At 33.9% G+C, this 72,089-nt stretch overlaps 1 protein-coding gene across 1 annotated transcript; it reads left to right on the top strand.

The window, feature by feature from the left end:
* Positions 1-23,619: 23,619 nt before the first annotated feature.
* On the top strand, positions 23,620-53,246 carry LOC134722748 (neurotrypsin-like). Its single transcript, XM_063586372.1, has 7 exons — positions 23,620-23,738; positions 30,679-30,799; positions 31,577-31,749; positions 38,542-38,662; positions 49,750-49,937; positions 51,662-51,785; positions 53,126-53,246. Exons 2-7 carry the CDS (start codon positions 30,714-30,716, stop codon positions 53,244-53,246), a joined length of 813 nt encoding a protein of 270 aa, XP_063442442.1. The 5' UTR covers positions 23,620-23,738; positions 30,679-30,713.
* The last annotated feature ends 18,843 nt before the right edge of the window (positions 53,247-72,089 follow it).

Here is a 72,089-nt window from a genome sequence, read left to right as displayed (position 1 = left end):
TTGAAGTATATGGAGAATCGTCTGATTGCACTCATATCACATATTTTTATATCTATATTAAATATTTAGATATATTTGTATAATTTTAATTGTAAGATCGATTTTATGTATTGGAGTTTGAACTAGTACACATTTTGTAAAGGGGCCATCTGAAGTCCGCCGCCGGGCGAGGGATGTTCTCACTTTGTTAAAAACCCATTGGTGACCTTTGACTGCTTTTTGTTTTTTTTGTCATGTTACTGTCTCTTAAACACATTACACATTTCCATTCTCAATTTTTGATATAAAGAATGTCTTGATCAAATGAAAACTAAATATTTTAATTGCCGTGAAAATTAGAAAGAATATTTACTGTTCTAGTAGCACCATGTACTGCAAGTTGTGTTAGATTGATAATTCAAAATGGTTCAATCATTTTACCTTGGATTTCATTTGATGGACATGTTGATATGAATAGTCTGTTTAAGCATCTTAAAAATTACATGAAGGTTTACGCATATCAATAAACTGAACTCAGTGCGAAGAACCTTTAAAGTACACTTAGACAAAGAGCTCAATCTAGTGAAACACTTTTTTATGCTGGTCACTGTCTGTTATCAAACTGCACCGCAATCCTAAAAAAATATGCAAGTTAATTCTAATAGAATAAGAATCCAAAGGAAGTAAATAAACCGTTTACATATTAATGAAATAAATGTACAATATGTCTATGGGCCACAGATGCCCCTGCTTGTGAAAAGAAAACACAAGTAAACTACACATATAGAAACAGGATTCACGTAATTTTGACTGTTAAGTGACCATAAGCGTTGTGTATAAGTTTCAAAACATTTGATTGAGGCAAACTAAAGTTAAAGAACAGAAACAACAGATTAAGCATCTTTCCTATCTTTAGTCTACGTGTTGATATTTGTATCATTAGTACTAGTACCAACTTCTTATATCTAATAACTCTTGAACAGAAACACCACCAAATATCGAACTTGATAGAACTGTGTTATGGGGTAATAAGCATTACGTATAAGGTTTATAAAATTTGAATGAGTCAAACTAATTTAAAAGAACGAAAACGCAAATTCAGCATTTTCTATGTTTTTAAAGGAACATGATTACTCTTGAACGGTAAAAGTGACGCTACCAAATTTTAAATTCATGTTTTTGTATGTGAAAATAACCATTGTTCCAGGTTAGGGAGATCGTGAAGACCCCGCTAACATGTTCAACCCCGCCCTATTTAGTATGCATGTGCCTGTAGTAAGTCAGTGGCCTATACATTTGTCCATTTCTTTCCTCGTTTGAATTTCGTTTTATCGTGTTTTTTTTATGTTGTGATGTTATAATATTGTTTCATCCGGCTGCAAATGTTTGAACATGTCCTAAGTCAGGAATCTGATGTACAGTAGTTATCGTTTGTTTGTGTAATTTAAACGTTTTTCTCGTTTCTCGTTTTTTTATTTAGATTAGACCGTTGGTTTTCTCGATTGAATTGTTTTACACTAGTACCTTTTGTAGTTTTGGGGCCCTTTATAGCTTGTGGTTCGGTGAAAGCCAAGGCTCCGTATGAAGGCCGTACATTGACCTATAATGGTTTACTTTTATAAATTGTTATTTGGATAGAGATTTGTCTCATTGACACTCATACAACATCTTCTATACCTATTTGCTCATTGTTGAAGGCCGTATGGTGACATAAAGTTGTTAATTTCTGTGTTACCTGGTTTCTTGTGGAGAGTTATTCTTTGACGCTCATGCCACATGAGGTGGAGGGTGGGGATACTGCTAGCATGTTTAATCCGCCGCATTCTGTTTGTATGTACCTGTCCCAAATCAGGAGACTCTAATTCATGAATTGCGTTTGTTTATGTGTTACATATTTGTTTTTGTTCATTTTTTGTACATAATTTGTCCGTTTCTTTTCTCGGTGTTTTTTATAACTGACTATGCGGTACGGACTTTGCTAATTGTCGAAGGCCGTAGGGTGACTTATAGCTGTTAATTTCTGTGTCATTTAGTCTTTTGTGGAGTGTTCTTATTGGCACTCATGACACATCTTCTTTTTATTTTGTGTATAAGTTTTGTAGTATTTGGTTGAGGCAACTAAAGTTAAAACATTGGAACCCTTTTTTTTACGTTCGGGACGAACGGACTAGAGTAACTCCGCAGTTTATGCCCCTTTTCTATGATACCAACACAGAAGTTCTGACTAGTGTGCTGGTGCTACGCATTCCACCAGCACTGTCATTAACGCACAAACACACAATTTTATTATAAAAATATTCAATCTTCATTTTGATTTGATTCTTTTTGGCCTATAATGATTATATGCATGCCTTAATTTCACAAGTAGTATCAAATTTGACAAATTTATTGTACATATACATTTTTATTATATTTTATAACTTATTTTTCAATTAAACTTAAATTGATCATCACTCTTTTTATATGTCTTTTAAGATTCCGTTTTGAACAAAACGATTTGTTACATATATACTTCACACGTATTTCTATCAAATCTGACATTATTACAAAGCAGCTATTAAATAAAATGCAGTCGAACTTTAAATGTGCATTTAAATATATATGCAAGTCGTCAACTGGTGAAGTGGCTAGATGCATATATCGTTGGCCAATTGAACGACAGGTCTCCAAATTTTGTTGTTTTAAAACACCTAGAAATATTAACGGAAATAAATAAAACAGAACGACTTAATTAAATAAAATAATGTTCGATATAATGTACCATATCGATCCATTTTTAAAATCTAAGCGATGCTTTATTTTTATCTAGTTTCCTAATCATTAGAATGAGAAAATAAATACCTTACAGCTTCTTTTACCGTCGATCCTGAAATGTTTAATGTTATAAAACAATTTTAGCGTCTCTGACCTACTTTACCTTTTTATTCGGATACGTGTGGTTATCTTCTTCAAGTTCAACGGGAACATTAGAATAATCTAGAAAAGAACCCAGATGGAACCAGGAATTCGGGTTGCTACAACCAAACAACCCGGATGTTGAACCAGTTACCATGGTTTCGAACCAAAGAACCAAGGTTCAGAACCAAACAACCCAGATGGAACCAGGGTTTAACACCAGAGTGCCCGGATAGAACCTTATTGCATTCGGAATTCTCATGACTTTTTATACCTTCAACGTATTTTCCAAATCATTTATTTATTTAGTATATTTATATATAATATAATTTAAACAAAAATATTTTTATATTATTTTATTATATTTATTTTTATATTCTTTTATTTTATTTATTTATTTACTTATCCATCAAATTTTTATTCATTTATTTATTCAAATTTTTGCTCATATAAATTTTTATTAAATTTTTCTCTCTTTCATCATTCTAAATTATTTTAATTACCACATTGTAAAAAATAAATTATTTAATGCCCAAAAAAGGCGCAAGCCAGGGCCGACCGTACAAGGGCTGTATAGCCAGTTAAGGTCGTTAACAACTTCATTTTGTCGTGAGTGTAATATGTTACCGACCGTGGAAGGCCTGTATAGCCAGTCAAGGTCGATATAAACTTCTATATGGCATGTACACATAATATTAGGACTGTATATATACAGTCCTACCAAGGCAAGACTACAACCCCTAGGATATAAAAGAGAATCTTCGAATTTTCATCCGCAAAACAAAATAAAAATGTTAAAAAACACGAACCAATATTAAAACAAATTCAGTAAATGTGTTAAATAATGTTTTTACATCTCTTGATCATATACTAAGTAATATGTAGTAATTTGAGGATTACAATGACAAAGCTATGTAAAAAAGACGGATGTTCAACGTTACATTTATGAAAAACTATTAAAACTCTTATGTGTAGTGATCCTATTTCTTTTTCTCTTATCTTCTTGATTCTTAGCAGGAACAACGACATGTGTCGGTTCTTTGTGGCGTTGAAGCCGTTATTTACAAGATTTTGATCCGACTTTTAACAAATTTTTATCGGGAACCTAACAAGGACGGCAGTAAAAGTCGTGAATGTATGATCACAGCTTTACAGGATCTTGATCAGACTTTTGACAAATTTTAATCGGGAATGGTCCTGTCAAGGACGGAAGTAAAAATCGTGAATGTGTGACCCCAGCTTGATTTCCGTTAGCATCGGTTCACTGTCTGGTCACTACGGAAGCCGATATTTGCCTTTAAAAAAAAAAAATTATGTCGTAATAACGACATAGCATGTCGTAATTTCGACATAACATGTCGTTATTACGACATCGCTATGTCGTAATTTCGACATACCATGTCATTATAACAACAGCGCTATCTATACTATTAAACAAGAAGACCTCATTTTTGGTGTCGCTTCTCTTCCTTCCACAATAAATCAATCGTCATGCATCTGTGTCCTATAGGTAACATGTATAGTCGCATTTGTCATCCATTCTTATGATTATTCAGATTGAGTTATTTTGGGAGAAAAACGACAAAAAAGGAGTCCGGATATGATTCCGTCATCGGACTAACTTTTAGTCAGATATTAGATTTCCGGTTTGAAGATGCACAAATACAACCAATCGTATGATAGATAACTAAATATGAAAAATAAATAAACCAATCAGAGCGTTCTCCATAGCATGGGGCTTAAATCGCATGAATTATTTTTCGCGTTTATCTATATCTAAACTACGATTATGATTTTTTAATATATAGAGACTCTCTGTATTCTGTCTACTGTTTTCTTTAAAATGTTTACTATTTAAGGGGTCATACTAGTTATATAATATATATTAAAATAAGTAAAATATTTGACACAAGTACAACCAATCGTATGATGGATAAGGAGTCGTGAATGGTCCAGTTAAAGTCGTGTACAGTCGGATGGCGGTCGGGTAGAAGTCGTAAACAGGCCCGATCAAGAATTTGGTTGAGCTTGGTCGTGGAAATTTGGACATTCGGGATCATCGAGTTGATCTGATCGGCAGTGTGAACCCACCTTTAACATTCGGGAAAACTCAATAGATTTTGTATATTCGGATAACAATCGTGTCTTTGTCGTGACAGATTCTGATGTTTCGGATTAAAATCATGACTGTCACAATATTTTAAGTTTATTAGTATGATCTGGAGAAAATTATTATTGCTGATTTTTTGCCGATTGAATCCAGATTGCATCCATATCTTGCCGAACAGCAGATCTAGACTGTGAGAGTATTGCGTTCCGATAGTACCTGATCATCCATTGAATTGCGACAGTTTTCAAAGGAGTAGGTCCGGTAAGGGCCGAATTTGGCCTCAAATTTCAGGTTCATCTGACGAACGATTTTGAACACTTTTTAACCACTGAAGTGTCTATTTTATTTAAATCAATGAGTTTATGTGAAAGATTTTAACTAATTTAGTCATAACAACGCACCAATTCCAGCTGAAATATGAAAAATCTACCAAATATGCCGGAAAATGTAACTTTTCAGATGGTTTTTGTCTGAAATGAAAGTGGCTGCATCCGTGTTCATCCTCAACCTTTATATATGTTATGTATTATCGTAAAATGCAGCTTACATTTCAATATTAAGGATGGACACGAATGCGGCCTCTTTCGTTTTACACGAAAACCGTCTAGAATTTAACTAAAATGCTAGAATTGTGAAGTTTTCTGTAATTCAGCATGACTTAATGGTGCTAGTACCCGATATATGAGCAATGTATTGTCAAAAACAGCCCATATTTATGTAGCAGAAGCATTTTACTGTGCAATAAATAACTAAAAGTTTACATTTTAACAATTTTGTAAAACTGCTATATTTTGGGGCCAAAAATAGGTCTTACTGGACCTACTCCTTTGGGGTTCACACAGTGCTGATTATTGCTCCCGTTTGAGGTCAGAGAGCGCTAAGACACGAAAAGTGAAAAATCGCGTAACTATTCTCGATGATCTGGAATGTCCTGTTATTGTCTTCATGGACGCTGTAGTATACGTTCGTAACATATTCCTATATATCAGAGATGTCGGCCAAGCATCCCCGACAGTAAGGTGCTTCCCGTAACATTCGAGAAAAAACCTCATCGATTTTGTTTAGTCTGATTACAATCGTAATCGTGACAGATTCTGCTGTATCGGGTCTAAATCGTAACAATGTTCTGTGGTTTCTGGACGGTGTAGAAATGGCATGATCTTGAGAGATTTTTCATTCATTTTTTTCTGCCGATGAGTCCAGATTGCATCCCGAATGCGAACCGTCTATGGCGGAACCGTTCCGGAACAGTCCCGTTATTAATACGATATTCGCCAACAATAACCTCGTCTCAGTCCTGACAATTATAGATAAGACTGAGTCCAGACAATGGGGATGGTCCTGTCAAGGACGGCAGTAAAAATCGTGAATGTCTGACCCAAGCTCAACCGAAATCTTTCGTCAGCGTCGGTTTACTGTCTGGTCACTGTCAGATGTCAGTCGAGTCGCATCTGGCAGAATCGGGATTCTGTCGGATAGGTTCTGTCGTTTTTAACCATGGAAAAAGATGCAAATATGATTGAGAACGGAGTAATCGGGAAAAGTTCGAATGGAAACGGCTGCATTTGGAAGCTTCCTGAACAATTTATTTGATTGTTGTGATAAAATAAATGTGTGTACACAAATTTCAATAAAAGTTTGAATTTTCAGCCATGATTTACAAAATTTTGATCCGACTTTGAACATTTTTTTATCGGGAACCTAACAAGGACGGCAGTAAAAGTCCTGAATGTAAGATCCCAGTTTTACAGGATCTTGATCAGACTTTTGACAAATTTTAATCGGGAATGGTCCTGTCATGGACGGTAGTAAAATCGTGAATGTGTTACCCCAGCTCAACGGAAATCTTCTGTCAGCATCGGTTCACTGTCTGGTCACTACGGAAGCCGATATTTGCCTTTCAAAAAAATAAATTATGTCGTAATAACGACATAGCATGTCGTAATTTTGACATAATATGTCGTTATTACGACATCGCTATGTCGTAATTTCGACATACCATGTCATTATAACAACATCGCTATCTATACTATTAAGGTAGTTCAGGGGTATAGAAAAAAATGACAGAATTTTCTTATACTTTGTGAAATTTAACTTTGAAGTATTATAAATGAAAAAATGCAAAAAAATTTGGGGGTCACCGGCCATCTAAGAGATATTTTGACCTCTGAAAATGAGTGCAAATAGGTTATATGAAATGATAGGGAAAATGGACACAAATACACTTTGATTGAAATTTCAGAGCAAAATAAATGACAGAAGTGGCTAATTTTTTCATACTGTATAGCTTGATGTCTCTATTTTATAAAATTGAAATAAAATTTGGGGGTCACCGGCCATCCAAGAGATTTTTTGACCTCTGAAAATGAGTGCAAATAGGCTAAATATAGGAAAAACAGACATAAAATGTCTTTGATTGAATTTTCAGATCAAAATAAATGACAGAAGTGGCTCATTTTTTCATACTGTATAGCTTGATGTCTCTATTTTATAAAATTGAAATAAAATTTGGTGTCACCGGCCATCCAAGAGATTTTTTTTCAGCAAAATAAATGACAGAAGTTGTTCATTGTTCAAAGAGGAGTTGACCTTCTGCGGTTGTATAAAGCTGCATCCTGCGGAGCATCTGGTAATTATTGTGCTTAAACCATATTTGTGACAACATATGAAAACTGTGAGCTGACAGTCTGCTTAGTGTTTATCCATAAGTCTCATTCTGACTTTCTATCTAAAAGGTTTTTATGTGTCAATATTTGTGTTTCAATACAAAAGGAAGATGTGGTATGATAATTGATTGTTAATGAGGCAACTCTCTGCAATAGACAAAATGACACAGAAGTTAACAGCTACAGGTCAAAAGCCGTTATCGCATAGTGAGATGTAAAAGGCCCTTCAATGACTAATGAAAAACAATTCAAATGAGAAAACTGAAGGCATATAAATGTACAAAATGATGAACTAAAAAAAATATGTGACACAACAAAAGACAGCCACTGTCTGAATTACAGGTTTATGACTTGGGACACAGGCACATACATAATGAGCCACTTCTGTCACATACATAATGTTGTGAGGTTAATGTTTGAAGGTGACAACCCTTCCCCTTAACCTGGGACAGTGGTGTAATTTGGTACAACATAGGGGTTTTATCAATTTGTATTATTAATTTTTGAACTCTTAATCTAGCGAAAAGTAGATTATCACAGATAAATTTGCAGAATGAGTTGTATGAATAGTCGGGACCCTTGTTTTACAAACTTTATGGAGCAAAAAAAAATGTGATGAGGTTTGTATGTACATAAAGTCTGTCATAAAATTAAAGGTTTCAGTATTTTCGCATTTTACAATATTTTTTGTAACTGCTGTATTTCACATGTTATTTTTCTTTTCTACTGTAGGATAGTAAGTGGTTCAAATATACACGTATGCCTCTTGAGACTGAAACTACATGCAACAGAAATCAAAAAGCAAATTTTAATAACTTCAGCTGTAATATGCATTTTTAAATGTAATGTATGTGCTAGGGGTCTAAATTGACCCTGAATTATTTCAAGTGTTTTGGCCTAAGACTTTTTAATACTTAAAGTACTATTAAATTATTACACGTATGTTGTAATATACTATGCAATTGGTAATTTCCTTTTTCTTTAAAGTACATTTAAAACATATGGAAGGATTCAGAGGCAGCCCTGGGGAAAATTTGGTTAATTTTATAGGGAATCACTGGCGCATGACCTGAGCGGATCCCCTTACGGGCAGGCAGTGAGCCCCCACTTATGAAAAATTCTGAATCCGCCACTGGGATTTTTTATGCCGTACAACAAAAACATTCATGAGGTTTTAAATTGCAGGAAAATATCACCTCTTCATACAAGCCCCCCCTTTTTTCATTCAAAAACCTACTAAACATGCTAACAGGCACATACTTATACATTTGTATAATTTTGACTTTTGAATAATTATTAAACATTCTACATATATCAGATACATGTACATCAAATAAGTCTGTAAAAACATTTTGTCTATACACCCGGTATATATCTTATAATTGCCATGAAACTTGGTCCGTAGGCTTTTAATTTAGTAATCTCTGGTCACACAAAGTTGGTTAAGATCAGTTAGTTCCTACTATCCTATTACACTTTAGAAACATCCTATGATTTTATCTTTATTTACAAAATAAAGACTCTTGTGTGGACATCACCATGCGTTCCACATGAAAATCAATTATATAATAATTTTTGTAAATTTGAAATACATATCTTGAAATATTTTTATCATACACCTTTAATAAATATGCCTTAAGCTGGGGTCACACATTCACGATTTTTACTACCGTCCTCGACAGGACCATTCCCGATTAAAATTTATCAAAAGTCTGATCAAGATCCTGTGAATCGTGGATGGAAATTCAAACTTAAATCAAAATTTGTAAAAAAAATTAATTTGATCACGACAACAATCAGATAGTGTTCAGGAAGCGACGATATTCAACCGTTTCTAAGCGAATTAGTCCCGATAATCCCGTTCTGAATCCGCTTCTAACCCGATTTGTATTTTTCGCCAGGTAAAATTCGACCTTTAACGACCGAGTATGTCACGACTTCGTCCCGCCTCTACCGAACGTAATCCGACAGATATCAGACAGTGACCAGACCGTGAACCGACGCTGACGGAAGATATCTGTTAGAAAACTGTCGGCATATTCGGGATGATCAGATATCGGAACGGAATTCTATCACGGTCCGCTCTATAACATTGCAAACGGCTTAGTCTGGTCTCAGTCGTATTGTATTCTGTAATTATCGGGACTCTGACGTGGGTATCATTGATTAATTTCGTATTAATAACGGGACTGTTTCTGAACGGTCAGTTCGGCAAAAAGCGGTTCGCAATCGACAAGATCTGGATGCAATCTGGACTCAATCGGCAGAAAAACAACTATGAAAAATTACTCCAGATCATTCCCGTTCCACAAGACACCGTCCAGAATACACAAGACATTGTTCGGAATTCGATCCGACACAGCAGAATCTGTCACGACATAGCCACGATTGTAATCCGACTAGACAAAATCGGCTGAGTTGTCCCGAATGTTACGGGACGCACCTAACTGTCGTGGTGCTTTGCCGAACTATTCGGACCCTTCCCGACCCGTAAGAATCTGTTACGAACTAAAACGACTGTGTTCAGACAATGATAGGACATTCCAGATAATTGAGGATACTAATCCGACTTTTTCACTTTTCGTGTCGTATTGCTGTCTGATCTCAAACGGGAGCAATAATCGGCAATGTGTGAACCCCGCATTAAAGAGAAAGTATTTTTTTAAAAAGTTGAAATTTTACTGTAACTTTTGGTCATGAATGGACCGCCTAAAAAACCTTAAAAAATGTCTGAAGCCATCAAGAGAATATGACACTCACTTAGCGCAGGTGTAATTTTTAAAAGTTTGCATTTAATGTCTTTCACATACATGACATATTAAAGAAATGCACTTCGAAAGAAAGGTGTAGACCCCTAACAAGCTTGTAAATTTAGAAAAATATCACTTTATGACAAGACCACTATTCCTGTTTAGGTAGTAAACGTTTTGTTTTTCTCTCATGAAGATTCTGTAGGATCAAATATATTATAGGGGGTAAGGAAAAGTTTTAAAGAATAGAGAATAATGCATGTAATGTTCACAATCAGGGTTTCCCCTGGGTCAATTAATTTTTTTTGCCACCTCTTTCGCCAAAGCAATATACTTTTCGCCACTTTAATATGAATCACAATTCATTTGTAAGTAAAAGAAAATAGACATACATGTAACAATGAAGAAAAACTGGGTTGTTAAATTATAAGAAGTACAGTAAAATGGGAAAAAATAAATAGAGATAAATGGTATAAAGAATTAGTCAGGAATGAAATGAAGGACCCTCAATCCAGACCATTGGTAAGAAAGGTAGTTTTGTGAAATGATTCATTTTAAAAAATAATTTATACGGTCTAGATCCTGCTAACTTGTTTAAACTCGCCATATTATTCATGTATGTGTCTGTCCTAATTCAGGAGCCTGTAATTCAGTGGTTGTCATTTGTTTATGTGTTACATATTTGTTTTTCATTCATTTTTTTATATACAAATAAAGAAAAATGATTTGTTTTCTTGTTTGAATTGTTGTACATGTACATCATGTACAATGTACATTGTCAAATCTGGGCCTTTCATTGCTGACTAGTATATACATGTATGTGGTATGGGCTTTGCTTATTGTTGAAGGCCGTACGGTTACCTATAGCTGTTTATGTAGGTGCCATTTTGGTCTCTTTTTGGATACATTGAACTTGTCTCATCCATGCAATCATTCCACATCTTTTTTATATAGTTGGATTTTGTTCTAACATGTCTAAATTTTAAGTGTGCATGCTTAACCAAAAATGTTATAACTGGAATCCTGGCAAAATCAACTCCATTCACATTTGAATACTCCAGGTTTACAACAAGAAAATTCTGTTTGCATATGCATGTAATACACCTTATCGCTATTAGCCTACTTGGCCGGCCGACCTGGTCGCTTGACCTTTTGACGCATTCAACAATCACTTTTCCATTGTGGCGTCAGATATTTTGTTTTATGACGTCAAAATGTACGGGAACCTGTGTGATATCCAGTAATGGTTGACAAATAGGGATAAGGTGTATTACATGTATATAAACCTATACTTCCATGAATCATGACCTTTACTCCCAGAAACCTTAATGGTCTGAACCCTATGCAGATGACATATTTCTCAGGTCCACAAATTTCAAATCTATTACATGATAAAAGTACCATGAGATATGCCTTTGGTTGCATTAATAATTCATTTTCAGACTGAAAAGGGGGGGGGGTCATTGTTTTGTTGTTCGACACGGATATTGTTCTGAAATTATTTACGCTTGCAAGTTATTTTTCAGTGGTCGTGAATCGCTCTTTGAACATGTATATTCAATTCATTAGTACTTACTTGTCAGTTTAAATTTCCCCTTTTTTCATGATTTGTTTACATCATCTTTCGCATGTTTGTCGGACCTTTTCTAGTGTAAGACAAGAGTGAAACTGCTTCATAAGCTACCAAAATGAAGATCGTTTTCTATAATTTCGATCTGCATTACAGTATTCATGAAAAGCAGTTCACGTGTTCGATAAATGTGAGTTATTCTCTTTTCATTTTTCTCCTTCGTCAAAAACATGGCATTTATTTTTAGAACGGAAGTCCTATTTCAACAATGACAATTGCAACAATAAATTATATTAAGTTTTAAAATTGCATTTAAAAGTTATTCAACTCTTTTTCAATGCATTTGAAGAAAAAAGATTATTTAAATTATCGTATTTTACTGTTATGGAAAATTACGACAATTGTACATCACTTACGATATCAATGTGCAACTTTATGCGCAGACGGCGCGAACATTTAAACCCCCGAACTACCTTAAACGAGAAGACCTCATTTTTGGTGTCGCTTCTCTTCCTTCCACAATAAATCAATCGTCATGCCTCTGTGTCCAATAGGTAACATGCATAGTCGCATTTGTCATCCAATCTTTTGATTATTCAGATTGAGTTATTTTGGGAGAAAAACGACAAGAAAGGAGTCCGGATATGATTCCGTCATCGGACTAACTTTTATTCATTAATTAGATTTCCGGTTTGAAAGATGCACAAATACAACCAATCGTATGATAGATAACTAAATATGAAAAATAAATAAACCAATCAGAGCGTTCTCCATAGCATGCATGCATGGATCGCATGAATTATTTTTCGCGTTTATCTATATCTAAACTACGATTATGTTTTTTAATATATAGAGGCTCTCTGTATTCTGTCTACTGTTTTCCTTGAAATGTTTACTATTTAGGTGTCGCTTCAGTTATATAATATATATCAAAATAAGTAAAATATTCCCGATAAAAATTTGTCAAAAGTCTGATAAAGATTCTGTAAATCGTGGATGGAAATTCAATCTTTAATTAAAATTTGTAAAAATATATTTTTTATTCACGACAACGATCAAATATTGTTCAGGAAGCTTCAATATTCAACCGTTTCCAAGCGAATTTGTCCCGATAATCCGGTTCTTAATCCGATTTGTATCTTTCGCATGGTAAAATTCGACCGAGTCTGTCACGACTACGTCCCGATTCTACCGAATGTGATCCGACAGAGTTTAGACAGTGACCAAACAGTGAACCGACGCTGACGGTAGTTATATGTTAGGAAAGTGTCGGCATATTCGGTATAAGCAGGAACTGTCGGAACGTAATCATATCATGGTCCGCTCAATCGCATTGCAAACGGCTTTGTCTGGTCTCATTCGTATTGATTTTTGTAATTGTCGGGTCTTTGCCGTGGGTATCATTGGTGTATTTCGTAATAATAACGGGACTGTACCGGAACAGTTTCGGCAAAGACGGATCGCAATCGACAAGATATGGATGCAATCTGGACTCAATCGGCAGAAAATCAGCAATGAAAATTTTTTTCAGATCAATTGCGCTTTACATGACACCGTCCAGAAAACACAGAACATTGTTAGGATTTTGATCCGATACAACAGAATCGGTCACGACAAAGTCACGGTTATAATCCGACTAGACAAAATCGGCTGAGTTTCCCTGAATGTTACGGAAAGCACCTAACTATCGGGACGCTTCGCAGAACTACCAGGACCATTCCCGACCTGTAGGAATCTGTTACGAATCTAAACGACTGCGTTCAAACAATGATAGGACATTCCAGATAATTTAGGATCTAGTAATCCGATTTTATCACTTATGGTTTCTTATCGCTGTCTGATCTCAAACGGAAGCAATAATCGGCAATGTGTGAACGCCGCATAAGAAAAATGTCGCTATATTCAGGATGATCAGTAATGTCTGAACGCAATTCTATCAGTCTGCTGTACCGCATGGCAAACGGCTTTGTCTGGACTCAGTCTTATCTATAATTGTCGGGACGGAGACGAGGTTATTGTTGGCGAATATCGTATTAATAACGGGACTGTTCCGGAACGGTTCCGTCATAGACGGTTCGCATTCGGGATGCAATCTGGACTCATCGGCAGAAAAAAATTAATGAAAAATCTCTCAAGATCATGCCATTTCTACACCGTCCAGAAACCACAGAACATTGTTACGATTTAGACCCGATACAGCAGAATCTGTCACGATCACGATTGTAATCAGACTAAACAAAATCGATGAGGTTTTTTCTCGAATGTTACGGGAAGCACCTTACTGTCGGGGATGCTTGGCCGACATCTCTGATATATAGGAATCTGTTACGAACGTATACTACAGCGTCCATGAAGACAATAATAGGACATTCCAGATCATCGAGAATAGTTACGCGATTTTTCACTTTTCGTGTCTTAGCGCTCTCTGACCTCAAACGGGAGCAATAATCGGCACTGTGTGAACCCAAAAGGAGTAGGTCCAGTAAGACCTATTTTTGGCCCCAAAATATAGCAGTTTTACAAAATTGTTAAAATGTAAACTTTTAGTTATTTATTGCACAGTAAAATGCTTCTGCTACATAAATATGGGCTGTTTTTGACAATACAATGCCCATATATCGGGTACTAGCACCATTAAGTCATGCCAAATTACAGAAAACTTCTCAATTCTAAAATTGAGAATGGAAATGGGGAATGTGTCAAAGAGACAACAACCCGACCAAATGAAAAAACAACAGCAGAAGGTCACCAACAGGTCTTCAATGTAGCGAGAAATTCCCGCACCCGGAGGCGTCCTTCAGCTGGCCCCTAAATAAATATATACTAGTTCAGTGATAATGAACGCCATACTAATTTCCAAATTGTACACAAGAAACTAAAATTAAAATAATACAAGACCAACAAAACCCAGAGGCTCCTAACTTGGGACAGGCGCAAAAATGCGGCGGGGTTAAACATGTTTGTGAGATCTCAACCCTCCCCCTATACCTCTAACCAATGTAGAAAAGTAAACGTATAACAATACGCACATTAAAATTCAGTTCAAGAGAAGTCAGAGTCTGATGTCAGAAGATGTAACCAAAGAAAAAAAACAAAATGACAATAATACATAAATAACAACAGACTACTAGCAGTTAACTGACATGGCAGCTCCAGACTTCAATTAAACTGACTGAAAGATTATGATTTCATCATATGAACATCAGGCACAATCCTTTCCGTTAGGGGTTTCGTATCATACCATCATAACATATATGAGAAGAACATAACCCGTGTCATGCCAACAACTGTTTTTAGAATAAATGTGTTTAGTTCCGACGCAAAGACCTTATCAGTGACTCAATATTAACGCCAAAATATGCAATCTTTAATGACTTGACAACAGTATCGTTATTATATCCCTTCTCAATAAGTCTATTCAAAGGTTTTGTAATTTTCTGAGGTGAATACTGACACCTTTGTGCTTTATAAAGAATATTTCAATAAACAATTGGATGTGAAATACCTGAACGTATAAGAAGTCTGCATGTTGAGCTATATTTACGAATGATGTCTTTATACCGATGATAAAATTTAGTAAATGTTTTGACTAGTTTGTGATATCGAAAACCCTGGTGTAATAATTTTTCAGTAATACATAAATTTGTCTCGTTAAAATCTAAAACATTGTTACATACACGAGCGAATCGTACAAGTTGAGATATGTAAACACCGTAAGATGGTGACAAGGGAACGTCACCATCTAAAAACGGATAATTAACGATAGGAAATGAAAAATCATCCCTTTGATCATAAATTTTAGTATTCAGCTTTCCGTTAGTGATATAGATATCAAGATCGAGGAAAGGGCAGTGGTCGTTGTTAGTATTAGCTTTATTTAAAGTAAGTTCAGAAGGATAAATTTCATTAATATACATACTGAAGTCGTCATTATTGAGAGCCAACATATCATCCAAATATCTAAAAGTATTATTAAATTTGTTTATCAGATGTTGTTTTGATGGGTTTTTGCTTATTTTTGCCATAAATTGTAACTCATAACAATACAAAAAGAGGTCCGCAATATACGGAATCCCCAAAGCGAACAAAAATTTTATTTTAGTTAAATTCTAGACGGTTTTCGTGTAAAACGAAAGTGGCCGCATTCGTGTTCATCCTTAATATTGAAATGTAAGTTGCATTTTACGATAATACATAACATATATAAAGGTTGAGGATGAACACGGATGCGGTCACTTTCATTTCAGACAAAAGCCATCTGAAAAATTACATTTTCCGGCATATTTGGTAGATTTTTCATATTTCAGCTGGAATTGGTGCGTTTTTATGACTAAATTAGTTAAAATCTTTCACATAAACTAATTGATTTAAATAAACAGACACTTCAGTGTTTAAAAAGTGTTCAAAATCGTTCGTCAGATGAACCTGAAATTTGAGGCCAAATTCGGCAATCTGGATTCAATCGGCAAAAAATCAGCAATAATAATTTTCTCCAGATCATACTAATAAACTTAGAATATTGTCACGATTTTAATCCGAAACATCAGAATCTGTCACGACAAAGACACGATTGTTATCCGAATATACAAAATCTATTGAGTTTTCCCGAATGTTAAAGGTGGGTTCATACTGCCGATCAGATCAACTCGATGATCCCGAATGTCCAAATTTCCACGACCAAGCTCAACCAAATTCGTGATCGGGACTGTTTACGACTTCTACCCGACCGCCATCCGACTGTACACGACATTAACTGGACCATTCACGACTCCTTAATGACTCCATCACGACAACCAAATGAATACTCATTAGATCATTCCGATCAATTCACGATCTTTACTCGACTAGCTAGACCAAATCAACTATTCACGATCTAAGCCTGATCTTGACCAGAACAGATCGACCTGATCGTATATGGGTCGTAGGGATAATCGGGAATCGGTCGGGTATGCACATTTTTAGTATAAAACCGTCCAATTTTTTTTATTCCCTGCCGCTTCGGAGTGTGCATTCAGTGTTACCATTGTCCGTCCGTACGCACGTACGTTCCAACATGACCCTTTGATAATGTTATACATGCTAGCTTGGGCATTAGTGGTCTCCCATGGACACATTCTCCGTTTATTTTGGTTATATTCATAAGAAGGTCCGAGTAAAATCATACATTTAAAATATCTACATAGAAATAAAGCAGTTGAATTTCTGGGCAAGGTGATAAGAGCTCAGCGAGACAGGTTAATAGCTGTGGCGGAGCTTGTAGAGTGTATAGAAGACAAAGAAGATGGTGTAGAGAATAACAGGTGCCGAGAGAATCTAGATGAGTCAGTGGCTGACACGACCACCACCGTGTGGGCAGCTTGAGAGACTTCTACTAACTCAATGAATAGGAACCCAATGCTTATAAAAACTTACTCATAGTGGACACTGATATGTTTTATTGCTCTTTTTGGGAAATGACACCACAAAATGCGATTTGTCACTAGATTAGTACTTATGTTAGATAACAATATACATAAACTTTACCATCTCCATTTCCTTGCTTTCTTACAAACAAAAGCGAATTGTTTGTCAAATATATGTGCAAAAATATGCATGTGATCAGTATTTTTCATAGTAGTTGCATGATTAACGATATTTATTTTCGTTTTGCTGTATGGCAACAACCTGTATGTATTTGCCAAAAAGTATTGCAAATTTAGGGCAAAGATGTTACATATTTCTCCAAAACTTGACCCAAAGTAGAATTTTAATCCCCTGGAGTGATACCTTTTCTAAAACAGATTACAACTTTACACATATCTATCATGAGATCAAGAGTGCATTTCTTTCTAACCAAAGTTTGTTCGACGTTGTGAGGCTTTTTTTTTGTGTAGCTTGTTCGACGTTGTGAGGCGTTTTTATATAGTTTGTTGAACGTAACAGAAGTAAAAACAAATGCATCGTTTGGTTAGAGGTTGAAATTATAAAGACAAGTATTTTTTATTTGGTGCGAATTTCTTTCTAACAATAACGATACTAACTGTTCAGCGAGCACAAGTTTTGATTATTTGCATATTTTTGCAAGTTCGCATAAACTTTGACAAACTATACACCCGCTGCAAATGCGTCTACAATTTGTTGTTTGTCGTTTGTTAGCTCAAACGATGCATTTCTTTCTTACTTTAACATTAAATCTATTATCTTAACGTGTTCTTGCTTGCCATAACTCAAAACATTTTCTAAAATTACTCAAAATTTCAATCCCCTCTAACAAAATGATGCATTTGTTTCTACTTCTGTTACGTTTAACAAATGGCACACAACGTTTACCAAACTTTAGTTAGAAAGAAATGCATCTTGATTCTTGATAGATATATGTAAAGTTGTAAACGGTTTTAGAAAAGGTATCACTCAAGGGTATTGAAATTCTACTTTGTGACATCTTTACCCTCTTTTTGCAATATTTTTTAGCAAATACATACAGATTGTTGCCATACAGCAAAAAGAAAAATCTTTAACCATTCAGCTACTGGATATCAAATCAATGAAAAATACTGATTACATATATTTGTCAAACAGTACGCTTTTATTTGATAGAAAGCAAGGAAATGGGGAGGGTAATTAAATTTTAGGTATATTGCTATCTAACATAAGTACTAAGCCAGTGACAAATCTCATTTTGTGATGTCATTTCCTCAAAAAGAGCAATACAACTACCATATTACATATCAGTGTCCACTATGAGGAAGATTTTATAAGCGTTGGGTTCCTCTTTATTGAGTTAGTAGAAGTCTCTCAAACTGCCCACACAGTGGTCGTCGTGTCAGCAACTGACTCACCTAGATTTCTCGACGCCTGTTGATGTCTACACCATCTTCGTCGTCTTCTATGCACTCTAAGAGCTCCATCACAGCTATTGACCTGTCTCACAAATCCAACTGCTTTATTTCTATGTATAGATATTTTAAATGTATGATTTTACTCGCTTCTTCAACTAAATATAACCATGGGAGACCAATAATGCCCCATCTAGCATATATAACATTATCAAAGGGTCATGTTGGGACGTACGTGCGTACGGACAGACGAACAAGGGTAACACTTAATGTCCACTCCGAAGCGGCAAGGAAAACAAAATTCGGACGTTTTTATACTAAAAATGTGCATACCCGACCATTTCCCGATTGTCCCTACGACCCATATACGTTCAGGTCGATCTGGTCTCGTCAAGATGAGGCTAAGATCGTGAATAGTTGATTTGGTCTAGTTTTCGATTAAAAGTCGTGTAAAGATCGTGAATTGATCATAATTATGGAATAAGTATTAATTTTGTTGTCGGGATGGAGTCGTGATGGAGTCATTAAGGAGTCGTGAATGGTCCAGTTAAGGTCGTGTACAGTCGGATGGTGGTCGGGTAGAAGTCGTAAACAGTCCCGATCAAGAATTTGGTAGAGCTTGGTCGTGGAACTTTGGACAATCGGGACCATCGAGTTGATCTGATCGGCATTGTGAACCTAGCTTTACGGTACGCACCTGTTACGGCCAGAAATCGCCTTTAAATTGTAGCCAACAAAAGACACAAATCAATAGTAAAATTTAACAATATTTATTATACAAAAGTTTACAAAAGGTATTACACAAATATTACTGTCAACTTAACTGTCAAATATGAGTCAAATCTTTTATCTTTATCTGTACCTGGAAATCTTTCGGAATCCAATCTGAATATTATGTTCACTATACTAAGGTCACAATCCAGTATGATGTTGTTTGTAGAATAAAAGTGTCAATCCAAATGCTGTGAATACTAATGTCTACCAATGTCTATGTCCAAGTTTAATTATGAGAGTTTAACTTTAGTGTCTGTATATATAGTGTTGTCATGGAAAATTCTAGAACACTCTATAATGGAACATTGTGGAAAATCCTGGAAAGTTACAACGGAAGTTTCTGGAATAACGTAGAAGTTTAAATTACGCATCTTTTATAAGGATCATTCTAGAAAGTTCCAATCATTCTGTGATTGTTCCAGTGATTCCTAAACTGCACAGTTATAAGATTATTTGGTAAACAACTATCAGGCCATACAACACAAATTAGGCCAACATAAATAAACATAATAATTACAATATCATAACACACCTTAATATCGGTGTGTTTGACCGACCTCTTCGGGCCCTTTTACGTCACGCACGCTGTTCCTACAACCCCTATGATTTAAAACAGAATCTTCGAAATTTCCTCGCAAAACAAAATAAAATGTTAACAAACACTAACCACTATAAAAACTAATTCAGTATATGTGTTCCTTTATGTTTCTTTAGCTCTTGGTCATATGCTTAGTAATATCTAGTATATTTGAGGATTAAAACAACAAAGCTATGTGAAAAAAACGGATGTCCAACGTTACATTTTTGAACAACTGTTTTATCTCTTATGTGTAGTGATCCTATTTCTTATTCTCTCATCTTCCCGAAACTTGGCAGAAGCAACGAAGTGTATCAGTTCTTGGTTAAATTAAAGCCGTTCTTTTGTCGAATTTCGTTTGACTCGGTGGCTGCATATTAAGCTGGAATAAGAAAAATGTCCAATGACGTTTTTCGTTGACTTAACGGCTGAAAGGTAGTTTTATAAGTAGACATAGCTAAAAATGTCTAAAAAATTTGAGATAATTATAACATCTACTGAAAGAACAAACATTTGCCTCATTGTTCGTGAGTTCAAAAATTGAAGATTCTATAAAACCATCTCTACCCAGTCGTTTTTCAAACGGTAGACATTTTGTCCAGGTTGATATTTCATTTGTCAAAGCAATAAATGCAGGTTTATTACCTGATATTTCAATAAGTATAAACAAAAGTAAGTTACACGAAAAGAACATAAAAACTAGATTCTTTTTTTGTTAACTGCATGTTTTGGACTTACAGGAATAAAATGCTACGAAAAATTACAAAACGATAGCCATTTTGTCCAAACGTCGAAAAACGTCGAAAATCCAATAAAACGCTTTTTTTTCGACGTTACATGTGCAAAATTTGTTCCAGTGTTTATATCTGATACTTAAAACGAATCGCGTGGTGAAATTTAAAAAAAAATGCTGGTTGTCGAAAAAAAAAACCACGGTGCATGTTGTGCATGAAACGGAGGTAAGTGAAAGAATTATCGGAAACAGCGACAAAAACAGTTTCATTGAATATTATTTCAATGAAACTGTTTTTGTCGCAACCCCGTATTATACGGACGATTCAGGAGAAAATTAGTACATTTCAAGCAAAATTTCAAAAGCAAGCAACTTCAAATTACTGGGTAAATAATTTTCAAGATCGGGTTATTATAATTTTATTTGATGGTTGTATTTCGACAAGTTATGTGTCAAGCAAATTTTTAATACAACTCAATTCAAATTAATCAAGGGATATATGTTTTTATTTACTTGCAGAGTGTCGGATATATTTGTATTAGGGTTGAATCCAGATATAAAAAATTCACAATCACAGGTGATATTCACCACGCAATTTTAGCAGCCTGCGATTAAAGTTTTGTTATAATTCATTTATTGAAAACCGTATACTTCTCTCCCATTTTTTCTTCCTTCAAGTTCATTACTTACGACAATACAACATTTTAAGGTGAATTAAGGGTAAAATTATTTAATTGATTTCCACAACTTGAGGTAAATAAATTCATGGTAAATAGACATAGCAAAATTAATAGACACAGATTTAGAATCAACCAACTACATAAAATAAGCAAATGAAACTTGCAAATTGAATAAATGTACGTCAAAAGTTTCAGAAAACTCATTTTGACGTCGTGGTGGTGTAACGTCGTGTTGTAGGAACATCATGCGGAACGTTACTCCGATCCGTAGGTACATGCATATGTTACGAACGTATTCGACTACTTTACGACAGTGTTAGGAAATTTCAGATCTATGAGGATAGTATTCCGACTTTTCAACTTTTCGTTTCTTAGCGCTGTCTGATCTCAAAAAGGGTACCCTTATCACATTTTTTTTTAATGAAAGACAAAGTTCATTTTTCATTGTGATTGTAGTCCATCGATATAGGAAATCATTTATTGTTGTTATCGTACTTTATTTTTTTAATCTTAGACAAGTCTATAGTTCATAAACTTATATTCTATTAACATGATTAATTGATAAAAAAACATTTAAAAAGATTTCCGCATGTGTTCAAACAGTACTAAGAAAAAAACAATTTGGTTATTTTAATTTTGTAAAATCTGATAACTTATCTAATTATAATACAGCATTTTTCTTGGTTAGAGTAAAACATAATTCCTTTATACGTCTGATCGAATTTTGCAATAAAAGTTATTTGGGAGTTAGGCGTTACAGTTTATAAAATAGTTTTAATCTTTAATGGTAATGATGGTGGCGACAACGATGATGATACAATTGTATTTAATCTCCCGTGACAAATATAGCCTGAACGACGACTCGCAGATTTGTCTTATACGATCGATCGGTAGCCATTATGATGTGTCAATGAATAAAACACAGTTCACTACTTGTACACTCAAAATGCGTTGAAAACAATTGGCAGTAGACCTGACAAATATATTCTAAACTTTTAGAATAATAACAGTCCAAGAGATACTGTTTAGAACAGAAAATTGACGAAGATTACGTTACAACAACAAAGACTTATTGTATATTGTATTTTTACATCCCAAAATTATAGCACTGTATAATATTTGAAATTCATATTTTGACGAGGGTTAAATATTAACACAATTGCTGCATACTTATACATCCCAACCTTTTAGCACCCCATACGATTTTAACTGGTCTAATTCTAGATTCACTTTTAGTACACCTGAAATGTGTTGTAAACATTAGCTTTTACTTGATAAAGACATTTTAAATACAACGATTGTGAATCTATAATCTACTCCGGTTACTAGAGGTGGTCCTATATAGGACGGTACTACTACAAGACAAGGTCAGCTTACTAAAATATAGTCTGTGCCGTTAAAATAAACGAAAAGTGTTACGTCGTATAAATATTACCGTTTTGTTTGACAGGACGCAAATTTCATTCCTGTATGATTTACGTTAGTACTTGCATCTTATATATCCATGAAATGAAGGATTACTACTTATAATACAGGGACTGCGTCATACCTTGATCTTTTCTCCAATATTGGCACCGATGGACGACCAAGATCTAAGACAAACAGGATGATTTCAAATTCCAAATTATCAATTTCCCGATTATTCATGTGTTTATTAGCAGTAGCTTATCCTCTGCTACGTCGTATGGTATTTGATCTCACTTGATACTTTAGGCTCGTGCATTTTCTCACTATATGGACTTCATTCACAAGAAGTTCCTATCGCAGAAACTGCTTTAACAGAGTTATGAGGAAGAAAGATAAAAAATGACACTCCGTAAAATTTATGAACACCATCACGAATTGGTTAATCTATACGACGTATCTGTGTTTAAACTGACTGACAATAGTTTAACCACGTCTTATATTGCGATATTAATATAATATGTTTGTCAAAGGTTGATAATTATAAAAATATATAACGATAGTTCATGTTTTATAGTGATTAAGACTTATTTTGTATTGTTGTAGCGATGGCTATTTCGTTGGAAGTCAGGAATACAGGTCAAAAAGAAGAACGATATGGCTTGACAACGTGAATTGTCTTGGGAACGAAGACAAACTTGTCCATTGTACTCATGCAGGATGGGGCGTTGAAAATTGCTCTCCTTACGAACATGTAAAGATTAAATGCAATAATGCGGATGAAGGTACTAATACAGTTTTCATAGTAATTATATTACAGTTTTATTATAGAATTGAGATTACCATTGTGCATAAACGATTTCGTCTGGCTAAAAACATCATCATAAATATCAGCATTACAACAGTATTCGCCAGACGCGCGTTTCATCTTTAAGATACATCAGTGATGCTCGAAGATGAAGATAATTGATGACCTAATATTCCGAAAGGTTTTGTCAAATAGATCTAAGATACTCAATCTCTGGGGTATGCAATCCTTAATATTTAAGTTCTATATATTAGACGTTACGCACGTTATCGCGTCAATACATAATCGCACTTCATAAGAAGGGAGACAAATCTGATCCCAATAACTACAGAGGTATATCTTTAATCAGTAATCTTCCTTAAATATTCAATGCTGTACTCAATAATAGACTAATCACAGTTGTGGATAAACAGCTGAATAACTGTCAACTTGGCTTCAGAGAAAACCACAGAACTGATGACAGTATTTTCATATTAAAATCTTTAATTAATAAATATATATACACAAAAATAACAAAAAAATATATGCATGCTTCATTGACTTAAGAAATGCATTTGAGTCTGTATGGAGGACAGCCCTTCTATATAAATTATGCAAATGGGAGAAGGAAAGTATTTTTACAGAGTAATAAAACAACAATATTTAGATACACAATCCTCTTTAAAATATAAAGATCTCATTTCTGACTATTTTGACATTACTAGAGGTGTGAAACAAGGGGATTCATTAAGTCCTACTTTGTTCAATATTTTTATAAATGATATCACTAAAGGCTTGGAAGATGCCAACTCAAGTCCATTGGAGCTCATAAATAGTAAACTAGGCTCCCTCCTGTTTGCTGATGATCTGCTTTTACTATCAGAATCTAAGGAGGGTCTCCAAAATAGTCTACATAAAGTTTCCATGTTTTGTGAAAACTAGCAGCTTTCTCTAAACATAAATAAAACAAAAATTATGGTCTTTTCAACAACAAAGCAAAAGCCTGAAACATCTATACTTGTATATAAAAAAAAGAGATTGTTTTAGAATATCCTTACTTAGGTCTGCTGATTAAATCAAATGGTAATCTCAGTCATAGTACAGCTGAATTAACAAAAAGGCAAAAAAGGTTTTGTTTTCTATTAAAACATATACTAATTCTCTTGGCAGCCTTTCTATCAGAGTGTCAATAACTTATTTGACACCTTAGTGAGACCTATTATATTGACTTATAATTCTGAAATAACATATTTGGACTCGTATATACCATATTTCAAAGCTAAAAAAAGAGCTTTGGTTTCTGGAAAAAATGTGGACCCATTTAATTTTATTGACAAAACTCCAAAAGAAAACTTGCATCTTGGTTATTGCAAGTTTATCCTTGGGACTAACAAGAGTGCCTCAAATGTTGGTACAAGGAACGAATTGGGAAAACTGCCTATTGAATGTCATATAAAAATCCAAACTATTATGTATTTAGCAAGGCTTTTCACCTCAAATTTGAATCCCTTATTACATGATTTTTTTCAATTAACTAAAACTTTGGATTCTAGTGGCTCCTATTCATGGTTCATGTTTGCTAAAGATAATTATTTTTTCTGAATCTAACATTGATATACACCGTGTACATGTATCATCAGTGCAGCGGATATCGGTACTAACCTAACGTGCATGATCGATTTTGACATTACACTGTAACGAAAATCTTTGTTTTGCTTTATCAATATTCAATGTACAATTCTCAACATTTGAAATTCCGGCCCCAAATAATTTTCGCATCGATTTTTTCCGATTCATAAAACAACTTTGATATTCTTATAAGAACAATTAACTTGTACATGCGCAAATAGTTGTGAATATCAACCCCAACTTTCAATTTCGATGCAGTTGTTGAGACATTTACATGTTTTATCTGGAAGAAACCTAAAACATGGCAAAAGTAGTAGTTACCAATCATAAATCTACCTGTGATTACTCATTTTTAGAATCTTTTTGGGTAATTAACGAGTATGAAAATAAAGTGTTTGTGTACGGTGTACAACAACTTAACCATGCACCGTACATAATATAAAAAAGAAGATGGGGTAGGATTGCTAATGAGACAACTATCCACAAAAGACCAAAATGACACAAACATAAACAATTATAGGTCACCGTAAGGCCTTCAACAATGTGCAAAGCCCATACCGCATAGTCAGCTATAAAAGACTCCGATAAGAATGTAAAACAATTCAAACGAGAAAACTAACGGCCTCATTTATGTAAAAAAAATGAACGAAAAACAAATATGTAACACATAAACAAACGACAACCACCGAACCACAGGCCCCCGACCTGGGACAGGCACACACATAAATAATGTGGCGGGGTTTAACATGTTAGCGGGATCCCAACACTCCCCCAACCCGGGACAGGATTTATGTGGTCAGCTAAACACCGTACACAACGTTTTTTTTCGGGATAAAATATCGAAAATTAACATATGTATGAAGATGTGGTATGATTACCAATGAGACAACTATCCACAAAAGACCAAAATGACACAAACATTAACAATTATAGGTCACCGTACGGCCTTCAACAATGAACAAAGCCCATACCGCATATAGTCAGCTATAAAAGGCCCCGATAAGACAATGCAAAACAATTCAAGCGAGAAAACTAACGGCCTTATTTATGTAAAAAAATGAACAAAAAACAAATATGTTACACATAAACAAACGACAACCACTGAATTACAGGCTCCTGACTTGGGACAGGTACATACATAAATAATGTGGCGGGGTTAAACATGTTAGCGGGATCCCAACCCTCCCCTAACCTGGGACAGTGGTATAACAGTACAACATAAGAACGAACTATAAAAATCAGTTGAAAAAGGCTTAACTCATCAGATAGAAAGAAAAAAAAAGTGGACGTGGCCGGGTAATTATTGAAACAGCTATACTTATTACACACACACACACAGTGGACTTCCATCAGAAAAAGATTAAATTGGGCCTGAAGCATTCTATATACCTCTCCACATCATACAAAGCTTGTATACATATGAGGTTAATTATAATTAATCTTTTTTCTGACAATCGTTTCATTTCTTAATCTAATTGTACAGAAAGTAAAGTAGTTTTTATAAGCAAGACCCGTTTAAATTGTTATTCCCGACAAACCTTTTGTATTATAGCAAAATATATATCTTCCTCCTTTTCGGATCTAAATGTGGAAACATTGCATTTTATTACGTTTTATGTCAATTGGTCTCTCTCTGGTAGACATTTTTCTCATTGAGACTCATCATACCATATATATCTTCTTATTTCATATACCAAAATTCGATATATTTTGTTGTTTGTTGCTTACGTATACGTTACTTTCAGTGGGAAATATTTCATGCATATTTAGTACAACCAAACATTAAAAAGTATATGTGATGTGCAAAACAAAAATTGCAAGCGAAATTTAAACGTAACCATTTGATACGCAATATCGACCATATTAATGATTATAAATGTATACACATAATTGTGACTCACTACTAGGCTGGTAATACCTTCAGCAGTGGTATATAACCAGTGGTTGTGAATAAAATCATCATAGATACTAAGAAAATCGTATACGCCACACCCTTGCTATGGAAACTATTTAAAAAATGCCTTTCTTCAAATATATTCCAAAAAAAAAATAACAAAAATAACAAAAACTCCACACTCCTAGGAAATCCCAATATTTGTTAAGGACAGGTATATTAGAGATGACCAGGATAATGACGAACGAACGTACGAAAGCGTAACTTGACGAATCGTAGGAAGCGGGAGCGGTAGTTTATACATATAAATGAATTAATTCAACATAAAATCGTCCAAGTGAAAGAATGGTTCTGCATGTAGTTTAAAGAAATATTACCTGTTTATAAGCTTACTCCAATCATAAATAGCTAAAGGTTTGCTACAAAAGAAAAAGGTGCACTCGATATTCAAGACTGTTTTAAAATTTGAGGTCCTAAAGTGTTTTTTGGGGGTATAAAATGGATTACAAGGAACCCTGATAAAATCAAAGAAATAAGTTTCCAATTTTTTTTTTTAAATATTTTACACGTCGTAAAAGGGGATGCTACAAAAATAGATATTGAAGTTTATTACTTGTGTATTGATACTTTTGCTAATCAAAGTGCAGTTGCATCTCTTTTTTTCCCGCTTATTCTAATGACTTTATAATTGCAAATGTATACGAATACTATTATCAAATTTACCACGTCATAGGAGGCGCATACGGGTGAGGGTCCAATCTTTGAGTACTAAGGAATATAGCCATAGAAAAATTGGACCAGATCATCTTACCCACGCACACAGATGGACTTAACGTACATTTCAACTGGCTATGTATCACATAAGAGCATAAAAAAATTAAAAAATCAGACAATACAATCAAAACATCATTTTGAAATGTTGGTTTAGACATTCTTGAGACAAATAATACATTTTTTGGTGTGACATTTGTTCGATTGCTATATGGCTTCATGTGAACATCGACAATTTAGGACAAAGCTCTTATTTTAATTATAGTAAACATGTAATTACTGGAAGTTAAGTTATTTTGTACCTATTTTTCTACACTAAATCAATGGGTATAGTACTGAACGAAATCCTTCCACATTGCAAACGTAAAAATAATGACATATAGACTTATTATTGAGAAGAAGCGAAATACATTACTTTCTCGCCGAAACTCCAAAGTTGATAACCAAGTTTACAATTTACGAATGACATACATTTGTACTCCATGCCTCAACAGCACTTTCTGGATTTGTATCGTTTATTGTATTTCCGTTAGTTCTACCATTGGTTTCAGGATCATAACTAAAATTCTTAAACGAAATTTCCTTCCATGATTACCAAAACTGCATTGGCTAGAGGTATAAGGTAGGATTGAAATCTCACAAAACATGCTTAACCTAGCCGCATGTTTGCGCCTATCCAAAGTCTCTGGTCGTTGTTAGTCGTGTATGTATTTTTTTTAATTTTAGTTCGTTTATTTGTGTCGGAGTCTAGTATGACGTCCATTTTCACTGAACTAGTGCATAATTTTATTGAGGGGCCAGATGAGGCCCACCTCCGAATGCGGGATTTCTCGCGGAGTTGAAGACCTTTGGTAGCCTTCGCCTGTTATCTGCTCTTTGGTCGGGTTGTTGTCTTATTGATATATATTCCCCATTTCCATTCTGAATTTTATTCAGAAATATTTTTTGCTGATTTTATTTTGTAACATCGGTCCAGGTTTTTGCCTAATGGTGAAAGGAGAATATGTCAGGAAATAACAATAACGCTTGCAATTCCAAGGGACCATTTTGATAATTTTTTGTATTGTTATTTTGTGATAATTTAACAGATTTACAGCCAACTGCATTGAGTGTGGAGGTAAAGGTAGAATCTTTGGTTAGCTTACTTCTTACTTGTTAGCTAAACAATGAAGTCAATATTATATAAGGTATACTACCCTCTTTTTTATTATGGGTCAAAGAACGGCCTTCATCACGAAGCCTTGGCTATAATGTATGTTTTATTTCATAAGCTTGGGTTTGGGTTGGGGGGGAGGGGGGTTCTACCTCACAAACGCTTTTGGTATTTATTTATACACATTAGTATCTGCTTTTATCGTGAGGTTCCAATGTCGTCATTTGCATTTTTGATGGACTAAGTAATCCTTGTATGAAATCTGATGACCAGTTGAACACTTAAAAGATAGCTCCGTCAGAGGTTGACAGGTATGATAAAAGACTACCATATGAGTTTAAGGGGGAAAGGGGGAAAAGGGGGGGGGGGGCTAGGATGAAATTTGAAAAGGCAGGAATTGAATGTTGTGATTTTAAAAAAGGGCGGATGACAATTTATGTAATAAAAAACTCAGAATAAACTTATATAAAAAGGCAGGACCGAATGGGGTGAAAATAAAAAGGACAGAGATCACAAAAAAGTGCATGACAACATTTATCATACTGCCCCCACCCCCGTCTCATTTAAAAAGAAACATTTCTGAACGGGTTAAAAAAAAAAGACATATTTTTTTTATATATAATCTGATCGATGAGATTACATATAAAACTTGAATACCCAATTAAACAGACAGATAAAGAAAAGATCCCACAGCATATCACATTTGCATATTGTTTGGGAGAATCTAAATCATGCATTCATATCTGTACGAGTATAGTCAAAGTTGTCGGCGCACTCGAATACTCCTGAGCATGATGTTTATTTCGTCGTGCGTCCAACAATTATAAAAACTACATGTATATGATATCGTAACATACGTAACACTTTTATACGTCCTTTATCGATAAATCATAAAACCATTTAAAATTGGTATAATATATAATGCATTTTCTCTATTATCTTGATTGCATCCGAATACAATTCAAACATATAAATCATAACATAACAACACCTTTTGGTTTTAGGTATGTTTGTAAACATACAATTACCGCTCCTTATACGTTCGTTCGTCGAGATAGGTTCGTTCGTCAATATCCTGGTCATCTCTAATATGCTTCATATCCTTTTAATCCTATTATCTGTTTATATTTAGATATTTAGTATTAATAACACCATAATGATTTCAGTTGATGATATTTCAGTTATTTATATGTTTCTGTTAAACTAAGAGAATTCAAAAACAATAATTCGACTATTAACTCATGGAATAAGTTCAACCAAATGGTCGCCAACTAACTGAAAAAAATGATGGGCTTTCAAAGAAATCTTATTTAGGCATTGCTTGTCGATGCATACTGTTTTACTGAATCTCAAGTTTTCGCTGTGCTCACTCGACAAAAAGCTTCATAATGTAACTTTCAGCTGATATGTTACAATATCAACATGCACACAACCTGGTAATCAGTACTTGATATCATAAAAACCTATTCATGATGACGAATCATTTTGTAGGAGACTTGCGAAATTCTTCAGGTCAACTCGAAATAATGCACAACAACGAATGGGGAACAGTTTGTAAGGAAAACTTTGACGATATCGATGCTCGTGTGGCTTGCAGACAGCTTGGTTTCAGGTGATTTTACACTTACATGTAACTGACGTCTTTATATATAAAAAATCAAACGTTGTAACAAGAAGTTAGTGAATTCATAAACACCAATTTTTCCGAAGTGAGCACTGACAGTTTTACCTGTGTCAATTTTATTGACACAAGTTATTTATCCAGGTAGGTGCTTTTGGCAGAGTTCCTACGCATTATCTACCATTTACAGTCAAAACGTATGTATGACATATTTGTGCAAAATGTAACGATCTAAATTATGTGCAAAATAATAAACGAAAAGCAAATGTGTAACACAGCAACAAACGACAACAGCTGAATCAAAGACTCTTGACTCGGGACAGGCACATATAGAATCCACAATTCCGTGTCATTTGATCTAATGGATATTTTTCTCAGTATCAATCATATCGCGTCTCCTTATTTGTTAATTTGTTAATACAGGCACAGTACATAACAAATGACAAACGCCCGTTTTGTTACTACTGTCACTGACAATACGGGAAATCGAATGCCACTGAACCGCATTTGATAATTATTCAATACAAAATTATCCTTTTAGATCATATTCCATGTTTTCTAAAGTGATGGTGAAATCGTAGGATACCATAATGATTTTTGATTCAATGTGCGATTTATCAATTTTGTAGTAGAATGTTTACCTTTTTTTTAAGAAATTACTTTAAAAATGTATTAAAAGTATATTTAATTATTGAGAATATATGTGGTCTCATCCTGTTCAATCAATCATCAAATGATTTAAAAGTACAAGAATATTTTTTTTATCAGAAATGGAAATGTTCTAGAAAATACAAAAACGGGTGGTAATTTAAAAGTATGGTTGTCCAATGTGAGATGCTATGGAGGAGAAAACAAATTAACTGATTGTTCACATAGTGATTGGGGATCACACCACTGCAGCCATGACAAAGTTGTTGGAATTCGTTGTGGTGAAGGACAAGGTTTGTAGTAACTAGAATAAGTCAGGTTTCTCCAAATAGTATATTTTAATTAAAGTTTGGGTCAAAGTATAAGTATGTCCACGTAATTCTTATTAAGTTAATATAGATATAGGAAGATGTGGTACATGTATGAGTGCAAATGAGACAACTTTCCATCTAAATAACAATTTATAAAAGTAAATGCATATAATAAATGCTAAAATATTACTCCGAATTCAGCTCACAATTTATTATTTTATGTCTCTATCCTTCTTATAGATCTTCTCAAGATTAATTTCTTATGTCTTTGCCTTTCAAATATTTGGACGCATTTATTGTTTTAGTGCCGTATCAATTTGTTTATGAATAATCAGACGATAGTGGGATAGAATAAACCATCAGTATGCCATTAGCTCAATTTATAAATTCGGAAGGTGTATGCAAAACCTGCTTTGCATATCTAGAAACAAATGTCGTTGCAAATATCATGTTAGAAACGGAAACAATGTTACAATCAACAATTACACAATTCATGGTAAATGATGTTCAACCCCTGAAGTCATAATGTAATTTGTTTTCCTTTATAACTTTGCTACTATTGATTTTGGAAGGTTACGAAAAGTGAAAGTTATATGCGCCGACTAAATTCCTTTATTCAAAATAGTTCATTTAATTTCAGCAGATTCTTGGTGACGTTTTTTTCTTTATTTTAACACTGCTTTGTACAGGGAAAAAAGACTACTCAAGAAAAAATTCGGATAAGAAATTTATAAATTATGGAACCAAACCGGATTAATGAAATGTGTAGTTAAGACTGCACAGTGCTTACCACCACAGTTGGATGTGCTATTTTAATAAAGGATTCATAAATACGCAGCTTCTTGTCTGAATATTATATTTGCGTTGTTTTTTTATTTATTTTGTTCGGTTTCAAAGGATTAGGTCCGATTTGGGGCGATTTGGGTCTCAAAATACAGATTCATTTGATGAAAGATTTTGGACACCTTTTAATCACTGAAATGTCTACTTCAGTCGATTCAATTAGTTTATGTGGCGATTTGAACTGATTAAGTCAATAAAGACGCTCAAATTCCAGCTTAATGAACAATCTTTTAAATAGGCCACTATATGTAACTTAAGATAGTTTTTTTTGTCAAAAATGAAAGTGACCGCATCCGATTCAAATGAATCACAACCTTCACATATGTTATGCATTATCATCAAATACAACTTACATTTACATATCTAAAATGACCACACTTTCATTGTAGCCTGAAACCGTCTTAAAATTAACCAAAATGCGAAATTCCGAAAATCACAGTAGTTTAGCGTGACATAATGATGGTAGTACCGGATGCATGTGCATTGCAATAACAAAAACAGCCCATGCATCAGACGTATTCTACTTTCCAAAAAAGAGCTGAAAATTTACATTTTTATAATTTTTTAAAACTGCTTTTTTTGGGGGCCAAAAAGGGGTCTTACTGTAGCTTCTTCTTTGTGAAATCGTTTGATAGTAACAATAGTTGATTTGAAATGAACATTTTCCATCTTGACATACACATGGAAAAAAGTATTGCAACACCTTGATTTTTTAAAACTTGAAAAATCAGCGTCTTATTTTGGATGGAATATGATAAAATATTTGTAAAATAATATTGAAACCTAGTTTATGATATTAGTAACATTGCCATTTAAAAGAACAAAAAATGTTTGAAAAAAAAATTAATTATCTAACCACAATTTTAATAACAAATTGAAGTGTTTTTTGTACAAAAAAAATGCATTTTACAACTTCTACTGTAGTCGAACTTTACAGTGTCTGACATTTCAAAATAAATCTTAAGATGATTGTTCAAATCATGGTTGATCGTAATACGCCAAAGAATTAGTACTTGTTGCGCAGCATCAATTCGAACGGATAACCGCCTCTTGACGTCTTCTGATTCAGTCCATAAATCGACTAATTTGTTGCTAAGGTAGCAGTAACCATTTCTAACGAAGGGCTGGGATTATGTCATGACGTGTTTGAACTGAGGTGTCCTTCCGCGCACTTTACGTCCAATAGTGTCCCATATATGTTCGATATGGTTCAAATCCGAGGTACGATCGGACTAAGAAAGATGAACCGAATTCCATTGGAACAATGGACCTTCCTCCACGAGGCTAATTTCCAATTTTGGCGAGCTCCGCACTACATTGGATACGGACAACTGTGTGTCTGTTCGTAAGCAATAGTCCCCGAAATGGTATTATCGCACGATAACCAATAGCGACGAGTCGATCTCGAACAGTTTTTGTTAAAAGCTTATGTATCCCCACCACTCTCTTTTTAGAATTGTATTGTATGCAATGGGTTTCCTTCTGACCAGCCTTCATTATGCTTGATTTTCCCTAGCAGATGGTATAGGGGTCTTCTTGATCTCGGAAGTTCTTTAAAACCGTTTAATGTCTGATTTTTATTCTCAAAACGACATATAGTGGGGTGGTGATGACCAACAATACGTGCCGTTGTCACAGCGACATTCCTGCTTCACTCATGCTGATTATCTGCCTTATTTCTGCAATTAAAACTTGTGGAGGACCCATTACAAGGTGTCAATCACATAACTTTATAAACTTGGTTATTTAAAGTTTTGAAAACTATGAAGATATCTGTTTTGCTGTTTACGAGTACAGTAGCTGCATGTACAGATAAGAACTTATCGAGTCAATATTTATTGATTTAACTCAGGTGATATTATTAAATTTTAATAATGTTCAACTAGTTCCATTTTTAACAAATCATATCACAAAATAATAAATATTGTTTTTTTTAATTTCATTTCAATTTGGTGTTGCAATACTTTTTTCCATGTGTAAAGTTTATCGCAATCGTGAATATGTCGAGAATATATTTCATTATAATATGTACTTTCATTATCAGGGATCAACAATTTCTGTTATCTTTTCTGTGGTTCTTGTTTGAATAATTAAAAAAAAACTGTCTAGTAAGCCAAAATATACGCCAAATGTACAGTGTTGAAGTTGTAATCTACAGTGGAGATCACTTCTAACCTCTCATTAAATCTGTTAGGAGAACTGTTCTAGAACAGTACGTAGAACTGTAAGCCTGACACCTTTTAGTCAGTTCTAGGTTAGAACTGTTCTAGCTAGAACTGATTTGGTCAGTTCTACCTAGAACCGATTTGATCAGTTCTACATATAACTTATTTGGACAGTTCTACCTAGAACTAATCCTGACAGTTCTACCCAGTTTTAGACAGTTCTACGGTAAGAATTGATTTCTAATTTTACGGATATAATTGATTTTTATAAATTCTACGGCCAGATTTGATTTATAAATTCTGCGGATAAAATTGATTTATAATTTCTACGACTAGAGTTTATTTATAAGTTTTAAGAACTTAATATAAAGGCTTGGGTAGAAGAGCGATTTAAATCATATAGAGTTTTGATACTTTGCCGGTTTTATTTAAGATTTATAATCGGCAAGAGAACATATTTAACCCCGCCATGTTCTGCATGTATGTGCCTGTTCCATCAAGTCAGGAGCATGTAATTCAGTGTTTTTCTTGTGTTAATGTGTTACATAAATTATTTGTTTTTCTTTCATTTTTTTGTACATAAATTAGGCCATTGTTATTATTGGGGTAGGGGGCCTTATCATTTGAATTGTTTTACATTTGTTATTCCGGGAGTCAAGATGGCTCGTAATCACATAACAAAATTATCAGACCTCATTAACCAAATGTAATATCTGTTAACGAGTAGTTTTCATACCTCGGACGGACCTGTTTAATAAAAATCTTTTGACCGCATCAATCTAAACTGACATTATTTGCTCTTTCTTTCTGCAAATCTATGTAGCAGCACAGTACTTCAGTTTTAATTTTAGGTCTAGAGGGACTGTAATATACAAGTTACTGCAATATTGGAAATCAATTTTGTTTGCATCAATTCATAATGATAGCATGCAGGGGCAGATCCCGCCATTTTAAAAAAGGGGGAGGGGTCCCAACTATGAGTAAAAGGGGGAGGGGGGTTCCAATTCTCTGCTCCTATTCAAATGCATTGATCGTAAAAAAAAAAGTGAGGTTCCAACACCTGGACCCCCTCCCCTTATTCCTTCAATGAGCATGTCCTCTTTTTATTCAAAATATTGAATCATAAACAAATATCAGTAGTTTTTATACTTTAGACTGAGTCGTGTAATAAAATCTTTTCACCGCATTAACCAAAACTTACCATATTTGCTTTTTTTTTTTATGTAAATCTATATAGCTGCACAGTAATTCAGTTATAATTTTAGGTCAAGAGGGACTGTAGTATATAAATAACTGCAATATATTGGAAATCATTTTTTTTCTCGCATCAATTTAGAGTGCCAGCATTTCCTATCTTTATTCAAAATATCGCATCAGAAACAAATATCAGCAAATTATCAGTAGTTTTCATACCTCAGACTGACTCATGTAACAAAATTATTTGTCTGCATCAATCAAAACTGACCATATTTGACAGCATCAACCAAAACTGAACATATTTGAACGCATCAACCAAAACTGACCATACATGTATTTGCTCTTTTTTTTATGTAACTCTCATAGTCGCATAGTAAATCTGTAATATTTTTATGTAAGGATGGATTGTATAATCATGATAATACAAATGATAAAAATATTGGAACACAATGCTACCTAATTTCATTTGCATCAATTTAGAGTGCCAGCATGTCCTCTTTTTATTCAAAATATTGCATCATAAACAAGTATCAGTAGTTGTCATACCTCAGATTGACTGGTATAACAAAATCACTTGTCTGCATCGACCAAAACTGACCATACATGTCTGTATTTGCACATTATTATGTCCATGGTGTCAATCTTTATAGCCGCAAAGTCAATCACTTAATATATTTTTGTATCAGGATGGATTGTTGAATTTAATGAAAGCAATATTGGAAAACAAAATTATGCTCGCATCAGTTTATAGTGCAGCATGTCCTCTTTTCAATCAAAATTTTGAATCGTAAACTAATTTCAGTAGTTTTGATATCTCAGACTGACTCATGAGTATAACAAATGTATTTGTCCGCATCAACCAAAACCATGAAAACTGACCATATTTGACAGCATCAACCAAAACTGCCAATATGTAACAGCATCAACCAAAACTGACCATATGTAACAGCATCAACCAAAACTGACCATATTTACACTTTATTATGTAAATCTGAATATATATATATATAGCCGCATAGAAAATCACTTGTAGTTACATATCACCATGGATTGTATAATTCAAATGACAGCAATATTGGAACACATTGGCTACAAAAAAAATTATTTGACCACATCAACCAAAACTGAACTAATTTACCATGTTTACACTTGATCATGTAAATATAAATGGCCTCATTCATTCATTGTAAACCAATAATATTTCTACAGTATGTCAGGACGGATCGTATGATAAAAATGACACCAACTTGGAACACAATACACCTTATTCAGTTATTGCTTATCCTGGCTGACCCGGCCTCTTGAACGTGTGAAGCATACAACAATCACTTTTCCATTGTGGCGTCAGATATTTTGTTTTATGACGTCAAAATTTTACGGGAACCTGTGTGATATCAAGTACCTGACTGATTAAGTCAGTTCTGCTGACAGTTCTACAGTTAGAACTGATTTAGACAGTTCTACCTAGAACTGATTCAGACAGTTCTACCCTAGAACTGATCCTGACAGTTCTACCTAGAACTGATTCAGACAGTTCTACTCTAGAACTGATCCTGACAGTTCTACCTAGAACTGATTCTGTTCTACCTAGAACAGTTCTAGGGTAGAACTGTTCTAGGACAGGTTAGAACAGTTCTATGACAGATATTCTGACAGTTCTAATGAGAGGTTAGAAGTGATTTCCACTGTATTTATACAACATAACAGATTTAAAAATGCAATTTGCATTCGAACTAATAAAATACTATGTTTATTTTAATAAGGTAGAACCACATATTCATTTTTAACATTTTAGTGATCTTCAGATTTTAAAATTGATACTAAAAGCCGGAAGAGTACTAGTTAACTTTTTAGGATCAAAACAAGCTTACATATTGATAGTTCATGGAGCTCATTGTTGAAATATTTGATCTATGAAATATGGCGGGAAAAGCCTGACTCGGACTTTTACCTTATATTTGCATTGGTAAAACTTTGGTCTCAATTTAAAAGCAGGAAAATCAAGAATCTGCTTAAATTTTGTCAAATGACCTTTAATGATCTAATACGTCTTATATTAATAGATAAATCGGTGTTATCGGGCAAATATTTTACCTTGTATCGTATGAAAATAACACCAAGGAGTCCGAACATCTGACTTAAAGTCCGAAACCTCACCTAAGTACATCCCCAAGAATGTCAGCCGATCTTACATATTTTGTAAACAATCAAACAGTTGGTAAGTGAATCTGTTATTAGGTGTTTAAGTTCGTCTTTCATGACGTATACATTCATATTCATACACAAGAAGTCAAATGATGCACAACATATTACAAGTAATCATTACATGTGCTTATTTTAAGAAGTACTCCCTCCTTCAAACGTCCATTTAAGTGCTGGAATCCACTTGTGTTTTAAATTGAATATGTATGATACAGCAAGAGAATGATTTAAAAGATGTGTAATCGTAATCGACTCCTTTATAAGATGAAATTATAAAGGTCAAGCTTATTTTTACTGATACATATTACTCATTATTTTGGTATTTTCATTGCGTAGTTCTAATATTATATATTGAATATTATCAAAGGTGATGTACGTATCAATTCTGGCAGACTTGAGATATATTATAACGGAACATGGGGAACAGTTTGTAATGCCAGTATTGGCGATGAAGAAGCCACTGTTGCTTGTAGGCAACTTGGATACAAGTAAGTCAAATTCAGTTTAATAAACTATATAATTTGTCTGAAATTATCACGCAATTACTACTTACAAAAATAAATTAGCTGTTTGACTCTATTGGTATTCAGACAATTCCTCCCGTTTTATCAATGCAAAATTGCCAATAAAATAAATAATTATGTGCAATGCATGCTTGTGACTTCTTTTCTTGTATTTTGGTCTTAGATGGATAGTACTAAGTACATTACTTAATTTTTCTTCAACTTTTGTAAATAAGGTATTGCAAAACTATCGGTTATACTTTTACAATGTTCACAACCAATATATATAGGTTTAAAAACATGATTTATTTGTCATTTACTATAAATCATGAATAGACGTATCTACACTTGTATGCACATTTGTCCGCCATTGCGTAAAATCACACAGGTTCCTGTTAACTTTGACATATTAATTCAAAAATATGTGACTTCACAATAAAAAACGTGATTGTTGCTTGACGACAGAAAGTTAATCGGAGGCGATCTAAGGTCATTTGGAGACAAAATTCAGCTAAATACCAAAAAGTGTATAGTTAAAAGTGTGTAATGTGTGAAAGAGACTGTGAACATGTATCATCTTGGATTCCAACGAATGAATATGTTTATTCGAATCAAACATCAAAGGTCGAAAAGCTTCATCATGTTAATTTCGTCTTTTGTAGATTGCAAGCTTATCATATTTTTTTCATGTCTTCTACTTCTACTGGTTTCTAGCGAACCTCTTCATTTTTACAGCGGTTTTGCTTTCATTAGTCTTCACTATCCTGTAGATTAACAACTTTTGGTTATATTTATAATTAAGAATCTTCATTGAAGGTGGAGCCCGAATGCACATTCAATTAATCATATTGATGTGCCATTTGTATGCAAGAGTGAAATTCCTTTGTATTAAGTGCCGATTCGAAAAAAAAAGTTATGCGAGTATTGTCTCCCGTAAACAAGTTCATTATTTTATTTATTAAGTATAGTGCGCGACATAAATTTATTGATAAATATATTGAGTTTCTGATATAATTTTGAATTTGTAATCTAAATTGTTAATGTTTGTTCGCATTTCGAGCGAGTACAGTTTTACTATAGGACGTGAAGTACGTCCTGCACTAGTTCGTATTATAGCCGCTCGTGTAAAACTATCGTTTCCGGTGATCAATTCGTCAATAACGGCAATGTTCCATCGGTTTTTCGGTTATTTATCATCTCCAACTTGAAGAGTTTGTATTTTTTTTTTTCCTTTTTGGCGATGAAACTCTCTTAGTGTCGTTATGTACTCGGATTTCCACCGGTTCCAAAAGTTTATGCAGTTCTTGTTTTCCACTATTCACGGCAATGTACTCAATATTCGGTTGTGGATACGGAGTTAAAATTATTCTTCTTCCGTACAGTAAGTGTGACGGAGTTAACGGCTCCTCGTCCTCAATATCTGGTGATACGTAGGTCAATAGTATATCATTAATGATGGCTTCTATTTCTGTCAGATTGTTTGAAGTGTATCTATGGTAACGTAAGATCTACCTAATGTTTTCCTCAAACAAGTTTTTGTAATTCCTATAAAGCGTTCCCACCATCCGCCATACCAGGGCGCTCTTTTCTGTATACATTTCCAATTTGTTCCATATGTTGACAAGGTATCGTTTAACGATGGTGATTGGGTTAATTTCTTTAATGTTGCCGAGGCGGCTAAATATGTTAAGGCGTTATACGAAATCATGGTGTGTGGTCTAGATTTACGACTAGCAAATCTTTTAAAGGCTTGTAAAAAGGAGTGTACGGCCCTAGTTGAAGCACAAGTAAATAGACATATAAAAACCTTGTTTTCAGTATCATGGGTATCTCGAACGTACAATGCTCCTGTTAAGTAAACGTCGGTAATTGTAAAAGGCGGCGCCTTCAGTAATCGAACTTTTGGGAGTGGCGACGGATCAGGTGCTGCATATGGTTTACTGTTGATTTTTCGACAAATTAGGCAATTTTGCAAAATTCCTCTTACGTATTGGCGATTCTGGGTATCCAGTAAGTTTGTCGTATCTGAGTAACTGTTGATAAAACTCCTGAATGTTTCATGCACTTGTGTATATCAAGAACAACTAATTTCGTAAAGGGATCACTTCTAGGTAACAAATAAGAAAATTTCGTATTTTCACAAACAGGTGCGTTATGAATTCTCCATCCACAGCAAATTGCGTCTTTGTTATTCAGGTACAATCTAAGTTGTCTCACTAAAACAATAGGTTTAGTATCCTTTAATTTCAAGTATAACATTTCGTCCTTAAATGAAGTTATTTGGCAATTTAGTATCCAACACTCTGTTGCATCCTGCAATTCCTCTCTTGAAACGTATTTTGCCTTATTTCTCTGTATTATTGGCGAACGGCAATTTAGTATGAATCGTCATAGATAAGCTGTTATTCGTAGTAATTTTGATAATGTACTATATCTAGTAATTTGTTCAATTTGATGTATTCCTTGTTGATTATCTATTCCATTGTCTGCTGTACTTGAATCTTCTATATCTGTACTGGTAAGTACATCTAATACTGTTGTGTCATTTGGCTTCCACGATGGCCATTTTGATGTATCAGTGATGCATTGGGGTCTGTTGAACCATAGTGTGTTCTTTTCAAACTGTGACACGCTGAGTCCTCTAGTAAGAAGGTCAGCCGTATAATCTTTCGTTGCGCAATATCTCCATTCTTGTGTATTGGTCAATTTGAGTATTTCCGTTACTCTTTTTCGTATGAACCTTTCCAATTGCTTTGAAGTTGATAACCACTGTAGAACTATCTGACTGTTTGACCAAATCTGTATGTCTTCTCTTCTATGTGTAAAACCGATTTAACGTGATCGGCTAGTCGTGCTCCAATTAGTGCAGCCTTTAATTCCAGATATGGAAGTGTCAGTTGTTTAAGTGGTGCTACTCTATTCTTGGCAATAACTAAAAATGACTCGTGTTGGTTACATATGTAAATAGTGGCTCCGTATGCAGTTGTACTAACGTGTACAAAAACGTGAAGTTAGGTTTTCTGATTTGGTAAATTAGGGAAATACGGTCTTTTCAATTCTGTATAAGTCGTTTTCTCCAAATCCTTGGCTAAATTTTTCCATGTTGTCTGATAGTGGCTCATCCCATCCGTACTTCTGTTCCCACAATGTCTGCATTAAACTTTTGCTCGTACAGATACAGGGCTAAGTAATCTTAGCGGATCGTAAATACGTGACGACTGTTTAAGAATTTCACGATTCGTAATATTTGGTAGTTCAATATCAATCAAGTCGACTTTTTGAAAAGTGATAGTACCTTTATATGTATCCCATTTCGGTCCAAGTACTTTGACAAAAGTTTCTTTTTCACATACGTTATGTTGTTTGGCTAAATCTGTAAGTTTTGAGCAATTTGAAATCCATGAACGAAAGTTGAATCCAGACTCCGACATCAATGATCTTGCTTGTACAAAATACTTTGCGGCGTCATCTTCATTTTCCAAACTGGACAAAATATTATCCACGTAAAGGTTATTCTTCATCATTGCTGATATATTTGTGTTGTATGCATTCAAGTGTTTAAGCAGTGTTGCATTTAGGATGAACGGTGAACTTGTTGCACCAAACAAAAAAGATTTAAATCGGTATGTTGTAAGAGTACTCCTGGGATTATCTGTGTTGCTCAACAAAAAAAAAGCGTGTAATATCACGATCTTTTTATCTAATCCAATTTCGTTTTTATCGTTTACCTTCTCTATGAACCTTCTCTTCATTTGGTCATCATTAATTTCTGAATATTACTTAATAAATGTGGTTCACGACTTAGTCTTCTAATTGTGCTCTCGTTCCTTGATTTAGCGATCATGATGTTTGAAGTGTATCCATGGTAACGTAAGATCTACCTAATGTTTTCCTCAAACAAATGTTTGTAATTTCTATAAAACGTTCCCACCATTCACCATACCAGGGCGCTCTTTTCGGTATAAATCTCTAATTTGTTCCATATGTCGATTCCATTGTTTCCGACAGTCACGGCACCATAAATGTTGTGTAAAGTATATAAAATGCGCTGGGTATAGATCGTATTTATTGTAACGTCTAGCCATTGCCATATAAGTAACGTCATAATTACATAAGTCAAGTAGCAACGTTAACAGGTATATATTCGCGCTAAATTCCCGACAAGCACGGGTTGGCCCATTATGACACATGTTTTTCCCTGAGCGACAACGAGGGGTAACATATCGGCATAAAGGGATAACCTGTGGTAAAATCTAAATACTGTGGATTCATTTATTTTCGTGTGTATCAATTTTTTGTGGAATGCTGAAAACTTGCATATTCGTGGATATTTGATTTCGTGGTCTTGCCAATGTCTGTATACAATGCCTATTGAACATAATTTATTCGTTGAACTTTTGAATTCGTGGTTCACCCTTTCCCATGACACCCACGAAAATTGGTATCCAACGAATATTAATGAATCCACAGTATATTCAAGCCCCATGAATTATTTCGATTCTAATAGGACAAATACGGCAATCCTATCGGATATAAGCGCTCTAGGTGGAAGCAAATATTTGCCGTTTTCATAAATAAACGCACTATTAAATTGACTTAAAAGAACGGAGCTAACTGATTTAGTGACGTGCTTAAACTATTTACAATAGCGTATTTAGATCGTTTTAAATGAATTTAAACAATAAATTACTTATATGTCTTTTTGTTTATAGCACATTTTAGCATTGTTTGTTTACGTTTTCTTCTTGTGATGATTTTCAGTTTGACAAGCGTGTATTTTTCTATAAAATGCTTATGTTCTTACGTCTTCGTTCTATGACGTCGGTCGGGAAGCTCATTCATAAAAAAACATATGACGTGGGTGTACGATCGGAACAGCCAATGTAATATATTCATAATTTACCACGGGTGTGTACTCAAAGCGGTTGAAAGGCGGTTGGAAGACACAAGTAAAAGGGTTGTTCAATATACAGAGGATGGTCAAATTTATTGATAAATAAATTAGTTTAAAATCATATGAAACGAGTGACTGGTGAAAATCATATGAAACGAGTGACTGGTGAAAAATAATATATGTTCAATTCTTGAACCAATGCATGTATATATCATAAACTTAGTCTTTTGTGATCGATTTTATCATTTCTTACTCAAACATTTCGTATAATCGATATTTTTTCTCTATGTATGTCCGTTATGATTTAAAAAAATGGCAGCTCATTAATTGTCGTGTTTTGTAGCCGTAGTTTACTTATATATATTATGATTAACCAACATAGAAGCATGGATACAATCAGATAATAGTTTGTTTCAGTGACAGATCCATGCACGCGTATTGCGATCTCCGGATTTTTACAAGCAGGGTCACGCTAAGGTCACTTGCATACGGAATATTTGTCGGCGAATTGCTTCCTGGAAGCAATCAACTAAAAAAAGTTAACCTATTCTACATATAAACAAATTAAAGAATTTTCTTATGAAAAAAAGTATATGTACATACGTTTAAAAATGGAAACTATCCATTTAGTTATAAAAACATATGCATCATTTTTTTTTAATTTAAGGTTTTCAATGACTTTAAACATACTTTATTTGCAACGTTAAAACTTAGATTGATTAATTGGGGAACATTGGACTGCCAATGGAAAATGAGGATATATTGAATAGGGACCACTCAAAGAGTTATTGCAAGGGTTCGAAACATGCAAAGGGCGCGTGGCAATTTCCTTACACGAGACATTGAACGTTCCCATTCTGACCGGACTTGGCTGCACACTTGATACATCCTAGAGCCAAAATAAACGCCCACTCTCCGGCAAACAGTGTACTGCCGATCATAAGAAGACAGATTTGACACAATTAAAACATACTGTTTTATAAACTTTAAGTGTCCGCCATACATGTATTATACAACATAAATAAAGAACAACAGCATTATAATGATGTTAAACAAAGACTTTATAGAATAAAGCTATAGAAACAAAAGATAAGAGAGAACAGAATAAAATAGAAGAAAAGGATGATGTCGTATGATCCTGTGATAATGACATGAGCGTTGCAGATATTGTCGATGGAGATGATGTTTCCTGACAGTATCAATAAAGTGTTGTACAATGACAATAAGATAATATTCAATATCCTCGGTCCATACAAATACTACATTTAATCTTAAATAAATTAAAACAACACCTACATCAAAACTTCATTTTAATTCCTTATATGTCATCCGAATTTGGAGGGTAAACGCAAAAAGGTGATTTGAAAATTAATTAAATGCACCTTATGCATAAATGGCATTTTTGCAAAGAATTTTTTATTTTGTACATTTGTCCGACCTCTTATGCATTTTGTAAGTGTAATGCATATAGAAGAAGAATAAAGATTCTTTAGTTTTTTGCAAAAAACCCATTTTTCGAATAGATAATGTTGTTCTTAAAGTATGCTAAAATTAGGAATTTTGGATCCTCAATGCTCTTCAACTTTGTACTTGTTTGGCTTTATAAATATTTTGATATGAGCGTCACTGATGAGTCTAATGTAGACGAAACGCGCGTCTGGCGTACTTAACTATAATCCTTGTACTTTTGATAACTATTTACACCACTGGGTCGATGCCACTGCTGGTGGACGTTTCGTCCCCGAGGGTATCACCATCCCAGTAGTCAACACTTGATGTTGACATGAATATCAATAATGTGGTCATTTTTATAAATTTCCTGTTTACAAACCTTTCAATTTTTCGTTAAACTAAGGATTTTCTTATTCCAGGCATAGATTACATTAGCCGTATTTGGCACAACTTTTTGGAATTTTGGATCCTCAATGCTCTTCAACTTTGTACTTGTTTGGCTTTATAAATATTTTGATATGAGCGTCACTGATGAGTCTTATGTAGAAGAAACGCGCGTCTGACGTACTATTTTTCTAATCTTGGTACTTTTGATAACTATTTACACCACTTGGTCAATGCCACTACTGGTGGACGTTTCGTCCCCGAGGGTATCACCAGCCGTGTTTACATGAATATCGATAATGTGGTCATTTTTATAAATTTCTTGTTTACAAACCTTTGAATTGTTCGTAAAACTATGGATTTTCTTATCCCAGGCAAAATTATCTAAGCCGTATTTGGCATAACTTTTTGGAATTTTGGATCCTCAATGCTCTTCAACTTTGTTCTTGTTTGGCTTTATAATTATTTTGATATGAGCGTCACTGTTGAGTCTTATGTAGACGAAACGCGCGTCTGGCGTACTAAATAAATATCCTGGTACTTTTGATTTCTATTTATACCACTGGGTCGATGCCACTGCTGGTGGACGTTTCGTCCCCGAGGGTATCACCAGCCGTGTTTACATGAATATCAATAATTTGGTCATTCTTATAAATTTCCTGTTTACAAACCTTTGATTTTTCGTAAAACTAAGGATTTTATTATCCCAGGCATAGATTACCTTAGCCGTATTTGGCACAACTGTTTTGAATTTTGGATCCTCAATGCTCTTCAATTTTGTACTTGTTTGGCTTTATAAATATTTTGATATGACCGTCACTGATGAGTCTTATGTAGACGAAACGCGCGTCTGGCGTACTAAATTAAAATCCTGGTACTTTTTATAACTATTTGCACCACTGGGTTGAAGCCACCGCTGGTCGCCGTATCGTCCCCGACGTTATCCCCAGCCGTGTTTACATGAATATCAATAATTTGGTCATTCTAATAAATTTCCTGTTTACAAACCATTGATTTTTCGTAAAAATAAGGATTGTATTATCCCAGGCATAGATGACCTAAGCCGTATTTCGCACAACTTTTTGGAATTTTGGATCATCAATGCTCTTCAACTTTGTACTTGTTTGGCTTTATAAATATTTTGATATGAGCGTCACTGATGAGTCTTATGTAGACGAAACGCGCGTCTGGTGTACTAAATAATAATCCTTGTACTTTGGATAACTATTTACACCACTTGGTCAATGCCACTGCTGGTGGACGTTTCGTCCCCGAGGGTATTACCAGTCGTGTTTACATGAATATCAATAATGTGGTCATTTTTATAAATTTCCTGTTTACACACCTTTTGAATTTTTCGTAAAACTATTGATTTTCTTATCCCAGGAATAGATTACCTTAGCCGAATTTGGTACAACCTTTTGGAATTTTGGATCCTTTATGCTCTTCAACTTTGTACTTGTTTGGCTTTATAAATATATTTTGATATGAGCGTCACCGATGAGTCTTATGTAGTAGAAACGCGCGTCTGGCGTACTAAATTATAGTCCTGGTACTTTTGATAACTATTTACACCACTGGGTCGATGCCACTGCTGGTGGACGTTTCGTCCCCGAGGGTACCACCAGCCCAGGAGTCAACACTTCGGTGTTGACATGAATGTCAATAATGTGGTTATTTTTATAAATTTCCGGTTTACAAACCTTTGATTTTTCGTAAAACTAAGGATTTTATTATCCCAGGCATAGATTACCTTAGCCGTATTTGGCACAACTGTTTTGAATTTTGGATCCTCAATGCTCTTCAACTTTGTACTTGTTTGGCTTTATAAATATTTTGATATGAGCGTCAATGATGAGTCTTATGTAGAAGAAACGCGCGTCTGACGTACTATTTTTCTAATCTTGGTACTTTTGATAACTATTTACACCACTTGGTCAATGCCACTGCTGATGGACGTTTCGTCCCCGAGGGTATCACCAGCCGTGTTTACATGAATATCAATAATGTGGTAATTTTTATAAATTTCTTGTTTACAAACCTTTGAATTGTTCGTAAAACTATGGATTTTCTTATCCCAGGCAAAATTATCTAAGCCGTATTTGGCACAACTTTTTGGAATTTTGAATCCTCAATGCTCTTCAACTTTGTTCTTGTTTGGCTTTATAAATATTTTGATATGAGCGTCACTGTTGAGTCTTAAGTAGACGAAACGCGCGTCTGGCGTACTAAATTAATATCCTGGTACTTTTGATAACTATTTATACCACTGGGTCGATGCCACTGCTGGTGGACGTTTCGTCCCCGAGGGTATCACCAGCCGTGTTTACATGAATATCAATAATTTGGTCATTCTTATAAATTTCCTGTTTACAAACCTTTGATTTTTCGTAAAGCTATGGATTGTCTTATCCCAGGCAAAATTATCTAAGCCGTATTTGGCACAACTTTGTGGAATTTTGGATCCTCAATGCTCTTCAACTTTGTACTTGTTTGGCTTTATAAATATTTTGATATGAGCGTCACTGATGAGTCTTAAGTAGACGAAACGCGCGTCTGGCGTACTAAATTAATATCCTGGTACTTTTGATTACTATTTACACCACTGGGTCGATGCCACTGCTGGTTGACGTTTCGTCCCCGAGGGTATCACCAGCCCAGTAGTCAACACTTCTGTGTTGACATGATTATCATTAATGTGGTCATTTTTAATTAATTTCCTGTTTACAAACCTTTGAATTTTTCGTACAAATAAGGATTTTCTGATCCCAGGCATAGATTACCTTAGCCGTATTTGGCACAACTTTTTGGAATTTTGGATCCTCAATGCTCTTCAACTTTGTACTTGTTTGGCTATAAATATTTTAATATGAGCGTCACTGATGAGTCTTAAGTAGACGAAACGCGCGTCTGGCGTACTAAATTAATATCCTGGTACTTTTGATTATTTTTTACACCACTGGGTCAATGCCACTGCTGGTTGACGTTTCGTCCCCGAGGGTATCACCAGCCCAGTAGTCAACACTTCTGTGTTGACATGATTATCATTAATGTGGTCATTTTTATAAATTTCCTGTTTACAAACCTCTGAATATTTCGTACAACTGAGGATTTTCTTATCCCAGGCATAGATTACCTTAGCCGTATGTGGCACAACTTTTTTGGATCCTCAATGCTCTTCAACTTTGTACTTGTTTATTATAAATTATTACATACACGATAAAATTCTGTTCACAGCAAATTAGAAAATCCTTCACGTATGCTGAACATATCAGGTTGGGTTTTTTAATATATGTGTTGTCAACAAATACATGCACTGGAAAATATCATTAAGTAAGGGGTAATCCGTAATATATGTGTAATTCAGGTCTCAGAAAGGGTATATACTGTGACATTCCCGGCTAAGGGCTTATATTCCCTTCGCCTTCGGCTCAGGGGATATAAACTCTAAGCCGGGAATGTCACAGTATATACCCTCTCTGAGACCTGAATAGCATATAATATCATAACATTTGAAGGTATACATATAAATGAAAAAGGTCATCTTAATATTTTAATATACAAAGTCACATGGTACAATGAAACAAACATTCGAAGCACATTTTTTAATGTTGTAATGCTACACTATTGTTTCAGATGAGGGTGAAAATATGATGTTCCGTAGTTGTCGCTTGTTGATGTCGTTCATAGGGTTTCTCGTTTCTCAACTTTGTTTTTTTCATGTTTGTAAATAAGACTCTAGATACATCTTTGTGGCCTCCATAGCTTGCTGTTCTGTGTTCGCCATGGCTCTGTATTGAAGACCGTATGCTGATCTATAATAGTTGACTGTGAATTGAATGGAGAGTTGTCTCATTGACATTAAAAAAAATCCTGCAAATTGTAAAAGTCAAATGGACAATAGGAGAGATTGATTGCATGCACATGTAAATAAATTAAATTAAATGTTATGTATTATATATTATAAATCGATATCATACTGAACAACGATTTGTTTTCAAATCAATTAAAAAAGGGGCCTTTTGAAATAGATATAACATGTATAAAGAGCCTTTTGGAAACAGATATCCAGAATTTTTTTGTTTAATTAATGATTGTAATAGTATTAGAACTAGCATTACAAATTGCAACTCCTCTAAAAAAACAATTTGTAAAAGATTTTCGAACAATAATTTAGGCATGTTGGAATGGTTCTTATTATTGATAATTGATTATTTACCGCGGAAAATTGTTATAGTAAACATAGCCTTTACATTTGAGTTATAAATTAGATATGCAACGTAAATGATTCGAAAACATAAGTTTTTGTTTCAATATTATATTCGATATTCGCATTTTATAGCAGTGGAAAATCCTTGGGCATAGGGGTAGACGATGGAACTGGTATAATATGGGTCCATACTGTGTATTGCAACGGGAATGAACGTAGATTGGTTGATTGTAGTATAAACTTTAACAAGTTTGATGGTAGTAGGTCATATTGTCGTCATACAAGAGATGTGGGAATCGAATGTTTTAGCGCATATGAAGGTAAATTTATATTAGTAATATATGTCAACATGTGCTATTTAGAACAATTCCAAACTTTTAAATGCAATTTTCCCCAATTTCGCTCGCAGTGTAATTGGTATGACAATGACGGTGTAAAATGTAGGTAGACCTGATTGTTTTTACTATTTTCAAATACTTAATTTACAACAAAAGGTTACTGCACTCATATTAGTGAAGGTAATTGATATCCTTCGTCAAATTAAAACTCAATTCTTCAGAGAACAATTGAAGGTCTTTTAACCTCGATAATAAGAATGAAATTAAAAAAAAAGATTTTTGTAAAATGTCACTCCTGGTTCATGTAATTTGTTATTTCAAACTGATATATAAAAAGAAAATGTATTATAGATACTTTACCACAGAATAAGTCTGAAATAGGCTACTTCCGGTTAAAATATGGTCATTTCCGGTTGACCTGATAAATGATGAAACGTCTACAACCAAATGCAGAAGCCTTTATTGTTTTATAATGAACCAGAAAGAAATTTTAGCAAAGTTGAAAACTAGAACGTCAAACTGACATTTGACCTTGACCTCAATTTCAAGGTCATAGGTCATTGATCTCATATCGAAAGTATTCAGGTTAATCACGTTAGGTTGTGGAGTAATACTGATTTCAAATACAAAAGGGGAAATAACTCCTATTAGGGTTGACCTAAAACACTTCGACTCAAATGGATTGATGTTGTGCCCTATCGTAATCAGTTATTTGGCAAACACATCATTCCATTAACTGTTAAGTATTCTTTTGAATAAATATAACAATCAAAATTCTAAATTCAAAACATGATCTTGACCTTTGATCCTGAACTAAGTTTCCCCCTGATGGTCCAAGGACTTCATATCACAGACTTTAAGCCTCTGCGATTTTTAATGTGTGCATTTATCCAACATATCACTTATTTTATTTTGATATTTTAAAGGGAAATAACTCCTTAACAGGTAATCCGATCACATCAGTTAAACTTAACCAAACATTTTTAAGAGTATACAAACAATTTGGTAAAATTAGTCCGTTGAAATCTTTTACGATTTCAGAGAAATAAAGATAACAAGAGAAAAGGACATGGGGAGATAACTCCTATAGAAATAAGTATTCGGTTAAAACCAGGTTTAACCCACCATAAATTCCTTTACAAATGTCCTGTACCAAGTCAGGAATATGGCCATTGCTATATTATAGTTCATTTCTGTGCTTGTTACATTTTAACGTTCTGTTTCCGTTGTGTCGTTTGTTTTTCTCTTATTTTTGAGTGGTAATTCACATTACTATAAGACGTGTCACGGTACTTATCTATCCCAAATTCATGTTCAAAATGTCTTCACAATTGATATTTTGTAATGTTTACCTAGGTAACACTGTTTTCTGCTGTTCTAAATTCGACGACGTATCCATGGATGTTTAAATGCTTAGCCTTAAGGAACAATCTTCTTTAATTCAGCACGGAAAGGTGCTCGTGTCACTTTTAAAATCACCATATTATAGAAAATCAGTGGTTATTCAATGAATTACATTTTAATTGTTGCTTTATAAAATGTAGATTTTCGCTTTGAACCTCCTTTAAATAATCTCTCATACTGGAGTAAAATACCAAACAAGTGATCGGATGAAATATTTCTGTTCCGTTTATCAAACACAACGAATATCTGGATACAATTTACTGTTCACTTACATGTTATTATTTTAATTTTTCTTTATTAAGGCCATGTACGTATCAAGTCAAGTGGGGGACTTGAAATATTTCATGACAACGAATGGGGAGCAGTTTGTAAGGAAGGCTTTGACGACACTGATGCTTCAGTTGCCTGCCGACAGCTTGGATACAGGTATGCAGCAATATTTCCTTTCAGAAAGCACGTTTCAATGTCTCCACTTACGTTGTCAATATTTTAACTAATGTTTTTTCTGGATTCTTTTATAGACTAAAGTCCAATTTTCTTGGGTAATGCAAAGTGAAAATGGAATTCAACCCTATGGCTTCATTAAAGTGCTAACAGAATTACGAATTAAAATTTAGTACTTTTTTTAGCTCACCGGGGCCCGAATGCGAGCTTCTGTCATCACTAAGCATCCGTCGTCGTCCGTCATCTGTCGTCGTAAACTTTTTAAAAAATCTTCTCCTCTGAAACTTAAGATATCTAGTTTATAAATTGTATCCAGAATTTTGATCCATCGACAAACATAGCCGACATGAATAGAAATAGAACACAGGGGTAAATTGCAGTTTTTCGCTTATGTCTCAAAAACTTAAATTTTAAGAGCAAATCTGACAATGGGTAAAATTGTTCAATTGGTGAAGGTCTATCAGTCCTTAAATTTTCAGACGAATCGCACAACCCATCTTTGGGTGGTTGCCACGAAATTTGTAGTTTTTGCATTTTGTTGTTGTTATTATCCTGAATGTTATCATACACAGATATAGCATCAAATACATAACAGTGTGGTCGACGGTAAAACGTTTGTTAGTAATTCACCCCGTATAATCCCGATACAAATGAATCCAGACGTTGACGCGTTCGAAGCGATAATCAGGACAACATTTGGAATGACAACAATTTCGAATGCCTCTCTAGAACTTATTTGAGTATATATAAATATGTCAATGTGGATGTTAGTTTATTTATTCGATTATATAGTAGTTGTGAGTTTAAGATGTTGCATAGAACGTTTGATAAAACTGATAGATGCAAAACGCATAGACATGGTGCAATTTCATACGTTTTATTAGATAAACAATGCTGAATATCTTTTCGTCCATACACCTTTGCGTATTAATACCTTAAGCAATAATAAATAACTATACGTTGAATTATACGTGATTTAAAATGTTCCCTAGAATTAAGAATAAACGCAATATCATACTAAGTAAGTTTTCTCTTACTGTACTGTTCGTTCCACCAAATGGGTCGCGTTCGTTGTGCGTTTTTGAATAATCACTGTACAGTTCCTTGACAAAAACCGTCACAAATCATTTTCTTGTCAAGGTATTCGAGATGGTGTCGGCGCCCTTTTTTTAATATTTTATTGTTAACGTTTATCCGTTTACTTAGTCAAAGTAGTTGAACTTAAAATATCAGTCATCCAAAGCCAAAGGAATGTTTCTATCGAAAATTGGGACTTTCAACGTTATTCCAGATGAAATGAACAGTTAATAAATATATTCCAGAGGAAATAAAGTTTCAAAACGTATAGTACAGTCAGTAAACTTTAATGACTTTCTTTCACAATTTGAGGCTCTTCCAAATGCCGATGTTGGTCCAAATTCGCCTAGACGAAAGCAGACATAGGAACTCGTTGAACTAAGTTTGCCGAAAGCCTTAAATGGCATTCCAACTGCTTTAATTTTTTTTAATTTTTTTTTACATATGAAGCTTTTTGATGGCCAGTGCTACAATTTTCCACCAAAGTTTAAATGAAGTGGGTATATACTATATAAAGCAATCATTCAAGTCCAATGTACAACATCTAACATTGAGGAAAACCTATACCATATAGTCGGCTATAAAAGACACAAATAAAAAAAAAAGTGAAAAAATAAAAACGAGAAAACTAACGGTTATATATTTATAACTTATGAATTATTTATTAAAGAAAAAAAAAATATGACAGATCTATATAACAAAGGAGTAATTTTAGTAACTGATAGTTATTTCAAAGCGAATTACAACTAAGAGGTAAATCATGTATCTAAATTATTAGTCAGTATATATCCAACGGTTTTAGGTAAAGACGTATTAAAACGCATGCACTTGTGTAATGCCAAATATAAGGAACAGTATCTAGAGAATGTGCGAAGTGTGCATATATTGTAATAAATCAATAATGTTTAGTGATGTTTTGATTTAACAGGTACAGCAAAATTTTATACATTGTAGCCAATTTTTTTAAAATTTTATTTTTATTTATGAAAGAATTTGGAAAGAGGTTAGATCTACTGGGAAATATACTTTTAGATTTGGTCACTTTTTTTCTTTTTCCGACAGGCAGTAAAACCTGATCGAAGTTGGCTACCTGTTTAGTTGTGTGGGATGTAAAAGTACGCAGTCACGTCCAGTTCTAATGGGAATATACGATCAAATGTCTCGTGTAGAGAGAGCATCACGCAAACTTCACTGTATGAACCCTTGCAAAAAACTTAATTAGAGGTCCTTAAATGGCCTGTTGAAAGGCAACATATGTGTCCTTATTCAATATACCTCATTTTATCCAGGGGCAGTCCAAACTTCTCTGACGTAATTCCGGAGGCCCTCCTTCCAGGACCTACATGTAGTATGTGTTGCTACTTTGTGATTATCCTGAACTTTAAGCAGCCAACAATTATCTATTACGTACGCGTGTCATTGACAAATAAAGGGGCCCAGAAATTGTTCAGTATCAACTGTGAAACGTTTCAATTTTTTGTTGATAACTATATATATTAAGGCATGAAAGAAGAATCAAAGCAAATGTATAAGGTTAGGTTGATGGTTGATGAATTATGCTTTGAATGATCGCATAATTTACCGATGACGCCAAAGGTAACCGGGGAATATATATGTGGTCCCTTTTGTCTTCTCCGAAATAAGTTAAAATTGAATGTAATGTACATGGGTGGATATAGACTTTATGGTCCTTAACGTACCAGAATTGCTAATTATTTAGATTTTTGCACCACAGTAGAAAGATTGTAATATTCTCAATTTCATCAAATTAGATATTCGGACGGGTGTGTCTGTATGCTTAGTCATATTTGCATCTGTCGAGATATTGTATTTTCCTACCAATTTGGACTTTCGTATACATAAGGATTTTTTACATATACAAAATACCTCCAAGAGTGTTTCTAGACACAACACAAACATACCATCTTTATAAGTTTGTAAATTTTAAAATATGAAATTTTCAATAATCTATTTTATAAAAACTATGAGGTACAAGAAACATTTAGTTTTGAATATTTTAAAATGCCAAGCACGTTTTATCATTGATATCGTCGTGCGTTTTTTTGATGTTTGTATATAAAAATGTCATATATTTGAAAAAACTTTTATTAACTAATGAGTATTAGGGCAAACAATCGGAAACCCGGTTGAAATAGAACAAAAGAATCGAAGCTCTTTGTTAGAGAAGGCGATAAATGTGTACTGTAATGTTTACTATATAGTGACAAAAATTTTAAAAGTTAATAGAAACAAACAAAATTACAATTTCCTTCTCAATTACGAAGTGTGTTATTCTAAAAACACCATTTGCATAAGTTTTCAATTTATCTAGTACATAGTTAAGCAGAACAATTAGATATCAAGTCGACGACATGGGTAACTTTCAAGTTGGATGAAAAAAATGCATTTCCTCCGATTTTTTATTTGTGTTTACCACGGACGGAACACATATCAATCTATCAGTTCAGTAATTTTCGTGTCTGCCCTTCCATTATCACTTGGGTAAAGCTGATGACCGTAACTGCATTCACGGTCATCCCAAGATGTCGGATGAAAAATTAGGTCAGTATTTGTATTGTCTGTTTAAGTGTTTTTATATCATTTTCTTTACAAAGCATACATTGGTACGATGTAAATTTATAAAAGATTCACACGGAAATCGCAAATTACTGCCGAGAAATGTGTATGAAGCAGGAAATTGGATTTGAAAAAATCGCTAAGATGACCGTAAATCGTGATTAAAATATTTCCAAGATGACCGTAACATATAACAAGGATGACCGTGATTGGTAAATAGATGACCGTAATTTGTAAAAGATGACCGTAATTTATTAAAGATTACAGTACCATTTTAAGGATGACCATCAATTCTAAGAAATATCCGTATTTGTAATTTACCGTTTTTGTATCAAATAGTAAATCGTGTTGTATAAGACTGCATTATCCTATAGGAAGAAGAAAACATACATTGTTCACCATGTGTAGCCTCAAAGTACAGGCCAACAGATTTTTATTTTATTTCTGAGATTCCTATTAATATCAAATAATAAATACACCTTTTTAAAAATGCCAAAGCATTTACACCCATTGACATTATATCGCTTCAACTACCATTGCAAGTATAGTCAATCATGTTTGCACCATATGGTCCCTAAAAAGTCAAACATTAACATAAGAACCCAACAGCTACGATGTCGGTACCTAAGAGCTACGATACCTGTATACCGCAGCTAGTCCACAAACATTTAGTTTTAGAAAGAAAATTTGCAATGAAAACACTGGTCATTCTGCATATCGGTCTGCACATTTCGGTTATACGCCAATTATTTTAGAAGAACAAAATTCACCTTAAATCTGTGCAGGGAAGATATAGCTAGCTCTAATTTTTGATATTCACCCCATATGTATCTAGTGTTATAAATTATGTATTTATATTACAGAACTTTTTTTGGTATTCCTTATTATTGGAAGATTTATATACACAGAAGTAGTATACCTAAACTGGCGACAAAGTTATTTTTCATTTTCCTGCATATATAATGAAAACCGTTTTTTTTCAAAAGTGATTATTTTCTAAGGGTTGCTAAATATTTCGCGCTGGTGTCTTGCCATGGCTTTGTTAGGACTTGTTTGTTGGCTTTTTGGCCTTGGATGTTTGTTCCTAATATTTTATTAACTATATATTTGCATTCAGATATCGCAGATCAAATTTATTGGTTCATAGTGTGTTAATTTACGTTTTTTGATTGAGTTAAGACTTTCAATTAATATATTTTATCGTGTCTTTTTCTATGTTGTGATGTTATACTATTGTTTCAGAAAACGGGAGAAGTTTTGGTACCATTAAAACGTTTAATCCCGCTGAAAATGTTTGCACCTGTCCTTAGTCAGGAATCTGATGTACAGTAGTTGTCGTTTGTTTATGTGATTTATACGTGTTTCTCGTTCTTTATATAGATTAGACCGTTGTTTTTTCTAGTTTGAATGGTTTTACACCAGTAATTTTAAAGCCCTTTATAGCTTGTTGTTCGGTGTGAGCCAAGGCTCCGTGATGAAGGCCGTACATTGATCTATCATGAATGTTTTACTTTTACAAATTGTTATTTGGATGGAGAGTTGTCTTATTGGCACTCACACCACATCTTCCTATATCTATATATCACTCACAAAATGTTCCTGAAATTTGAAAGTCAGTGGCGATTATGTAGAAGAAGAGTGCCCAACGGAATTAAAAAATGAATTTTATTAGATCGTTAGTTTTCTCGTTTAAATTGTTTTTTTATTGTTACTTAGGGGCATTTTATTGCTGACTCTGCGGTATGGACTTTGCTCATTGATGAAGGCCTTACGGTGATCTATAGTTGTTAATTTCTGTGTCCTTTTGGTCTCTTGTGGAGAGTTATCTCATTGGCAATCATACCACATCTTTTTTATATTTATGAACTACAGTGGAGATCACTTCTAACCTCTCATTAAATCTGTCAGAATCTGTCAGGAGAACTGTTCTAGGACAGTACGTAGAACTGTCAGCCTGACACCTTTAAGTCAGTTCTAGGTTAGAACTGTTCTAGCTAGAACTGATTTGGTCAGTTCTACCTAGAACTGATTTGGACAGTTCTACCTAGAACTGCTGACAGTTCTACCCTAGAACTGATTTGGACAGTTCTACCTAGAACTGATCCTGACAGTTCTACTCTAGAACAGTTTTAGTCAGTTCTACTTCTAGAACAGTTCTGATTACAAATTCTACGGCTAGAATTGATTTATAAATTCTACGGCTAGAATTGATTTATAAATTCTACGGCTAGAATTGATTTATAAATTCTACGGCTAGAATTGATTTTTAAATCCGACGGTTATAATTGATTTATAAATTCTACGTCTAGAATTGATTTATAAGTTTTAAGAACTCTTTGTCTAAATATAAAAGCTTCGGCAAAATAGCGATTAATATTATAAAGAGTTTTGCTATTTGCCGGTTTTATTTCAAATTTTTCGTCGGCAAGAGAACATGTTTAACCCCGTCATATTCTGCATGTATACGACTGTTTCAAGTCTGGAGCCTGTTATTCAGTGATTTTCTTTTGTTGATGTGTTGCATAAATTATTTGTTTTTCTTTCATTTTTGAACATAGATTAAGCCGTTAATATTGGGAAAAAGGGGCGGCATTTTTATTTCAATTGTTTTACATTTGTCATTTGGGGAGTCAGGATGGCTCATATTACATAAAAACATTATCTGACCTTAATCTTTGTGTAATATGTTATTCTGGCCCAAACCACCAGGGACGGATCCAGCAGTTTTAAAAGGGGGCGGGGGTCCAACTAAATGTCCTCATTCAAATGCATTGATCGTCAAAAAAAAGGGGTCCCCCACCGCTCTGGATCTGCCATTGAGCCACTATTAACTTAAACTAATCATATTTGATTTCATCATATAAATCTATATACATTTAGCTGCAAACTGCAGGAATCCAGTTTATCTTTAGGCAAGGATACCAATTATATTGGAAAACATTAATGATTTCAAAATTTTATTTGCACTCAATTTATAGTACTAGCATGTCCTCTTTTTATCTAAAATATTGAATTATAAACAAATGTGATATCTTTTTACAAGTAGTTTTCATACCTCGGACGGACCTGTTATACAAAAATCTTTTGACCGCATCAATCTTAACTGACCTTATTTGCTCTTTCTTCCTGCAAATCTATATAGCTGCACAGTAATTCAGTTATAAATTTAGGTAAAGAGGGACTGTAATATACAAGTTACAGCAATATTGGAAAACAATGACCTCAAAATGTTGTTCACATGAATTTAAAGTGCTAGCATGATCTCTTTTTATTCAAAGTATTGAATCGTAAACAAATATCAGTAGTTTTCATACTTCAGTCTGAGTCGTGTAATAAAATATTTTGACCGCACCAATCTAAACTGACCTTATTTGCTCTTTCTTTCTACAAATCTGCTTAGTATATAGCTGCACAGTAATTCAGTTATAATTTTAGGTCATGAGGGACTATAATATACAAGTTGCAGCAATATTGGAAAACAATGACTTCAAAATTTTGTTCGCATGAATTAATAGTGCATGCATATCCTCTTTTTATTCAAAGTATTGAATCGTAAACAAATATCAGTAGTTTTCATACTTAAGACTGAGTCGTGTAATAAAATCGTTTGACCGCATCAACCAAAAATGACTATTTCTTTTTTTTTTATGCACGTCTATATAGTTTGACAGTATATCAGTTATAATTTTAGGTCAAGAGGGACTGTAGTTTATAAATAACTGCAATATTGGAAATCAACAACCACAAAAAAAAATCGCATTGATTGAGAGTGCCATCATTTCCTACTTTTATTCAAAATATCGCATCAGAAACAAACATCAGCTAGTTTTCATACCTCAGACTGACTCATGGAACAAAAATATGTGTATGGGCAATAACAACCCAACCATAGAGCAGACAACAACCGATAACGATGGATTGTATAATTCAAATGACAGCGTGTCCTCTTTTTATTCAAAATATTGAATTGTTAACAAATTTCAGAAGTTTCGATATATCAGACTGAGTCATTTTAATAACAAAATTATTTGACCGCATAAACCAAAACTGAACATATGGGACCTTTTGTAGCTTGTTGTTTTCGGTGTGAGCCAAGGCTCAGTGTTGAAGGGCGTACATTGACCTATAATGGTTTACTTATTTTTAAATTGTTATTTGGATGGAGAGTTGTCTCATTGGCACTCACATCACATCTTCATGATCTTCTTATATCTATATATTCTTTATCATGTCAATATATATGGCTTCATTGTAAACCAATAATATTTCTAAGTCAGGACAGATATTGTATGATAAAGAGGACACCAAATTTTATCCACATCATTTTAGAGCGCCATTATTTCCTCTCTGTATCGATAATATTACTATTTAAGGAATGACTGTAATATTTTTTTCTGTCTATGAAGAAATAACATAAACAATTTGGTGCACACTGATAAATACGCGTAGCGGATTTTTTGACAGTGCGCACCACATTTTTTACGTTATTTCGAATAGACAGAAAAAATATTACAGTCATTTCTTATAATTTAATTCTAAATTTCATTTTAACAAAATGTTTAAACCTTGGCAAACCATAAAAAAATGTTGATGATGTTACGTTCACATGACTTACTTATGTCTATGGGTGTTGATAACAAAATAACGTCAGAAGACCCGTTACATCCAAACTTAAATTATTAAATATTGAACCGTCACAAAAGTGACTTTTTAAGTCAGTAGTTCATAATGTTTTTTTTAAACAAAACTATTTAACGGCATAATGATAATCCAACACTCACATGACTGATTCATATACTTTATTTTAAAATGAAAAGTACATGTTCATGTATGAGAAGTTCTCTTCTTGGAATATTATACTGACTATACTGTTAATATATAATTTGAAGAAGGACAATGATTGGTTTTGTTTGTAGCCTTACGTCCAGTGGCAAATATTTCATTTATGTTCAGATCGAGTATATTTTTCAGACTTTCAGGACTCCCAGATATTATTCATAATCGTTATGGATAAGTTTGGCAACGAGCTAATGCAAATGTACATAGTTTTTTTTACGTTTAACAACACTGATTTCAATAATCCCATAATCCATCCACTGTACGATTTTCGTTTGAACATTTGTCAAAACAGAATCCTAAATTATGAATGTAAATCCAAGGCAAAGAAGGTAAATTAAGATTAAATTTCCATGAATTAAATGCAGAGTTATCTTTATGAAGAGACTGTTAAAAACGGGGAACGAAGAAACGTAAACAATGATGTTTCATTTGCAATCTTATAAAAATATTTCTCCGATGAGTTGGATAACCTCCTATCCACTTCGATATTTGTACATGTTAATTGTAAAAAACAGATTTGGTCAGTTCTACCTAAAATGTTGGGATCAAAACTCCCAAAATCAATGATCCTGACAGTTCTGCCTAGAACTGATTTAGTCAGTTCTACCTAGAACTGATCCTGACAGTTCTACCTAGAACAGTTCTAGGGTAGAACTGTTCTAGCTAGAACTGTTCTAGGACAAGTTAGAACAGTTCTATGACAGATTATTCTGACAGTTCTAATGAGAGGTTAGAACTGATCTCCACTGTATTTCTAGATATTGAAGCACAACTAAATGAGATAGGGCGATACGAAAACTTCATTTCCGTATTGAAATCCATATCTAATGGAATATTTACTGAACATGTTGCTTTTATTTGTTACTGGATGTCGGAGGGTTTTATTCCCAGTCAACAATATCCTCTACAAAATATGTTCCAGAAACGCTGGCATTCTGGATTACTATCAAGAAACTGTTCAAGGGTAAGGGGTTAACTTTTTAGGGGTTATAAAGCTAAGGACTATCAGCTGAAAACGTACCAGTAAAACCAACTGAATGCAGAATATTTTTTGCAGTTCCATCGGATCCGGTGTTGTCAAGGGAATGTTTAATTTTTTTGGCAGATGTTAAGATTTTAATGTGCTTTCTCTGGATCCATACACATGGGCTCGATTACTGGATATTCATAATTATGTTTAATTGATGATTTTTTTTCAATTTTTCGTCGTATCGCTGTCAATTTGTATTCAAATTTAAATGTCGCTATCAATAAAATTAATATTTAATTATTTACGAGAATATGCAATCAACTATCATTGTCATAAACTCAAAATACGGCAAATAGTAAAAGGGGCACTAGCTGTCTAATTCGTGGTCACCGATTTGACTCAAATTTTCATATTTTATTTATAACAATGTAAAACATTTATTCAAACTATCAAAAGTGTGAAATAAGCAGTTTACAGAGCATAGGGACAATAATATGTAGTTTCGTTTCGTGTATATTTAGTCTAGACTCCATCTAATTAAATATTGAGTTGACCTCAGATGACCATATAAGTGATGTAAACATAAATATACTAATGATTAGATATAAATAGAATAAGCCAACACGTGCATTTGAATTTGTATATGTCTGTTAAATTTAATTTTATAGATTAAAATATATGTTTCTCGTCGTTTTTACATGTAGAAGAAAGAGTTTTAGTGGATCGAATAAGTCATCAAATGATTTGCCTTTGTTTTACTTTCAATGTTGACATTTCTTTTCTTTAAATAAACAGTACACATACAAAGCATGCGTTGTCCATCTCGAGCAAGGGGTTAAATTGAAGTTCACATGAATACGGGTGTAATGAGGTCGACTATTTCACTTTTATAATTGATTGAACAAAAACAAATCATACTTTAATTTTTTATGCATCTCGTAGCTAGTGCCCCTTTAAAAGAAATTGAGTAAATATATTTAAATCTGCTAACCGAGTCCCTATTGAGAAAAACTCATTGAAAAGCTATGAATATATGGATATTTCTTAGAATAGACGGTCATCCTTTAAAAGTTACGGTCATCCTTTACAAAGTACGGTCATCTTTTAACCAATTACGGTCACCCTTGTTATGAATCGCTGATCCTGTTACGGTCATCTCGATTATGATTTACGGTCATCTAAGCGATTTCTTAAACTCCAATTTCCTGGGGAAAATCTAGTCTGCCCTTCCACAAAATATTTAATTAAATTTTTTTTTAAATGTTTATGAATGTTAGAAAATTCCACCTGACAACCGATCAGACAATAGTTTTAAGGACAACCGATCAGACAATAGTTTTAAGTTGAATCAATGCAGACAAGATCAATTACTAATGCTCATTAGCTAGTTGATACATTTGTCTTTTAAAATACAACTGACATGGATCATAATGGTGCAATGTGGATAAATTTATCGGTTTCAAATAGAAAAATTGGAAGCGCGTCATCCCTACAAGCAAAAACTTAATGCAAACTATACTTTATTGTAGTTTTAACATGGGTATGCTTTATATTCGTGATTATTTTTGCCCGAGAGATATTTAAAAACTATTATAAAAAGTGTACTAGTTCAGTGAAAATGTAAGTCATATCTTACCCCTCAACAAAAAAATGAACAAAAATTAATAAACATACAAGACTAACAAAGGCCAGATGCTCCTTACTTGTGACAGGAGCAAAAAATGCGACCTTTATGATTTTGTAAAAAATGCATCTTTTTAAAATAATCGAAAACAAAATTGACTGTTCAATGGAAAAGTCGAATCATAAAAAGATGAAAGGTGCATTATAGAAACATATAAGCTGGTTTCAAAAGTTGACAACAAGATCTATTTTATAACTAGAGTATGGCCTAATACTGTTAACCTGATATAAATATATCTATAGCAATTCCCTTAACACGAAATATCTACATTGTGCATTGGGCTTATTTTGCTCTTTAGTTGGGTTGTTGTATCAATGACAATTCTATTCTCATTCTTATCATAGATATAACTGCATGTAAAACTAAGAATATGTATACAAATTCTTTCCAGGGATCAACAGGCGTAAGCTAACTATACATGTAGGTCCCCGTATGGCCTTCAACCATTAGAAAAATACACACTTCATAGAATGAAAGCTCCAAGAGGTCTTAGCATGAAAAAAAATTGGTCAGAAACATTACTCCAGTCAAGTCTTGATTTTAAATTACTTGCAAGTAAGTTTAAAGTCATAAGTATATAATCAATCAGTCACAGAAAGACATCAAATCCACCAACAAAAGAAAACTAGAGGCTCTAAAGAGCCTGTGTCGCTCACCTTGGTCTATGTGAATATTAAACAAAGGAAGCAGATGGATTCATGACAAAATTGTGTTTTGGTGATGGTGATGTGTTTGTACATCTTTCTTTACTGACCATTCTTGCTGCTTACAATTATCTCTATCTATAATGAACTTGGCCCCGTGGATAATGTTAGTAAAAATTTACATATTTTATGAAAATTGTTAAAAATTTACTATAAAGGACAATAACTCCTTAGGGGGTCAATTGACCATTTGGTCATGTTGACTTATTTGTTAATCTAACTTTGTTGAACATTATTGCTGTTTACAGTTTATCTCTATCTATATTAATATTCAAGATAATAACCAAAAACAGCAAAAATTCCTTAAAATTACCAATTCAGGGGCAGAAACCTAACAACTGGTTGCCCGATTCATCTGGAAATTTTTAGGGCAGATATATCTTGACCTGAACAACAATTTGACCCAATGACAGATTTGCTCTAAATGCTTTGGTTTTTTAGTTATAAGACAAAAACTGCGTTTTACCCCTATGTTCTATTTTTAGCCGTGGCCGCCATCTTGGTTGAATGGCCGGGTCACCGGACCCATTTTAGAAACCACATACCCCAAAGATGACTATGGCCAAGTTTGGATTGATTTAACTCAGAAGTTTCAGAGGAGAAGATTTTTGTAAAAGATAATTTAGATTTACAAAACATGGTTATAACTTGTTTATAAAGGGCAATACCTCCTTAAGGGGTTAACTGACCATTTTGTTCATGCAAAACTTATTTGTAAATCTTATTTTGCTGAAAATTATTGCTGTTTACAATTTACCTCCATCTGTAATAATATTCAAGATAATAACCAAAAACAGCCAAATTTCTTTAAAATTACCAATTCTGGGTCAGCAACCCAAAAATGGGTTGTCCGATTCATCTGAAAATTTATAGACAGATAGATGTTGATATGATTAACAATTTAACACCGTCAAATTTGCTCTAAATGCTATGGTTTTTGAGTTATTAGCCAAAAACTGCATTTTACCGCTATGTTTTATTTTTAGCCATGGCGGCCATCTTGATTGATTGGCTGGGTCACCGGACACATTTTTTATACAAAATACCCTAATGATGATTGTGACCAAGTTTGGATTGATTTACCCTAGTCGTTATAGAGGAAAAGATTTGTGTTAAAGATTACTAAGATTTACGAAAAATGATTAAAAATTGACTATAAAGGGCAATAACTCCTAAAGGGGTCAATGACCATTTCGGTAATGTTAACTTATTTGTAAATCTTACTTTGCTTAACATTAATGCTGTGTACAGTGTATCTCTATCTATAATAATATTCAAGATAACAACCAAAAACAGCAACATTTCCTTAAAATGACCAATTCAGGGGCAGCAATCCAACAACGGTTTGCCAGATTCATCTGAAAATTTCAGGGCAGATAGATCTTGAACTGATAAACAATTTTAACCCCTTTCAGATTTGCTCTAAATGCTTTGGTTTTTCAGTTCTATGTAAATTGGGTCGACTTGAATATATATAAATAAGATCAATGCGTTTCTGTTGTCAAGTGTTTTTTCACAAGACTTAGTATAGTAGCAGTATAGCAGAACAGCTTAATTTTCCAATATACACCAAATGATACATTTTACCAATACAAAAACTTACATTGTAAATTTCACAAGGTTTAAACCAAATAGCTTTCTTACTATCTTATAACTTTCAAGTACGCAAAAGACAGGACAGAAGTATATTTTGTCTATATGTTTTGTATTTGCACAACTTTTAAAAGCGGATTATGCATTCGTTCTGAAACAAAATGTTAGACCATATTAAAGATAAAAGATGACATAATTCGAGTTGTTAAATCGCTTTGACGTCGGAAAAGAGATAATCAATCGGAAAAGAGATAATCAATCATGCATTGCAACTTTTAAGGGCATACGATACAGTTTTGATCCTGTATTTACAGTTTGATGAACATTTCCATATAGGCATATAGTCCCTAGTGTTGACAGTGGGTTACTTGCCATTAATTTTTATACCCCTTCCAAATTTATTTCTTCATGTTAATGCCTCAAATTGCAAGTAGGGGGGTTAAATTACACTGTAAAAAAATTTGGGTCCAGAATTTTAAAGGAAAGTAGTGATTTGGTCCAGGTGAAAAAGTTTGAAAATAGTACTTCGGAAGCTGTCAAACGATTTCAAGACGCCCTAAAGATAAAATTGTCCATATTTTGAGTTAGAGACGATAAAGTTTTCTATAATTTTGATATAATTTGTCCCAAAAGTAGTACAACGCACTGTAAAAGTTTCTTTGAGAAAGCGCAGGTGGGATTTTTTAAATTTTCATTTATGTTCTAAAAGAAATGCGCTACGAAATAATTGTGTTCTCGGACCAGGCTATTTTTTGGCTTATTCAATCAAATATGTAATGAAAAATATCCCTCCATGTGCTACCTTTTGAGTTAAATGTGGTTGAAATTTTGTATATTTGCTCAAAATTCGGATTTGTGGCCGTATTTTTCCTTTCAAAAGAAAGACATAACTTTTTTGTTTTAAAAGATAAACACAAATGTTTTTTTGTTAAATAATTTGTATTTTCTGTATTTTATAAGTACTTTAAAAATTTATGCATTTTTTATTCAGAAATAACTCATATTCATCAAATGGTCATGCATTGAGTAAAAACACGTCATTTTTTGCTGTATATTTATTAAAGAGCCTGTGTCGCTCACCTTGGTCTATGTGAATATTAAACAATGGACACAGATGGATTCATGACAAAATTGTGTTTTGGTGATGGTGATGTGTTTGTAGATCTTACTTTACTAAACATTCTTGCTGCTTACATTTATCTCCATCTATAACAGTACTTTCTGTGGAAAATTTTATTGAAAATCTTCAAATTTTAAGAAAATTGTTAAAAATTGACTATGAAGGACAATAACTCCTTAGGGGGTCAATTGACTATTTTGGTCTTAGTGACTTATTTTTAGTTCTTACTTTGCTGTACATTATTGCTGTAACAGTTTATCTCTATCTATAATAATATTAAAGATAATAACCAAAAACAGCAAAATTTCCTTAAAATTACTATTTCAGGGGCAGCAACCCAACAACGGAATGTCCGATTCATCTGAAAATTTCAGGGCAGATAGATCTTCACCTGATGAACGATATTACCCCCATGTCAGATCGCCTCTAAATGCTTTGGTTTTTGAGTTATAAGCCAAAAACTTCATTTTACCCCTATGTTCTATTTTTAGCCATGTCGGCCATCTTGGTTGGTTGGCCGGGTCACCGGACACATTTTTTAAACTACATACCCCAATGATGATTATGGCCAAGTTTGGTTAAATTTGGTCCAGTAGTTTCAGAGAAGAAGATTTTTGTAAAAGATTACTTAGATTTATGAAAAATGGTTAAAAATTGACTATAAAGGGCAATAACTCCTAAAGGGGTCAACTGACCATTTCGGTCATGTTGACTTATTTGTAAATTTTACTTTGCTGAACATTATTGCTGTTTACAGTTTATCTCTATCTATAATAATATTCAAGATAATAACCAAAACAGCAAAATTTCCTCAAAATTACCTATTCAGGGGCAGCAACCCAACAACGGATTGACCGATTCATCTGAAAATTTCAGGGCAGAGTGATTTTGACCTAATTAACAATTTTACCCCTGTCCGATTTCCTCTAAATGCTTTGGTTTTTGAGTTATAAGCCAAAAACTGCATTTTACCCCCATGTTCTATTTTTAGCCATGGCGGCCATCTTGGTTGGTTGGCCGGGTCACCGGACACATTTTTTAAACTACATACCCCAATATTGATTACGGCCAAGTTTGGTTAAATTTGGTCTAGTAGTTTCAGAGGAGAAAATTTTTCTAAAAGATTACTAAGATTTACAAAAATGGTTAAAAATTGACTATAAAGGGCAATAACTCCTAAAGTGGTCAACTGACCATTTTGGTCATGTTGACTTATTTGTAGATCTTACTTTGCTGAACATTATTGCGGTTTACAGTTTATCATTATCCATAATAATATTCAAGATAATAACCAAAAACAGCAAAATTTCCTTAAAATTACCATTTCAGTGGCAGCAACCCAACAACGAAATGTCCGATTCATCTGAAAATTTCATCATGTCAGATTTGCTCTAAATGCTTTGGTTTTTGAGTTATAAGCTAAAAACTGCATTTTACCCCTATGTTCTATTTTTAGCCGTGAATGCCATCTTGGTTGGTTAACCGGGTCACACATTTTTTAAACTAGATACCCTAAAAATGATTGTGGCCAAGTTTGGATTAATTTTGCCCAGTTGTTACAGAGGAGAAGATTTTTGTAAAAGATAACTTAGATTTATGAAAAATGGTTAAAAATTGACTTTAAAGGGCAATAACTCCTAAAGGGTTTAACTGACCATTTCGGTCATGTTGACTTATTTGTAATTCTTACTTTGCTGAACATTATTGCTGTTTACAGTTTATCTCTATCTATAATAATATTCAAGATAATAACCAAAAACAGCAAAATTTCCTCAAAATTACCAATTCAGGGGCAGCAACCCAACAACGGGTTGACCGGTTCATCTGAAAATTTCAGGGCAGATAGATCTTGACCTGATAAACATTTTAACCCCCATGTCAGATTTCCTCTAAATGCTTTGGTTTTTGAGTTATAAGCGAAACACTGCATTTTACTCCCTATGTTCTATTTTTAGCCGTGGCGTCCATCTTGGTTGGTTGAAACTAGATACCCCAATGATGATTGTGGCCAAGTTTGGTTTGATTTGGCCCAGTAGTTTCAGAGGAGAAGATTTTTGTAAAAGCTAACGCCGATCGACGACGACGGACGCCGGACGCCAAGTGATGAGAAAAGCTCACTTGGCCCTGTGGGCCAGGTGAGCTAAAAATGCACTATTTACAGTTTTATAAAATGTTGTCCACTATATCTCCCTGGAAAATGAAAAAAAATGTCATTTTAAAAAGTAGGGGTCCATGCACTCGTTTTCAAATTAAATCAGTTTAATTGATAAAAATCAGTCGAAAATGCATCTTTTCCCAATCTATGTCACAGTTTGACGTCTCGGAAATAACATTAACGTTTATTTAGCAACGTTCTGTACCTGTATCGTACGCCCTTGAGTTAAAGCGAGTTAGACATTCCTTTTTCTGAAATAACATGCGAAATCATATTATGAAAATTTACTGTCGAAACATAATAAAAACACAAATAAAGGACGTTTGATCAAGGACGTATATCTAACATACGTCTTTGGTTTAATTAATCAATATAAATCATAACACAAATTCCGGATTAGTATTTCGAATTATTTTATTTAGGCGTTGCGAACCTTTGAAAACCCCACGGTTCAAATGTGTTTACTAAGAACGTCGTGAGCAATCGGCGTTATAGACGAACGTTCACCTAATCTGTCTCATTCAATGGGATATTAAAGTGCGCCAATCAATGTCCACAGCCACACTGTTATGAACTCGATTCTAAACTGAAAATAGCAATAATGTTCAGCAAAGTAAGACCTACACAACAGCTTATGACCAAAATTGTCAATTGACCCTTTACTGAGTTATTGCCCTTTAAGCACAATTTTACACTGTTTATGTTTTTTTCATTGATGAAAGATTTAAGCAACCAAAAAACACAACAACAAAAAGTGAGAAATTCAGACTCTTGTTAAAACGAAAGAACACCGTACATACTTTAATGAGATATCTTGATGTTGGAATGTTATTTTGGAGCAAGTGAACACCAGTTTTGAATTAATTCAATGATCATTTGTATTCACCATGAAATCAATGGATAAAGTCAAGCAATCAAGCAATTGAAAGAAAACATTTAAGAAAACCAATGAAACTAGTATCATTTTTCTACTGATTCAACCGGTTACATACAACTATCAGTTTATGTTTTCGAAAGCTACGGAATAGATCTGAAAATATATTCAAGGAAATATCTTTTCCGTTTGGACTTATGGGCAATTGTATGTACAGGTATAATAACATTGTATGTACTTTTTTTATTATTTCTTTTTTTACATTGTGTGATTGAGCTGTTTTATATATTACAGTGTCTCATAAGTCTTTTTATGCTGGGTGTTGATCTTTGTTATGTGATTTTACTTGTGTAAATATTTTACTATTGTGTAAGATAAATACGTTACAGATTATTCTTACATGACGTCCTTCGAACGCTTTGAGAACACACCCGTGGTAAAATGTGAATATATTGTATTGGCTGTTCCGATCGTACTCCCACGTCATATCTTTTTTTATGAATGAAGTACCCGACGTCATAGAATGATGACGTAGTAATTGGGGCATTTTACGGGAAAATACACGCTTCTGATACCGAAATTCATCACAACAAGGAAACGTAAACAACCGATTCTAAAATGTTGTATAAGCCAATTGTTTTAAACATAGAAGACATATAAGAAAATTATCATTAAAATTCATCCAAATCTGTCTAAATACGTTAATGTAAATAGTTTGAGCAAGTAACTAATTCAGTTTGCTACGTTCTTTTACGCCAATCTAAAAGTGCGTTGATTTATGGAAACGGCAATTATTTGCCTCCACCTAGAGCGCTTCGATCCAAAACAATTGCCCTATTTGTCCAATTAGAATCGAAATAATTCATGGGGGCTTGAATATATCTAGATTTTACCACGGGTTGTCCCTTTCGCCGATATTTTACCCCTTGCTATCGCTCAGGGTAAAATATTTGTCATAAAGGGACAACCCGTCAGTCGGAAAGCAAGTCCTTAGAAACGACCGTTGTTGCTACTTTGTTAAGACTGAGACTACTATAACAGTCTCAGCTTAAGACAACAATGGGACTGATATATTTAAACCCGCCATTCTGAAATTGCGTTAATTTCGCGGAATTTTTTTTTTGGCGCCAATTAGGAAGTTTATCTTTTTTTAAGTTTCCTACTTGCCATTAGGGTCTGAAATAGATTTATTACGATTTGTTAAGCATGGATTTTATTATCAAAAGGAAAAAAATAATCTCAAACATGTCAAATTGGCCGTCTTTTAACGATCCCGTAATGCCGTTGATCGTCGTTTAACATTATTCTCTTCTATTTCTTACAGATTAACAAAGACTATAAGCACTATTCAAAATATTAATAATACGTTTCTCAAAATTTAAAAAAAGCGTTAAGTATAACGTTCTATCGCCCCTTGGGAAACCCCGTTTGAACTAAATTCCAAAAAGAAAGACATTTTTTCACATTGACTGTAGTTTTTCGGTCTTACACATCGATGTCACCTTGCATCTGAACACACTCAGTCAATGTACACAAATTAAGTACATGTATGTTTCTTCGAAAAAGTAATGGCGAGATCAGCTGTGAATATTTGACTGGATTAATTATTCTCTTTAAATCAGTGAAATGTATAATGACTTAACTAAAACAAGGTAAGGAAATCTTATACTTTCTTTGCACAACCTTAACTGCTTTTATTATACTAAAATGCAGTGAAGTTTAGCATTTGATAGTTCATTGATAACGTTCTGGCGTATCATAAACAAACAACTTGTAACGTCTCATTTCATTGGCCGAAAGATTCAAATACAACAACAATGTAGTCAGTGTGAACGTGAATTGACACAGGTGACCGACAATGGAATGTACTATGTTACTACGAACGTAAAAACAAGGATTTGTTTAGTTTATTAACCTTTGGCCAAAAGAATTAAATAAATATTTTGTTAATTTCAAATGGTGAGGTCGAAATATTATACTGATATTTTGTATAAAGTAATATTCTAGGTTCTTTATGCATGCAGCAACTTAATTACAGTATCGTGTACCGCATGATGAGACATATAAGGATAAAATAAAATGCATGTGCCGCTTTTATACGGATGAATATATGAACCACTTTTAATTTCTTTCATACTGACGATAGGTTATAATCCTAACAATATCGTACTGAGTCACTTATAATAAGTATCTCATAATACTGATCCATTACAATAATTAATGATGGGTTAACTTACACTGACATTCCTCTTTTATTATTTTCATGCTATAAAACATACACACAGTAGCTAAGCGTACCATAAAAGGAGGAAATTGTCCACCAAAATAGAATCAAAATAGAAACAAAATAACTTTAATCTTATCATTTGTGCACCTGAATGAATTCAGTGAAGGCATGTTGTTGTAATAAATTGAAATGCTACATCGGCGAAGATTATTCAGTTCTTTTGCATGTGTTGAACAAATTAATAAATTAATACTTGTGAGAAATGTCGTAGTTTACAAGGAACAATTCTCGTTTGAATTGTTTTACATTGTCATTTCGTGGCCTTTTATTGCAGACTTTGCTGTATGGGCTTTGCTCATTATTGAAAGCAGTCCGGTGATCTATAGTTGTTAATTTCTGTGTTATTTTGGTCTCTTGTGGAGAGTTGTCTCATTGGCAATCATACCATATCTCTTTTTATATATTT

This window comes from Mytilus trossulus, chromosome 6, assembly GCF_036588685.1.
Source record: "Mytilus trossulus isolate FHL-02 chromosome 6, PNRI_Mtr1.1.1.hap1, whole genome shotgun sequence".
Classification (NCBI taxonomy): Eukaryota; Metazoa; Mollusca; class Bivalvia; order Mytilida; family Mytilidae; genus Mytilus; species Mytilus trossulus.
This window is presented reverse-complemented; position numbering and strand designations above follow the sequence as displayed.

What these genes read in the sequence shown, in the direction of transcription:
- LOC134722748 (XM_063586372.1), top strand. Translation starts at nt 30,714, where the DNA reads ATGCACAACAACGAATGGGGAACAGTTTGTAAGGAAAACTTTGACGAT. An exon ending in TGCAGACAGCTTGGTTTCAG is followed by an intron (nt 30,800 to 31,576) that starts GTGATTTTACAC and finishes TTTTTTTATCAG; the next exon opens with AAATGGAAATGTTCTAGAAA. An exon ending in TCGTTGTGGTGAAGGACAAG is followed by an intron (nt 31,750 to 38,541) that starts GTTTGTAGTAAC and finishes ATATTATCAAAG; the next exon opens with GTGATGTACGTATCAATTCT.